The sequence below is a fragment of the Lycium barbarum genome, chromosome 12 (genome assembly GCF_019175385.1).
Source record: "Lycium barbarum isolate Lr01 chromosome 12, ASM1917538v2, whole genome shotgun sequence".
Taxonomy (NCBI): domain Eukaryota; kingdom Viridiplantae; phylum Streptophyta; class Magnoliopsida; order Solanales; family Solanaceae; genus Lycium; species Lycium barbarum.
The window spans coordinates 7,568,927-7,641,015 of NC_083348.1; the positions used below are offsets into that span (position 1 = coordinate 7,568,927).

The 72,089-nt window shown below is 39.0% G+C and overlaps 1 long non-coding RNA gene across 2 annotated transcripts; it reads right to left on the reverse strand.

Annotated features, from left to right (window-relative positions):
• Positions 1-23,351: 23,351 nt before the first annotated feature.
• On the reverse strand, positions 23,352-59,410 carry LOC132623707 (uncharacterized). 2 transcript variants are annotated; one of them, XR_009576344.1, is made up of 4 exons: positions 59,082-59,410; positions 58,300-58,452; positions 24,336-24,383; positions 23,352-23,605 (listed from the first exon to the last, which is right to left on the reverse strand). It is a non-coding gene; the product is annotated as an uncharacterized LOC132623707 (long non-coding RNA). The 2 variants fall into 2 exon arrangements; XR_009576345.1 differs by having other exon boundaries at positions 59,013-59,410.
• Positions 59,411-72,089: the final 12,679 nt, after the last annotated feature.

The following is a 72,089-nucleotide window of genomic DNA, read 5'->3' on the forward strand; positions in this document are numbered from 1 at the left end:
ACCGTGCTGCATCAATATACACCCTAACCCAACACCTAAGGTATCAAAATAGATGACATAGACTTTTGATCCTTCTGGAAGTGTCAGAAATGGAGCCGAAGTCAATCTGCTCTTCAATTCCTGAAAACTACCCTCACAAGCATCCGTCCACTAGAACTTAGCTGATTTTTGAGTCAGTTTCGTCAATGGTGCAGAAATGGAATAAAAATGCTCTAAAAATCTCCTGTGATATCCTGCCAAGCCCAGAAAACGATGAACCTCCGTGGGTTTTGTGAGTCTCGATCAAGCCTTTACAGCTTCAATCTTCTGCATATCCTCCCGGATACTGTCAGCTGAAATAATATGCCCCATAAAAGTCACAAAGTTCAACTAGAACACACATTTAGAGAACTTTACATATAGCTTCCGATCTTGGAGAACTTTAAGGACAACACGTAAATGACCTGCATGCTCCGCTTCTGATTGACAGTATACTAGAATATAATCGATAAAAACAATCATGATTAGATCTAAGAAGGGTCTGAAGACATTATACATCAGATCCATAAAATACCGCTGGTGCATTGGTCAATCCAAACGACATTACACAAAACTCAAAGTGACCATATCTGGTACTGAAAGTTGTCTTTAGAATATCTTTCTTTGTAACTCTCACCTGGTGATACCCTGATCTTAAATCTATCTTCGAGAACCATTTAGCACCCTGAAATTGATCAAATAAATCATCAATCCTCGGGAGTGGGTACTTGTTATTTATTGTCACCTTATTCAACTACCTATAATCAATGCACATCCTCAAGAATCCGTCTTTCTTCCATACAAATAACACTGGTGCTCCCCACGGTGACGTACTGGCCTGTTAAAGCCTTTTTCAAGAAAGCCCTTCAACTGCTCCTTCAATTCCCTCAACTCAGGAGACGCCATTCTATAAGGAGGAATAGATATTGGTTGAGTATCTGGTAATACGTCGTTGGCAAAGTCAATCTACCGTTCTGGCGGAAAACCTAAAAGCTCGTCCAGGAATACATTTGGAAACTCGCTAACTACTGGAACAGACTAAAGAGTCAGTGGCTTTGCTTCTGTATCCTGAACTCAAATTAAATAATAAATACAACCCTTGGCAATCATCTTCCTTGCCTTGAGATAGGAAATAAACCTACCTCTCGGTGATGCTGTATTACCTTTCCATTCTAGAACTGGCTCTCCTGGAAACTGAAATCGAACCATCTTCGTTCTACAATCAACATTAGCATAACAAGAGTCCAACCAATCCATACCCATAATGACATCAAAGTCTACCATATCTAATTCAATCAGATCTGCTATTGTATGACGATTACAAACTATAACCACATAATCTATCACAGGATCACCAACGGGTGTAGACACCTCAAAAGGTCTGATCAACTCGGGTTTCACTCCAAACTGACTAGCAATAAAAGGTGTAACATATGACAATGTAGAACCTGGATCAATCAATGCTTATGCATCAAAAGAAGATACTGATAGTATACCTGTAACCACATCAGGCGAAGACTCAAAATCCTGTTGACCAGCCAGTACGTAAATGTGGTTTTGAGGATCGCTCGAGCTGGACGCTCCCCCTCTGCCTCTACCGCGGCTTACTGATGTTTGAGAGCCTTGCCTCGGAGGGTGTATAGATGATGATAAACCAACTACTGGTCCTGTGGGCTGAACTATACCTTTACCATCGCTCGACGGACACTCACGCATAATAGAGCCTAGTTGACCACAAGCATAATAAACATCTGAACCTAAGCGGCACTATCCAGTATGTAACTTACCACACTGAGTACATCGTGGTAAAGGTGACCTCATCTTGCCTGAATCAACTTTATACTAAGAACCTGAGGCCCTGAAACCCTAACCTGGTCCTGGATAAGTAAATCAATTTTCTGACCTGTAAACTGCGGAGGTACACTAGCTGCTGAGTGGCCTGAATGCCTATGGTACTACTGCCTCAGACTACCTCTAAACTCACTAAAAACACCTGAAGGTCTGGCCCTCTTAATCTGACCCCTACCATGCTGACGCTTAACCCTCCACTTCTGCTTACATTTTCCTAGGTTATCAGCGTACGCCTGAATCCGAGAAATATCCATACCTGTTTGGAGTGAGGCTGTCATGCAATCATCAATAAAATATGGTCCCTGTCCACTCACAAACTCATAAACACTATCTCCCATCTCAGCTACAACCGTTGGAGCATATCTATCCAATGAATTAAATCGAAGACGGTATTCCCGAACACTCATGTTGCCCTGTCTTAGGTTCAGGAACCTATAAGCTCTGGCCCGTCGAATCTCTGGCGGCAAATAATATCGAAGAAAGACATCTGTGAACTTCTGCCACTCGGGTGGGGGGGGGGGGGTATTAATCCCTCTAGATGACACCTAAGTCTCATACCAATGAACATCAATATCCCGTAGTCTATAGGAAACCAGCTCTACTGACTCGATTTCTAGAGCATGCACCTGTAATGTCCTCAGCATCCCATCTATGAAATTCTATGGGTCCTCATCTGGTTTCAACCCACAGATTTTTAGAGGGTCAAAATTAATAAAATCTCGGACTCTAGCAGTAACAGCCCCGTCACCATAACCTGCACCCCGATGCTGGGCCTGAGTTGCTACTAACTGAGTCAACAACCAAATAGCCTCACATATCTTCTGGCCTAAAGCTTTAGGTGTAGGAACTAGTGGTCCTAGAGCTAGAGTTGGGGCTCCTATATGCTTCTCTAGAGCGGGCGGAGTATGAAGGATCCGAGATGGAACCTCGTTCTGAGACTCGCCCTCCCCAACATTTACAAGTTGTACCCATCCAGTTCTCCTACCTGCCACTAACTTGCCCTTCTGGGCCGCTGAAGCTTTTCGCGTCACAAGCATTACTGAAATCATAACACACGGTCAAGAAAAAGGGAATCATCATAACATTTCTGTATAGCATGATCTAAGATGAGAAAGAAACGTCAATCTTCCTAAATTTCCTACAACCTCCTATTTATAAGTATGGTGCATCGCACACCCATAAACAAGACTCTACTAGACATAGCTTATAGATAGCCCTAGGACGAGCTGCTCTGATACCACTTTTGTCACGACCCAACCGGAGAGCCATGACGAGCACCCGGAGCTAACTTGCCGAGCACCACAGAACATACATGTATCTTATGGTCATACCTGAGTTGGTCATAATGCTAACTCATATATAACATAAACTAGAAGGACACAAGCCCAAAACATATATATATATATATATATATATATATATATATATATATATATATATATATATATATATATATATATACGTATATATGTCATCAAATTGTGCCCATATATACAAGCCGACAAGGCTGTCACAATGATGTAACAAGATATGGACCGAGAAGGTCATAGAACATCTAAATGTGCATATCTGTCTACGAGCCTCTACTAGAGTGCATAACATAGTAAGGACGGGACAAGACCCCTCCATGCCCAAATGTATACAAAAGAATCATACCAAGCTGAACTACAACTCCGGAATAAGTGGAATGCTTCTGTACAAACACTAAGATGGCAGCCTAAGGGTCTGAACATCTCCCTGTCTACATGTGGGCATGAACGCAGCATCCACAAACAAAAGGACATCAGTATGAATAATGTTCCGAGTATGTAAGGCATGAAGATCAACATAATAAAGATATGGAAATAACATGAGATTAGAGAAATAAATGTACCTCTGGATGCCTCTTAAGGCAGATAACATGCATGCTTTCCTTTTAAAAACAATATTTTCAAACCTATATATATATATATAATACCATACCCTGCCATAATAAGCTCGGTGTCATCCGTACCCGGCCATAATAGGCTCGGTGTTATCCGTACTCAACTGTAGTGGTGTGCACAATAGGTGCCATACCCGGCCAACTATAGCGTAGCTCGGTGTCAGAAAATAGCTATATATATATATATATATATATATATATATAAAGCATGCATGAGAGCTCAAAGAAGGACTATGACTCTATCGGAGTGACGTGAGGTTGGTAAACCTTCGATTACCATTATGGAACTATCATCATCAGAATATCTCACCTTGAAGGAATCAGGGACCATAAGATGAGATCAACAACAATTGTTAAGATCAATAATGATAAGACAAGATCAATAATCGTAAGGCAAAGCTCAATAATATCATAAGAGGATCAAGAACATAAGCTTCTAATACTTCTAGGAATGAAGTCATTATGAAGGACATTCATATAAGTTTGTGTCAATAAGATCATGCCATAAGGAAAGAGGGAACAACCTTACATACCTCGTGGACTACTTAACCACTTAATGTATATCCTCATGAGATTGCAAATCTACATTCAAGTTGATACACACTAAGGTTAAGTCATTGAAACGCTTATAAGGTCAAACTAAACTAATAGGTGAGCTAACGAAATTTGGGCAGCATTTCCCCTATATCCCCTACTTCCAGCAAACTCCAAAACAACTCCCAAACATTAATAACAACATGAACATGACCATAACCAAAAGATTACATTCAAATTACACTCAAATCAATCCAAAACTTCCTTTTAAAATCTTTCCGTAGCCATCAACTTCAACTTAATACCTTACAACTTCTCTACCATGATTCTCTTCACTTTAAAACTTACTAAACCTCCAAATCAACCCAACATAAGTAATAAGATGAAGAAAATAATTATTCTTGAAGATCTTCAACTCAACAACTTGCTACAAGACCAAATTCACCACAATTCCAAGTACAAACAAGAACAATCACCTTTTATGAACTAGTTGAGGATTTAAAGCTTGATCTCCTCTTGTATTGGTTTGGAATGGTTTGGGGGTGTTTGATAGAGCTTATAGGGTCAATAAGGATATATTTTTGTGAAATAATTGAAACCCAAGTCGAGCCAACTAATTTATAACAAAAGGGAAAGTTTTCCACCGCGTCAATTTCATGGTTGCTTTCACGGGCCGTGAAATATTTCACGGCCCGTGAAAGTGGCCGTGAAATTGTTCCAGTGGCTCCTCCCTACTGCCACCAATTCAAGGTGATGTATTCCTCCTTTTCACGTCCATGGAATATTCCACGGCCCTGCAACCCCTCGTGGAACTACCCTCTTTTAATTTTTTCGATGAAACGTATTCTTTCCGATTCGTTTAACGTCCAACCTTCATACTCTTTTCCAAACATGTTGAAGAACTTATACATCTCCAAGATACACCCATGGACCTTATACATAACTCTCCAATGATTTCCAATGCGAACTTGTGACACCCGACTTAAAGCAAAACTTTAATGTTTGCGAAAAGGTGAAGTGTAACACTATTGGCCAAATAATCAAATAATTAAGCACACGAATAAATAAGCAACCCAAAATATGAAAATTGAATCGATAGAAATTGTTTCCAAACCAACTATCATGTCTTTCGCCACAACTCTAGAATTGAGAAGTTTATCTATTCATGATTCTAGATGAACAACAAGAATTCATGAATACTCTAGGGGTTGAAAAGAAGAAAATAAAATAAATATAGAGAGAGAAAGTAAAGATGGTGGCTTACAAGTCTTAGAAATATCCCAGCACACCGTTTACAATTGATAAAAATGTCTATTTATAGTCTAGGTTAAGAGCTAAAATAAGTTGACCTAATCTTGATCGAACCGGGAAAACTACACGTAACTCCCCTTTCCTTTCGTGATGCAGAAAGATAGCCTGATGCAGCCATGCACTTTTGTTCCACGATGTAGAAGGATAGCCTAATTGTGAAACTTGGTCAGAGACTTGTTTTTCTCGCTTTCTCCATGCTATGCGGATGAAAAGCGGAGTCTTCAGTGATTTCATTTCTTCTGTAACTGTTGTGTACTTCTCACGTCACCACTTTCAAGTGTAACAGTTTCCTAAAGTCTACCGAAATTGCTCGATTTTCATACAAATGGCCTTGTTGAACCTAATCACACAAACATAATAACATAAGCCCAGATACAACGATTTCATCATCTAGAAAGAAAGTAAAGTGCAAAGATTTGGAGCGAAAGCGACACGAAACCTAGATATTTGTGCCAAATATCAGTTGACCTTAAAATGGGCTAAGATGAAATAAAATAAGCAAAAATACTTTTTATATACTTATAAAAACTATGCTATTTTCTTAAAGGATATATACTCAATTTTCCTAAACATAAACTTATAAGGATTAAAAATCATGACATTGGTCCAAGTTAGTAGAAACTCTAATTAAGAGAAATGGAGTTATGATATGATATGATAGTTTTTTACAAGAAAGAAAACATTTTAGCAAGTAATCACAGTTAATCACACATTGAAGCTCAAAAGTCAACCATATTCTATGGATCCTCAATACTAGGATGCTTAAAACCTTCCCTAGGGGATCACTAAAACTCTTAGCTTGAACTCTGGTTCAAAAAGGATTTTTCTCTTGTTTGGTAAAACCCTTTTACCTTGGTTTTCCTAATTTTCTTTATAAAATCAGACGGTGACTCTAAAAATAGAAAATCCAAATAGATTCCATAACCTCTTAGTATCTTTATGCGCCCGCGTAAAAGTGAACCATAACAGATGGCGACTATACTGGGATTTTCTAGGTTCTAACCATAAGGATTTCAATATAATGTGATTTAATTGTAAATATTCTCTTAATTGTTTACTTTGTTGTATATATAACTATCATTGTATGCATATCATAAACTCCGCTACCACTGGCAAATAATTGCAAGGTTTCAAAGGGGACACGCGGGCTCGCTGTCTAGCCTTCACTAAAAAAAAAAAATCTTTGGAAACGTTGAATGCAGAGTTGGTATGCGGTCGTCCAACAACTGACAACAGTTTAGCTTGAGTAGTTCGCTCAAGTCCTGGTCATTTCTGAAAGCCCACTCTAGAAATGCCTAGGATATAGCAAAGCTAAATCCCATAGGACTAGTGCATGCTTACCTAGATGGGTTTTGGATATTTGGGACGTATCTAAAACTCATTAAAGAGACTGCTCCATGTCAAGACGGCATATGACCCGAAAGACACCGCATCCCACTATGTGCTAAATCGAAACATTTTGCGTGCCTATGTGCTAAACCATTGTCCATGGGGGTGGGGAATTAACTGTGTTTTGTTTTGTAGATGCACACAAATCTGAAATTCGACATGGTTCTTGAGGCACCAGATATGTTGAAAATTTGGTGGGGTTGGATGAATACCGAGGAACAATGGAAAGTGACCAAGTGTTTAGGAAAATTGCCTTCCTTATAAGTCATGACTGGGTGTAGGAGGCTGATTGAGATAATCAGTGGTTATTGGAACCGAGATAGGATGGTGTTCAAATTTGGGGATGATATAGAGATGGCCCCCAACTTTAGAGGAGCTTCGGGATGTAATAAACAACTTCGGAACTAGATGAAGAAGGAGAAATAAACCCGACCAAAACCTTCTTATCTATTATACCCCGTATTTTTATACGTCGAGTTATTCGCAAGAGAATCGACTCAAGTTAAAGACAGGATCATTTTCGGCTATGAAATAGGAACTTTTAATTTTCAATTTTTAATTAGAACATAAATTGTTTATAAATTTTATTTAGTGTAAAAATATTATTGGAGATTAGGAACTAATTAATTATGATTAGATTATTAAGTAGGGATTAGTGATTAATTAAAATTAATTAATTTAATTACCATTTGTGGGCCCCACCCGAAAATTAAAAAAAAAAGAAACAATTCAACAAAACATTTTGGTGAGTCATTAGAGGGAGAGGACGTGTCAATATATGGAGGACCATATATAAGCAAGTGGCTAGTGAACAATTCATTATTTGATTTCATTTAAAAAAAAATCAAGTTAGGAAAAAAATACAAAACCTCCATGGCTGCTCTCGGCTAGCCATGGTGTTGAAGAAAAATTTGTATTGTCGAATATTTTGATCAAGTTTCAAGTGAAGTACAAGTTCAAGGAGGTGATAGCAACATTGGAATTGAATTAAGGGAGAAGAAATTGTGAAATTGGAGCAATTGAGTGTAGAAATTCCTCCGAGAAAATTTAGGTAAGATTTTCTTATTTTGTGGTGTAATTGTATTAATAGTGTTGTAATGGAAGGATTAAAATTGGATTGGATGAAATTGGAAGTAAGAAATTTCATGAAATCGTTGTTATACGAAATAGTGGGTTGAAAAGGATTAAAAAGGGTTATTGGATTGTTAGAGTTGTTTATGGGCTGAATTGTAAGGATTCTATATGAATATTGCTATTGCTGTCATTGTTGGTATTTCTGTGATAACAGGAGGATAATTGGAAATTCGGGTTAGGCGAATATATAGGGGAAATGCTGCCCGATTTCCGTTAAGTTCTTAACTAATGAAAAACCCTAATAGAGAAAGTATAAGTTAAAGAATGAGTCCTATAAGCGATTGTCTACAGATTTACGAACTAGAAAGTATAGTTACTAACGATAGCGTTACTTTTATATTAAATAGGCTAAAGAGGCAACGAAGCGAACAAGATTACGATTAATCGTTAACAGGTGTGTAAAGTTATCCTTTCTTTCTTTTTGGCATGATCCTTATCACATGAATGAACACCGTGAGAAACCGAGTTCCAAAGACTCTAATCTTAGATAGTGTAGAGATATTGTATCCTTGGTCTCTTATGCTTTATGTCCATAATCCCAGAGACTTTTTATATCAGCTTCTTATGTCACCAGAAGAGTTTAGAGTATCCTTTTCCGAGTTTTACATGCATGTATATGTATCATATTATATTATATATGGATCGGGCCGTACGTTCCTCGGCACTAACATATTATATTATATATGGATCGGGCCGTACGTTCCTCGGCACTAACATATTATATTATATATGGATCGGGTCGTACGTCCCTCGGCACTAACATATTATATTATGTATGGATCGGGCCGTACGTTCCTCGGCACTAACAGTTATACCATAATCTATGCCTGTCATACGCCGTAAAGTTAATTTCAGTCATATAGAGTTGTGCAGATATTATCATATGTTAGCCACAGATGCATTCAATTATTGAGACTGTTTTCATGATTCATCTGTTCTTGATGTTCTTATGCTTTATATACTTAGTACATATTCCGTACTGACCCCCTTTATTCGGGGGGCTGCGTTTCATGCCCGCAGGTACAGACGTTCGATTCGGTGATTCCCCAGCTTAGGATTTCCAGTCCGCTGTCTTGGAGAGCTCCGTTGTTCCGGAGCCTAGACGTTTGGTATAGATCTTCTGATGTATTTATATATATGGTTGTCCAGGGGTACGACGGGGCCCTGTCCCGTCATATTTCGCTGTTAGTACTCTTAGAGGTCTGTAGACATGTGTGTGGGTTGTATACAGAGTATGATCAGCTGTGTTTACATAGTTTTTGTGGGCGTTTCTGTTTGTTGTGACAGCCCTGTCGGCTTACATATGTTATCTATACGTAGTGGAAGCCTTGTCGGCTTGCGTAGTATATTGACATGTTGTGGCAGCCTTGTCGGCTTGCGAATTATAATGATATATAGTGGCAGCCTCATCGGCTTGCGTATTTTTATTACATTGTGATTGGTTGAGACTCCGCTGGAGACAGATTATCATGATCTGTGACGTCGAGGACCTTTGGGTCTATGTTGGCTCCCATGTTGTCTATAGTGTCAGTCTGATTGTGTCTAACAGGTATACATATGGGTGTCCAGCTCGGGCACTAGTCATGGCCCACGGGGCTGGGTCGTGACAAAAGTGGTATCAGAGCAGTTCATCCTCGGAGTGTCTACAGACCGTATCTAGTAGAGTCTTGTTTATCGGTGTGTTGTGCACCACATCTATAAACAGGAAGCTACAGGACATTTAGGATATTATCTTTCCTTCTGTCTTAGATCGTGCGATAGAGCCAGAGTATAGGAAAGATTGTTTCTGACCTCTTTTCCTGTAGGTAGGTGCAGAATTGCGAAAGATGAAGAGGCCAACTTCATATAGTGGGGGTGCTAAGAAGGCCCCTAGGGTAAATTCAGGACCCCGGGCTCTAGGACCGAGCAGAAGGAGCCTTAGTTATTCTATCTAGACTGACCTATCGGAGGACCCCACGACAATTCCTCCAGAGTTTTTGATATCTAGGGAGGCGGTCCCCGAGGCCGTACCAGTTACTCCTATGGCAGGACACCACGTTAGACCGGCTACCCCGGTAAGCGTTACAGATTACTCCAGCCCCCTATCCTGGTCGTCGAAAAACCTGGAGTTTCCTGGCTACCTACATTCCCCGGACTCCGATGAGGAAGATGATGAAGGCCAGACGAGTAGATGGCGGGCAGATGATGACAACAAGCACACTTCACCCTATAGATCACCAGATCAGACTAGAGACTGATCGACTACAGGTATATGAGACCTTATCGAAATTTCCTATGTATGTGCATTTGTTATAGATTATTACTTAATAGCGGCGAGCGGAAATCAAAGGGGCCGACAACCAAGTATTTCCGAGTAACAGTGACCAAGGTGTTCCCATCACCGTGGGAATTTTGAAATCTAGGATGGAAAATAGTTGTACATACATGTGAAAGTTGGATATCAAGGTTACATATGAGAATTTGTATATACGGAATGGCAAACTAGCCATCATTATGGTGAGTTATGGTAAGTATAGTAAGGAAATGGGTTGAATGTATATATATTGCGGATAAGTTCAGTTAGGAAGTGTGCACAGAAGAAGCTAAAAGAATCAGTAACTGTAAGCAGAATATATGTTAGACATAGTATGAATGCTGCAGGTATGTTTGAAACCTGCAGTTAAAGATTGAAAGGGAAAATAAACAGGAAAGTGTGACATGTACAGTTTGAGTTGGATACACGAGGCAAGTTCGTCATTTTCATCTTGTGACTGATATAGGGAGCCCTGTGCGGCTACGATACGATATGATATATATGTGTATGTTGACCCTGTGAGGCGTTGTTGGTATTTCCTGCGTGCAGGTTTTGAGATAGTAAGAAATACAGAGGAAACTCTGCCAAAAATTTCTTAGAAATAAAGATTAACCATTCAATTGATGGTAATAATAATTATGAGGTCGATATCAATATGGTAAAAAGAAATGCTAGGATAATTTGGAAGGGCTTGTCATACTAAGGGATGATTTAGAAAAAGGTGGCAAATCTTAACAAAACATTTTATTAAGGTATCAAGTGAACTGATAAGTAGGGGTAAATTACGACGAGTTACATTTAAAAAGAGTAGTAGTATGATTGAGATAAAAGTACGGAGGAGGAAGAGTTATGACAAATTATGAAGGTATTGATAAGACAGCTTATGAGATATTAAGGATAAGATCGATCAGAAAGGGTGAAGGGTTAAGTACGCCTAGTCCACAGAGTGTAATTAAAACATAGTAAGAATCGTGAATAAGGTTAAGAAGTGTTACGTTATAGGATGGATTACGAACAGGATGCAATATGAATGCCATAAGGATTGCTATAGAAATGAGTAACGCTTAGCAAGGAAGTAACTAAAGAATATGATGTGATTAGTGTGAAACGGAAAATCAAATGTAGAACGAATAAGAAAGACTTACAAAAGTTCTATAGGGAAAGTTCATAATAGAAGTCAAGTGGTAACGAAAGTGCAAGCGAGCACAGGAAGAGAAGGAGTTAACAGAAGGGAGAAGATAAGAAGAAAGCGAGTGGGATTACAGTGTAGCGATGTGTTATGACGTGTATAGCTAAGAAAACGAGTAAAATAAGCGACAGAATTGTAAAAGACCAACCTAAAGGAAGATGAGCAACGAGACAGAATGAATGCCAAAAATGACTGGTATGATAAGAACAAATAGAGAGGAATAGAATATGCTTCGAAAGTAAGGAAGGGGGTTATGTAAAGATAGTGTTTTCCGAAGGATACATGAGTAGCATGGGATTCCTCGTGCACAAAATAAAATATGGACATAGACTGGAGAAATGAAAGGAATACTAAAGGAAGCACCCAAGAAAGATGTAATTAATTGAGTATGAGTATGGAATAAAAGGGAAAAATAAAGCTATGAACTTAGAGGTATAGTATAACGACAAGGTGATAAGACAAGACCACTATTAAGACGAATTTGATATGATTTTGAGTAAGTTAGAAGTTAGTGTTGGATATACAACAAGAGAGAAAGAGCATGAGGCATAAAGGAGTACTGCGTATATGTGACCTCACCTCGAAAATAGTGAAATCCTTAAAGGACAATGATTGGGGATTTGTGAAACAACTGATGTATTGTGAGTTTACTAGAGGAAACAGGTGATATCCGTTGGGATAAAGATAGTGTTATAAGAAATCTTGGGACACTTATCATTAGAATATAAGTGCTACCTAATTGAGAATTTGAAACGACTATAAGCACTAGCTAATTACTGATAGGAATAAATGGAATGTGGCTTTGGATAAATCGCTACATTAATTGCATTACTCGAGTACCAACCATCAGCTAATATTGTGTACTATATATCGAGGGTTCTCATCGCCTCGTGATTGTGTTAGGGTTTCATACATGGGTAATCTAATTTATAGATGATATAAAAGAAGACATGGATATGGCACAGTATACCAAATGTATTGAAAAAGAAAGAGAGAAAAGAATCATAGGGATTTGAAAATTGGAAATGGGGACATAGAGCAGAATATAAATAGATAATGATGCGAGTACACCCAAAAAGGGGGGGAAGCGGATGAGAGAAATGCAAGCGTAAGATCAAATCAAGTGACACTGCAACACTTTTAATGTGGATACTTAAACTTCAAGTGAGATCCCTTGCTGAAACAAGTTAGTAAGATGTTAAAGCCGGCAATAAGCGGATAAAAGCCAGGATGGTATTTGAGTACAATTAAGATGTTGGCAACGAAGTTATTGGCTAATGACATTGTGACTTATAAGTAGCGAAGAAGAAGGGTAATCTCCTATAGTAGAATAGGAGGAAATTGAGTGGTAAGAAAAGGAAGGGAAACGAGTATGACAAAATAGACAGCAAGTGAGTTTTAGTACAATAAGATGTGTAGAGCAGAATAAACCAGGAGAAGGAAAGACTGTGACTAAGATTGGGTGCACTTTGTGCAAATTGTACAAGAATAGTTATGCAACCTACGAATATTTGTATACTAACGATGAGACCAAGTGAGTACTTGATAAAAAGAGTAAGAATTCAGTAACAACAATGCGGATGTGATATTTTGAATACATCAAAGAAATGTGTAAGATGGTTTGAGGCAAAACTACAAAGATATAATTAGTACTGAGGGCAAAGGCCATAGTTAGGCCCCGATACCATTGAAAGGTATGAGGGAAGAATGTAAGGTAAAGCATAAAGACTAGTGAAACGACGCTAAGGTATTTTCTGGGCTGATTTGAGTACCTACACATACTCGTGTAAAGATTACAATAGGATGCGTGATAGGAGAACTAGGAGCAAATTTGAGTAACGAGGCAATAGAAGAGTTTGAGTCAAAAAAATAGAGAAACGACACGAGATAATATGCCTAAAGTATTGCAAGTTAGGGTAAAGGAAATTACGAAATGATTTAACCGAGACAATCAGAACAAGCGGTACTGGTTACTGGATGACAGTAGAGTTATAATATGAGGGGACCCTAGCGTTATTTGATAGCCAACCCTAAAGATCGAGATCAAGAAGTAAATGCAAGTGATAGTTAAAGACCTTTAAAAGAAATTCAGAAAGTGACACATGATGCTGAGGATTTCAGAATACGGACTGTAACAGCGGAGTAAAGCAAGGATAATGGAATACAGAAATGTTACCCTCTGGGAAATTTTGTTTTACTCGTAGAACCTGCGAAGGGTCTACAGGTTACCAGAGGCATGCAATACCCCAGGGATATTAAAGTCTAATGAATCGATGGAGGACGTCTGCGCGTTATAAAAATCTTATTTAAGATTAAGAGGTAAGATGAAGGGAACGATATCTTAAGGGAGTAACTATATAAAAATAAGGAGTTGAGTTGGGACTAAGCGCACAAGCGAGAGAGTAAGATTTCAGCGGAAGAGCCGCAATACAACTGGCAACCGACTGCGAAGTAAAGAGGAGAGTAAAGGTAATGACGTGGAATAATTACCTTGAGAAGCAACAGAAGGAGAAAATATCACGGGAATGACTATGTAGAGACCTGGAATGCGTTATAATGAATTAAAGCGAATCGACCAATGGAAGAGGTATGTGAAGGGCATAATTAACTAAGAGAACACTTGAGAAAGTATTGGGAGTTCAGGACCAGTTTAACATTTGAGGACGAATGTTCTAAAGGGGGGAAGGATGTTATCCCCGTATTTTTATACGTCGAGTTATTCGCAAGAGAATCGACTCAAGTTAAAGACGGGATCATTTTCGGCTACGAAATAGGAACTTTTAATTTTCAATTTTTAATTAGAACATAAATTTTTTATAAATTTTATTTAGTGTAAAAATATTATTGGAGATTAGGAACTAATTAATTATGATTAGATTATTAAGTAGGGATTAGTGATTAATTAAAATTAATTAATTTAATTACCATTTGTGGGCCCCACCCGAAAATTAAAAAAAAAGAAACAATTCAACAAAATATTTTGGTGAGTCATTAGAGGGAGAGGACGTGTCAATATATGGAGGACCATAGATAATCAAGTGGCTAGTGAACAATTCATTATTTGATTTCATTTTCAAAAAAAATCAAGTTAGGAAAAAAATACAAAACCTCCATGGCTGCTCTCGGCCAGTCGTGGTGATGAAGAAAAATTTGTATTGTTGAATATTTTGATCAAGTTTCAAGTGAATTGCAAGTTCAAGGAGGTGATAGCAACATTGGATATTGAATTAAGGGAGAAGAAATTGTGAAATTGGAGCAATTGAGTGTAGAAATTCCTCTGAGAAAATTTAGGTAAGATTTTCTTATTTTTTGGTGTAATTGTATTAATAGTGTTGTAATGGAAGGATTAAAATTGGATTGGATGAAATTGAAAGTAAGAAATTTCATGAAATCGTTGTTATACGAAATTGTGGGTTGAAAAGGATTAAAAAGAGTTATTGGATTGTTAAAGTTGTTTATGGGCTGAATTGTAAGGATTCTATATGAATATTGCTATTGCTGTCATTGTTGGTATTTCTGTGATAACAGGATGATAATTGGAAATTCGGGGTTAGGCGAATATATAGGGGAAATTTTGTCCGATTTCCGTTAAGTTCTTAACTAATGAAAAACCCTAATAGAGAAAGTATAAGTTAAAGAATGAGTCCTATAAGCGATTGGCTATAGATTTACGAACTAGAAAGTATAGTTACTAACGATAGCGTTACTTTTATATTAAATAGGCTAAAGAGGCGACGAAGCGAACGAGATTATGAATAATTGTTAACAGGTCTGTAAAGTTATCCTTTCTTTCTTTTTGGCATGATCCTTATCACATGAATGAACACCGTGAGCAAACGAGTTCCAAAGACTCTAATCTTAGATAGTGTAGAGATATTGTATCCTTGGTCTCTAATGCTTTATGTCCATAATTCCCAGAGACTTTTCAAATGAGCTTCTTATGTCACCAGAAGAGTTCAGAGTATCCTTTTCCGAGTTTTACATGCATGTATATGTATCATATTATATTATATATGGATCGGGCCGTACGTTTCTCGGCACTAACATATTATGTTATATATGGATCGGGCCGTACGTTCCTCGGCACTAACATATTATATTATATATGGATCGGGTCGTACGTTCCTCGGCACTAACATATTATATTATATATGTATCGGGTCGTACGTCCCTCGGCACTAACATATTATATTATATATGGATCGGGCCGTACGTCCCTCGGCACTAACATATTATATTATATATGGATCGGGCCGTACGTTCCTCGGCACTAACAGTTATACCATAATCTATGCCTGTCATACGCCGTAAAGTTAATTTCGGTCATATAGAGTTGTGCAGATATTATCATATGTTAGCCACAGATGCATTCAATTATTGAGACTGTTTTCATGATTCATCTGTACTTGATGTTCTTATGCTTTATATACTCAGTACATATTCCGTACTGACCCCCTTTCTTCGGGGGGCTGCGTTTCATGCCCGCAGGTACAGACGTTCGATTCGGTGATCCCCCAGCTTAGGATTTCCAATCAGCTGTCTTGGAGAGCTCCGTTGTTCAGGAGCCTAGACTTTTGGTACAGATTTTCTGATATATTTATATATATGGTTGTCCAGGGGTACGACGGGGCCCTGTCCCGTCATATTTCGCTGTTAGTACTCTTAGAGGTCTGTAGACATATGTGTGGGTTGTATACAGAGTATGATCAGCTGTGTTTACATAGTTGTTGTGGACGTTTCTGTTTGTTGTGGCAGCCCTGTCGGCTTACATATGTTATCTATACGTAGTGGCAGCCTTGTCGGCTTGCGTAGTATATTGACATGTTGTGGCAGCCTAGTCGGCTTGCGCATTATAATGATATATAGTGGCAGCCTCGTCGGCTTGCGTATTTTTATTACATTGTGATTGGTTGAGACTCCGCAGGAGACAGATTATCATGATCTGTGACGTCGAGGACCTTTAGGTCTATGTCGGTTCCCATGTTGTCTATAGTGTCAGTCTGATTGTGTCTAACAGGTATACATATGGGTGTCCAGCTCGGGCACTAGTCATGGCCCACGGGGCTGGGTCGTGACATTATCCCACATAAGCCTACCCCCAACAAAATCCTAAAAATGATATCCTTATCCCATTCTAATTGGATATTTGGCCCAACTGTAGCCTTTCGAGAATTACACAAATGGTTTGGAACCCAAAAGGGATTTCTAGAGCACCCTACATAATTCAAATACTTTACAGAGTGGGAAGCCACCCGACCTTTGTCCTTTGCCATTTGCTTGCTAGGACTCATGGTATTCCTGAAGGAGAAACACCAAGCCATAGATACCCGAGTCATTTCGGTCACCCATGCTATCTTTCATGGCATAACCACAAAAGGGGAAACCAAATACTTTGACCTAATCTCTATCATCCTTGCCGATATTTACCGAGCCCTAAGCATATGCAGAAACCACTATAATTACTTCCATGTATGTAACTTACTCCTACAATGGTGAACTATTAATCATTTGAGCAAGGTCCAGGGTACCCAATATTTGAGCAACCAAAGGGGGAAAGATGACCATTAATCTCATTTCCTAAACATTGGGCAACAAACTAAGCAAAGTTGGGATTTCATCTTCTCTAGGCTTAAAGAGGGCATCATACAATGGATGTTTGCCGATTTCATATTCGATTCCATAATCATCAAGGGGTGAAAGTGTCCATTCATACCACTTATAGGAATCCGAAGATTCCTCCCTTACGTGTCTCCCCTAGTTTTGCGATAGTTTAGTAGGACCGAGATCATACCCAAAGTAGGAAACATCGGAGATTTCATAATAAACTACGAAGAAGATAAGATCCAAAAGGGTGGAGACATAGTCCAAGAGTGGAATAATTGCATCATTTGGGGTCCAAACACTTTAGCTCAGGATAAGCTCAACCCGGGTTGTGAAGACGACTACAAAGATTGTAGAAATCAAGGCCCAATTGATCTAAAGGCGAGCCGATGACATGGATGCCAAATATTTGGAGAGGATCATACTTAATCAAGCCATCATAGTTAGCTTGACACAAGAATTGGACTTCACAGATGATTGTTTATTGGAGCTGGATGATCGAATGAAGAAGGCCATGGAGGACACCACACTGATACTTGCTGGATTCCATACTTGATGTAAAGGGATTCTTGATGGATGCCATGCTGTCATCGACCCATCTAAGGATTCAGACCGCCCTTCAAAGGCCAAGAAGGCAAGGATCGAGAGAGCTTTATCATTGTCCCCTGGAGGACATTTCTGCTGAGTTTTACTTTATGCTTTATGATATTTTGTAATCCCAAGGGGAAAATATTATTAATAAAAATATATGGGGCAATGATTTAATGCAAATGGCACATTCATGTTTCAAACCGACTAGGGTGACTATGCTTTAGAAACTCGAGTAGCATAATTTATTACATGATTATATGATTAAATGCATATGTGTTTCATGTTTTTTGTTTGAATGATTGGTTGATCCTATGTTCCGATCACTATCCCATAGAAAGACACAAAGAAATGCTAATTAGCCAGAAACCACAACATGGAAATACTAACCCTTTGCACCTCATAAAAAGGTTGATTTGCTATCATGGATGAGCGAAAAAGTCAAAGAAACGCTACTTCGGGATACAACGCAGCTAATGAATACAAAGGATCATTTAGTAGCAAGATTCGCAGGCTAGAACAAAGGATTGAGTTGGTTCGAGCCAATATCAAAGAAGCTAACCAAATTTTGGGCTTAGCTGGGAATCCACCAGAGGAGACTGCAGAATTGGAGCATTATCGAGAGGACCTGTCAGATAAGGTCAAGGGAATGGCACAAATACGTGCCTCTGATAGTCAAAATTAAAACTCTTGAGGAAGAAGATGAGGATCCCAAGGAGGAATCTGAGCTGCAAGACCAAACCTAGCCATCTAAAGAGGCTATCACTACCACCTCTGCGGCCCAAGACAATAACTATGATGTGACCCAAGGACCCATTCACCCACCATCGCCAACTTGGTGGGCAATTGCCTTTAAGGCCATGGCTTGTCCTTACCGGGTCACGCCAGGGCATGTGCGATGCGAAGGGGTAATAAAAAAGATGAAGAATGTAGGTGCCAAATGTGATAACCATGAGAAGCTACCACCATGCGCTTCGATCTACGTGCACAAGAGGTATCCTTTCCATAAAAAGCAACCCAGCCACACTATGGACGAGCGCTTAGCCCTGAGAAGAAGGATTGTAACAATGATTGACGATAAGTTGATCCATAAGTTATGGGGGCCCCAATCCTTATTGGTTCATGACACGGTCATTCCAAATGAAGGAATCACTTTGGACACCCATATTTGGCGTTACGACTTTACTATCTTTGAGGACTCGTATGCCAGAAGTTGGCAAGTACAGGGAAGATCCGCCCTGTTGAGACTCGATGGAGATCTTCCGCAAGCAAACCGAACCAGAGAAGAATCTGTTTGTAACAACCCGTTTGGTCGTTATAGTATTTTTGACCCATTTACCCCTGATGACCCTTCCCCGAGTTCTATGAGTATGATTTTGACCAGCGGGGATGGGTGGTACGATTCCTGAGGTGATTGGGCGAGGTTTATAAGACTTGTGCGAAATAGAGCCTTAAAGGTAAAAAGTTTGACCAATAGTTGACTTTTGAGAAAACATACCTTCTTCGGGAATCCGTCGATTTTGAGAGGTCTGTATGGTTGATTGTGACTTGGTGGGTTGATCGGTTCGATTCTTGAGGAACTTGGGAGTATTTTGGGTTATTGGTTGGAAAGCTAGTAATTGACCATTGGGTGTTGACCCAGTCAAATAGATCTCTGTTAGGAATTTCGAGACCACGAGTGAGTCTATATCGTGTTTTTATCTGTGAATGCTTGTCTGGTTTGTATCTGGGAGGTCTCGAGTGATTATCGAATTTCGAGATTGGGTTTGTGAAAAACTAAGAAATTCTAGTGTCAGGTTTCAACTGTAGCGGCACCAGATCCACCATAGCGGTCCCGCCATGGCGAAGGCCTGGTCCGCTATAGCGTGGTGTGACTTTTGAAAGAGACGCCACAGCGGACCGTAATCCACTGTGGCGGATGCATGACAGCGAGGAAGGGTACTGCTGGCGCGAGCCTACTGTAGTGGCCTCATGACTGCTACAGCGGGTGACGTGCTCCAGAATCTATTTAGTGCTAGGTTAAAACCCTTCACCTTCTATCACTTCATTTATTATTTTTGAAGCACTTTTGAGGCGGATTGAAGGTGTTCTTGGTTGATATCTCTTGTGGGTAAGTTCCCTAACCTAGAATTTATTACTTTATCTTCCTTAAGCTTGAATCCATGATAGAATTTCTATAGAATCTAAGAGGAAAGATGGGTTTTGATGTCTATTTAGTAAAATAAGTTCTAGTCCATCTAAATGGATATTGTTGGTGGATTTGACTAATCTAATCATAGAATTTGATGATTTAATAGCTAATAGACTTGAATCTTCCATTTATGTTGATGAATTTGATGGTGGAAAGCTAGGGTTTATACCCAAATTGGGGTTTTTGACTTGAATAGTGAAATTGACCTATTCTTGAGTTATTCTAGCAATTGAATAGTAGGATTGAACTCCTAGAATGTTGAATTGCATATTTCACCTTTGAAATTCCCGTTTCACCCTTGTGGTCCCATTTTCCCTTTCTCCACAGTTGAATTTGATTCGAAAGATAGTATAGCAATATGGGTATTGTTCTTTCTTATTTCTAACTTAGTACTCGATTATGGATAAACTTTGAGTATTTGGAGGCACTCCGAAAAAGCAAGGCTAAGGTGTGATTGTTCGTGGCTCCCGCTCAGCTACCAGGTAGGTTATAGCTTACCTTATCATTAGACATCGGTTAGCAAAGCATATGTAGAGTTAGTGATTATTGGAGAAAGCATGTACGCATTCGGTTATGAAGTTGGGATGGATTTCTTAGGTTGGTATTGTGATTGATTATGGCTTGTTGCCTTGTTGTGATCTATTGGCTTGTCACCACGTGTGTGATACTAGACTTGATGCTTAGTTGCCTTATCAAGATTGTGAACCGTATCTCTCATTTATTGGGTATTGTCTTGTGAAGAGGAAGGAATTGATATTGATCTTGATATTGTGATATATGCCTAAGTGTGGCACGATTGGCAGTGATATATTGTTGTTGGCATTGACATCATGCATGTATTCATACTCATATATTTGAATTGGTTGGCATGCCGCAATATATACACTTAAATTGGACCTAGTTGCACGTTATATATATAGGATCAGGCTGTGCCCCACAGCAGGTACGTGGACTTTGTTGGTCCCCCCATGGGTCATGACTATCGAGGCATATAGGTATTCTGCCTGGAGTGTGTGTGTATCATTGCATTGCATATGCATTCATATTCACATATTCATATTGTTGGATTCGAACTTGGTATTTTTGTAATTGTGATGATATTATTGGACAGTGTTGGTTATTACTTGATTGTGAGCATGTCTATCTTTTAGTCTCTTACCTTTTATATGTTAGTTAACTGTTGTTGGCCTATGATACTTACCAGTACATAGTGTCTGTACTGATACTACCTTGCTGTATTCTTTTATGAGTGCAGGGTACATGACAGGGTCAACTTCCTCTCCCCGTGACTGACTCCCGAGGCTTTGCTGACGAGCATCTAGGGTGAGTACATGGATAGATCTGCAACACGGATGCCTCTTCTTTACTCACTTGTCTTATTTTATATTCTAAGACAGTATTCCACTTTTGAGACAGTGTATTCATATTCAGACATATAGTTGTAGTAGTGGCTCTTGTACGACTTAGACCAGATTTTGGGATTGTTGTATTATTTCGGCAATTATTTACTTATCTATTCCAGATTTGTTAAATATTTATGATGGTTGGGTTTACGTTATTGTTGATTGAATTGTGATTAAGGGACGGGATCGCTTACCAGGTAGGAAAAGGGTAGGTGCCCGCGCGTTCCCCGATTTGAGACGTGACAAGTTGGTATCAGAGCCCTAGGTTACCCAGTCGATAAGAACAAGAGCATGTCTAGTAGAGTCTGTCGGATTGGTACGATGAGCTCCATACTTCTCTGTGAGAGGCTAAGGGACATTTAGGAAATTTCAAATGCTTCCTTTCTTTCGTGCAACTTGATTCAAATTGGTATCTGGAACTTTCGAATTGGTTTCTAATCATTTCTATTCTCTCACAGATGGTGAAGACACGCGCCACTATCACGAGGGACGAGGTGCCCGAGCCCGCTACTGGTGTGATTGTTCGTGGCTCCCGCTGTCATGCCCCATTTTCCTTGGGAAAGACGAGCTAGGACACGTGACAACTCTTTTGGAGGGTTTAAAAGAGAATAGTCACCGCCTAACGAGTTAAGGTGCGTTAGGGCACCATTTACTACACTGATCGCAAATAACTCTATTCAAAACTAGTTTTCGTAACCAAAGATCGGGTAAGGGTTCAAATTAACTCAAAAGAAATGTGTTAAGCACCTTTTGAGGTCTACAAATTTGGGTCTTGACCGAGTGTAGAATTACGTGGGATTAGGTGAAGAGCATAACTAAAAAAATGATTCACATAAATGAGATAGCTAATTTTTAGATTTTAAACGAAATGTAAAATCATGTGTTCAAACCAAGTTAACAGAAACTCTTTTGTTTAATCAATTTAGAAGAAAACAGAACGTACAAGCTGCAAAATATCCTATGGACTAAATATCTATTTAAATACACACACATGCAACCAAATAAATTGATTATGTAGCGGACACGCTTAAGGCCGAATTAAGTTACTGGTGTGAAACATAGAAAATTCTACAAAATCCTTACCACTCCTACAACGAACGGGTCCAAATCTTAAGGCATGCTCAGGTTTATATATTAACCAAATCATATAAGACATGACTAGTATTGCAGCAGGGTATTCGACAAAGATTTAGAAACGTCATGCTAATACTCACGTGTCGAGCAAATTCAGCATAATTGAGTCGCAAATCATAAGAATATAGCACGGCCTTTTTAACTAGAACCTTGGGGTAGAGTATCTGACAACACTAAGAAATCCTTTCCCTCCATGGGTAATGCCAAAATCGGAGCGATGGTCAATATAGTCTTGAGCTTTTGAAAGCTCTCTTCACAAGCATTGGACCACTAAAAGGGAACCTCTTTGTGACTCAATATGGTGAAGTGAAAAGAAATAGAAGCAAACCTCTTCATGAATCGACGATAGTAACTGGCTAAACCCACAAAGCTACGAATATCGGTCACAAAAGTAGGCCTGGCCCAATCTCTAACATCCTCGATCTTCTAGGGATAAATCATGATCCCGTCTTTTGACACGACGTGGCCCATGAACGCCATAGAATTAAGCTAGAACTCACACTTCTAAAACTTGGTATAAAGCTCTTTCTCTCTCAACAAACCAAGGACAATCCTCAAATGACGCTTATGCTCCTCTCTACTCTTGGAATAAACCAAGATATCTGTCACGACTCAACCAGAGGACCATAACGGGCACCCAAAGCTAACCTACCGAGCACCTCTTAGCATACTTCTCATAATCATATCTAGGTGGACCCCAAATGATAACTCATAAATATCATGGTCTTAAAGGGCATGAGTCCAAAAGATAAAGTACATCTATATAAATATCATCAACTATGCCCATACGCGCAAGCCGACAAGGCTACCAAAAATGATACACAAAAATATGAACCGATGAGGTTATAGAACATCTAACTATATATATCTGTCTACGAGCCTCCACATGGAGTGCATAGAATCATAAGGACGGGACAGGACCCCGCCATGCCCATATATACACAAAAGAATAGTACCAGCTGTACTGTAGCTCCAGAACAAATGGAGCACTACTGTGTAATCACTAATGAAGCAACCTAGGGGTCTTATCCTTCTCCTTGTCTACCTGCGGGCATGAACGCAGCGTCCATAAATAAAAAGACGTCAATACGAATAATGTACCGAGTATGTAAGGCATGAATGACAACATAAGAAAAATATATGGAAAGTAACATGAGATAAGAGAAATAACATATACATCTGAATGCCTCTTAAGCCGGAAGTCATGCCTGCTTAGCTTTTTCAAAAAAATATTTTCATACATACATATATAATATAAGTGTTAGTGCTGCGGAACGTGTAGGCCGATCCATATATCATATCATCCCGCGTCTGAGGCATCCCGCGTCCAAGGTAACATCATAACATACCCACTGCAGTGGTGTGCACATCTACTTGCCGTACTCGGCGCACTATAACGCGGCTCGGTGTGAGAAAATACATACATATATATAAATAATGCATGAGCGCCAAAATAAAATGTTACCACTCTATCGGAGTGACGTAAGGTCGGTAAACCTCCGATTTTTATTATGGAATCATCATCATCGCTATACCTTCCCTTGAAAGAACAACTACCGTAAGATGAGATCAACAACAATGAATAAAATCAATAATCATGGAAGAAGCTCAATAATATCATAATGACATCAAAAACTATAAGCTTTGGTATCTCTATAAATGGAATCATCATCATCATGAAGAACATTTATCAATAATATCATAAGAACCTTGAGAATCATGAGTTTCTAGCAAGGAATCATGCCTTAAGGAAGAAAGGGTTAGCCTTAACATACCTCGTTGTCTCCTTACTACTCCTTGCCTATCCTCTTGATTTTGCAAATCTACATTCAAGATGATTCACACTAAGTTTAGGTCGTTGAAACGCTTATAAGATCAAACTAGACTATTAGGTGAGCTAACGAATTTTGGGTAGCATCTACCCTATATCACTTACTCCCGCCAAATTCCAAAACAACTCCCAAACAACATCAACAATACCATAGCCAAGAGATTTATATTCAAATTGGACTCAAATCAATCAAAACTTCTTTTCACAATAAATCCATAACTACAACTTCAACACAATCCCTTATACACTTGTATACAACACTTCCTCATCATCATTATTATCCCTGATAACAAGATTATACTCATAACATACTAATAATTTAAGATCAAGTTAATTTACAACTCAAAATATCATCAAATTCATATTTGAAATTTTCCTCCAATTGCCTCTCCTCAAATCTTAACATAATTACCAAATAAACTCATAAGCATGGAACTAACATGAAATCTTACCTCAAAATTTAAGAACACTTCAATTCCAAGGTTACTCCACCTTAAAAAATACTCACCCAAGCATCTTCAAGTAGAGGAGACAAGTGTAGACCTCAGTTGAAAATCCTAACCACTTTAATCTTCACTTTGATCTTTGGTTTAGGCTTGGAAATATGTTGGAATATGTTTGGAGAGGTTTCTAGGGCTTTCTAGGACTTGGGGTTATGTTAAAATGGAATAAAATGAAGAGGGGATCATAATTATAACATTCTGGAAACTCACCGCCTCAATTTTTTACGGACACAAATTACTGACCGTAATTCAAATTACTGTCAAATTACTGGCCGTAATTCAAATTACGGTCCGTAATTCAAATCGTAAAATTTTATATAGACCATAACTTTCACTGTATTTCTCAGATTTGCAATCTATAAATTGCATTGGCAAGATAACTTCCTGAACTTCAATTTTAATACTTTATGCATTCCATAACTTCTCATAATCTAGGAGATATACGTCCCACAAGTTGGACCGAAAATCCTGTCCAGAATTTTGCCAAATTTTTTCAAAGTTTCGACAAACTTAATTTCTTCCTTAACCTTATAGGGGTATCTGTTACACCCCGGAAAATTTCGTGTACCAAGACTGTAGACGGCTTAGTATGAGCTTAAGGGAGAGTAAAGTTATACAAGGACTAGGGATGATATTATATTATATGAGTATAAGAATAACATATGCATGACATTTGGAGACCGTATGGAGTAAATCAGTTATCACGGTACTTGATGAATAGCCCTCGTAGTCGTAAGTTAAGGTGGGGCCCACATGTCGGGGTTTTATAAAGGACATATGAAAAGTGATATGAGTAGTACATGGGATGTTGACCAAATCTTAAGAAAGACCCTTAAGCCAAATATGGGCATAAGCCCTCCAAAAGGATGATTTAAAGGATACATTTTTGGATGATCTGAGTTAGAAGGGCCAAAACGCTATTATAAGTTTGGAATTTGGAAAGACACCAAAAATGAAAGTTTTAGATAATTGAAAGAGGTTCCAACCATAGGTCGTGGGCCCTCATATGATATCGGGATCAAGAATTATGGTCATTTTAAGATAAGGACTCCAAGCTGCCAAATGGCTTCCGCGGGTCCCACTTGAGAAGGTCGGTGGAACTGACTTATGAGGGGTATAAATACCCCATTAAATACATATTTTCAGCACTTTACATTCTCAATAGTCCTAGAAACTTCCCAACACAACCCCCAAACATTTATAGCCCATTAAATCAAGAATTTAACAAGATTACACCAAACTAGTCCATGAAAGGTGATTGTTCTTGCTTCTACTTGATGTTGTGGTAAGTTTAGTCTTGAAGAAAGTTTGTGTGGCTGAATTTATTCAAGTATAAGGTATGTTATTCATCCTATCTCTTATTTTGAGTTGATTTGAAGGTTTATCAAGTCTTGAAAGTGAATATAGTTATGGAGGAAAGGTCATAAAGTGTCGTGTTGTAGTTGTTGTGTTTGTGGACTGCTTTGAGCATGTTGTGGCTGTGTGGCTGGGCTGATTTACATGTATAAAGATGGTTTCTAATGTTGTTGGTGTGTTGATGATATTATACTCCTTGAATGGGAAGAAAGGAAGTGTATATTGTTGTTGTATGTTGAAAAACATCACGTGGGATATTTTATGGAATATTTGGTGTTGATAATATTGTTGTTGATGTTGGTATTGTTATTGGTTGCTGGATTATGATTTCGGGCTAGGCATATAAACAGGGGAGATGCTGCCCGATTTTTGGCAGATTCTAAAGGAGTTTGGTTTAAGAACTTGAGATAGGCATATGACGATAAGTCTAACGGTAGTATAATTTCTCTTGAGTGTAGATTTGCAAGTTCGGGAGAATAAGTGTTAATTCATAGGAGATCAATGAGGTATGTTAAGGCTCGTCCCTTTCTTTCAAAAGCATGATTCCTATGGTATGATTCCATAAATGTTTCCATAACCTCCTTGATTTCAAAAGCTAGAAGTTCATAATTCATAAAGCTTCTCATGATGTTAAAGATGAGAATGTTATGATGATGATTTTATGCTTAAAAGTCTCAAGTTATGATTTCAACGATGATATGAAGATGTTGAGCTACGTCATGATTTTCTCAATTCTAGTCACTGTTGTTGATCTCACCTTATGAATTATTCCTTCGAGGTAAGATACAGCGATAATGGTTGTTCCATAATATGAATCAAAGGTTACTGACCTAACTTCACTCCGATAGAGTTGTAGCTTTCATATGAGCTTTCATGCATACTATTTGCATTATGTATATGAATATGATATATATGGATCGGGTCGTACGTTCCTTGGCACTAACTTATATGGATCGGGCCGTACGTTCCTCAGCACTAACTTATATGGATTGGGTCGTACGTTCCTTGGCACTAACTTATATGGATCGGGTCGTACGTTCCTCGGCACTAACTTATATGGATCAGGCTGTACGTTCCTCGACACTAACTTATATGGATCGGGCCGTACATTCCTTGGTACTAACTTATATGGATCGGTCCGTACGTTCCTCGGCACTAACATATGCTAATTATGGTTCGGGTCGTTCGTTCCGAGGCAAAATGATATACTTTTGGATCGGGCTGCACGTTCCATAGCACTAACAATTATGGATCAGGTTGCCCGTTCTGCAACACTAATACTTACATTATGTGCCTATATATATATATATATATATAGAGAGAGAGAGAGAGAGAGAGGTGCTTGTGTATGATTTTAAGATGTACAAGTTCTCTCTCTTATTCCATGTTACCTTTCATATCTACCTTATATTGTTATTCATCCCTTACATACTCAGTACATTATTCGTACTGACGTCCCTTTTCCTAGGGGAACTGCGTTTCATGCCACGCAGGTGTATACAGATAAGTAGAAGACATTAGCTATAGGATGTTCCTAGGCTATCAGCTGGATTGGTGAGCTCCATCTCAGTTCGAAGTGTTGCTGAGTCAGAGTACTTATTTTATCGTATCTCGTGTATGTTAGAGACCTTTGCAGACAGTGTCCTGTGGATAGTGCGTTGAGATGTCGACAGTGGTGTAAAGCGATCATATAGGTCGATGTGTTTTGTTTTCACCTGATGGAAGCGTCATTTCATAGATTAAAGGTTCAGAAAAAGTTGTGACTCATGGATGGAATAGTAGTATGGCACTCAGCTGAGTAGGGTCTTGGGTGTTAGTTGCGGCCCTCCAGTTTGGGTCGTGACAGAAGTGGTATCAGAGCAGTTCGTCCTAGGGGTTGTCTGCAAAGTCGTGTCCAGTAGAGTCTTGTTTGTGGTGTGTTGTGCGCCACATTTATAAACAGGAGGCTACAGGGCATTTAGGATGGTTACCCTTCTTTCATATCTAAGATCGTACGATGAGAGCCAAGTCATAGGAAATGAAATTCCTTGCACTGACCCTTGATTTCAGCGGAAGAATGGCATTGACGAAGGAAGTGAATGATGATATTGGGATTACAGGGAAAATAGAAGTTGAAGGAATCAGCACAGAGGTAAGTATTGGTAAAAAGGATTATAAGTCAGATATGGTAAAGATATTGCAAGTATGATTGAAATGTATAGCTAATGAATGGAAGAGGAAGTGACTAGGGAAGTATAAAAGGACGATCGATAAAGGTTCAGGTATATTACGAGTTGTGATGCAAGCGGTAAGTTTCGTTATCTTTGCATTTCTATTCGATATTGAGAGCCCTGTATGGCTAAGGTGTGCTAAGTATGTATATATTTTCCCTGTGAGGCATTGTATGTATTTTTTGGGCTGCGTGGAGGTCTGGGATATTAAGAAATATAAGGGACACTCTGCTTAAATTTTCCTAAAATTTAAGGATAAGGACCAAAGAAGGACAAGGACCAAAGATTTAGGAGATCACGAAGATTATATGTCTATGATTGCTACAAATTGATTAATGGGAAAGTATGGGACAAAATGATATGGAATGATAAGATGAAGATGACACTACAAGTGGACATTGGGCATTAGTTATTGGAATAAAAAGTACTGTTCCGGCTGGACAGATAATTGGGCACATCACTATTTCGAGTATCCCCATAAATTTCGATTGAGAATGGCAATAGAATACAACGCCATAAGGTAAAACCTTTAAGGGGGGGGGGGGGGGGGGGGGAACAAGTAAGTTCGAGTACGAGCACAAGGATTGAAAATAACTCGTGAGGAAGAAAAGAAATTGAATGATATTTTAGTGAGAAACTTAATGTCTCCTAAATGGGAAGGATATGACAAGAAAATAGAAGGGAATGCAAGGGAGTTTTAAGATGGTCTTGGTGTGCATGGAGAATGATTATGAGGAAGATGATTAGTTGTCCGAAGGAATAAAATGGGTTACATTCGAGGTTTTGTAGGAACAAGGTCTATTGGGGGATTCAGGAAAAGTCGACAAATGAGTTCTGCTGTGGCTTAACATAAAGAGAAGGTTTTCATGACTAACTCAAAAGAAATGATTTATAGAAAGGATTATGGAATTGATTATATGTTAAGGTTGAGTTAAAGAATGTCATAAAGATAAGAGCTATTAGAGTACATGAGGTCATAATTGGTTCAGACCTCAGTTAAGAGGCCAGAAGCGTTGTGGTTCGGTATCCAGGTATGTTAGTGATTTCTTCAGAAGCATGTTTTCCGACTTATGAGTTTCAAGAACAAAGAGATTAGCTACGGGAGTAGAGAAAGGTTTGTAAACCTAGTATGTTAGTAAATTCGGTAGAAGGATATGAAGGGTATGAGCGGATTTAAACAGGTTAAAATTTAGGGAATGGACGACAAGGTTTTGGGAAGGACAGAAGTAAGCGTAGGAAAGAGCGAGTAAATAACTAATGGAGACCTGTTATGGCGATAGTATGATTAAATGCGATATTTTAACGGGAAGAATGATTTGATAAGGGGATGTGCCAAAGAATGGGATCAAGGACAGAGTACAAGACTAGTTTAAACATTCGATGACGAATGTTTCTAAAGGGAGAAGGATTTTACACCCTGAAAACTTTCGTGTTACCAAGACTGTAGACGGCTTAGTATGATCTCAAGGGAGAATAAAGTTATACAAGGACTAGGGATGAAGGTTATATTATATGAGTATAAGAATAACATATATATGACATTTCGAGACCGTATGGAGTAAATCAGTTAACACGTCCGTATCGCAGATGTAAGATGGCCGAGACCACTAAGGTCAGACCCGGGCCAATGGGACCCGAGCGTGATGTGTGAATATCATGGAACCCATGGACACAGAACTGAGGATTGTCGCCAGCTAAGAGAGGAGGTGGCTCGGTTACTGAAGAATGGCCATCTCCGAGAATTGCTAAGTGAACGAGCCAAAGGTCACTACAAGGAAAGGGAGTCTCATAAATGGGCCAAACCAGTAGAACCTCAGCATATAATCAACATGATAATCGGGGGTACTGATACCCCATGAGGGCCGGTGATGAAACGGACGAAGGTTTCTATTGTGTGTGAGAAGCGCAGCCGGGATTACTTACCCGAGGGTTCCATCTCTTTCAGCAACGAGGATGCAGAAGGCATCATTCAACCGCACAATGATGCATTGGTAATCTCTATACTTATTTTTAAAACACAAGTTAAACGTATTTTGATTGACCCAGGTAGCTCGGCCAACATCATCCGGTGGAGAGTGGTCGAACAGCTAAGGCTACTCGATCAGATCGTACCGGTAGCCCGGGTGCTCAGCGGGTTCAACATGGCGAGCGAAACCACGAAGGGGGAGATCTCTTTGCCGGTTAACATTGATGGCACTATCCAGCAAACGGTGTTCTATGTAATCGAAGGAGATGAAATATAATGCATTGCTAGGTAGACCTTGGATACATAGCATGAGGGTCGTGCCGTCGAGATTACATCAGCTGCTGAAATTCCCGACCCCGAAGGGGATAAAAACCATCCGAGGTGAATAGCCCGCTGCAAGGGAAATGTTCGCGGTTGAGGAAGCAACACCTCAGCCCAAAACATCGGATCAAAAGGAAGAAGATTCAACCGGAGGAAAGGACACCAAATAGCAACTAAAGCACACGGGGTTGGATCCAGGATATGAAGAGGATGATTTTGGTGTACCCAGATCATTCGTCTTGCCAGATGATTTGGATGCAACCAAGTCAACAGTAGAGGAGTTGGAGCAAATCACCTTGTTCGATTATCTACCGGACAAAAAGGTATACCTGGATATAGGGTTAACCTCGGAGCTCAGGAACAAGTTAATTAATTTTTTTCGAGCTAATGCTGATTGCTTCGCATGGTCCCATATACATATGACAGGTGTGCCGCCGGAAGTAACAACTCACAAGCTCAGCTTAGACGGGAGGTTTCCCCCGGTAAAGCAGAAGAGAAGGCCTATGGTAGAGGTGAAACACGCCTTCGAAAAGGATGAGGTAACGAAGCTTTTAAAAATAGGCTCTATTCGGGAGGTAAAGTACCCAGACTGGCTAGCTAACGTAGTAGTGGTACCGAAAAAAGGTAATAAATTTCGAATGTGCGTTGATTATAAGGATCTAAACAAAGCATGCCCGAAGTGTTGACACCCAATTTTGTCCCGCCTCTCCTCCGAAACACCTATTTATACTTCTGGCATGTTAAAATAAAAATAAAAATAAAAAATAATAATAAATAAATAAATAAATAAAATAAAAAAAAATATGTATTTTTATAATTATTAGTCTTTCATTAACTCCCACGTTGTATTATTCCACTGCAGCTATTGTTATTATTATTATTATCATTATTATCGTTTTATTATTATTATTAATTATTACTATTATCCTTAAAATATTATTATTACTAATTCTCATTATTATTATTATTATTGTTATTTATTTATTATTATTATTATTATTATTATTAATTACTAATCATTATTATCAGCGTTATTTTTGCTATCAATTATGATTATCATCGTTATTTTTATTATTAATTATTATCATTGTTTTACCAATAATTGTTATTTATTATTATTATTATCATCATTATTTCTCTTATTATTATCATCATTATTATTTTATTATTACCCCACATTATTGTTATTATTATTATTAATTCATTATCATTTTGTTATTTGCAATAATTGTTATTTATCGTTTATTATTAATTACTATCATCTTTATTAGCTTTATTAATTATTATCATTTTTTAATTATCAATATTTGTTATTTACTATTATTATTTATTGTTTTTATCACCATTTGTCATCAGCATTATCATTATTACCATTATCATTATTGTTATCATTATTAGCAGTATTATTACCGCTATTTATTTGCTGCTATTATTTAGTATTATTGAAACTTGCATTTCTCAACGTTCTGCCAACTGGCGCATACACATCGCATTTATTTCGCACAATTTAATGATAGCGTTTGTTATTAAATATTATTGCACGGTCATTGCAACATCATATAATTTTATTATCCGGATCTTTTATAATTACATATTTCCGTATTAGGTGATATTCTGGCACCCTTAGTACATCGTTAATCAAAATGGGCCTCTTATGCAAATTTAGAAGCCAAACTATTTCTTGCACTCGGTCCGTATTTTGACTTACCGGACCCCAAATCAAAGTCCGATTAACTCCTAATATTTTTTGGACTAGACCATATTTTTTATCTCAATTTTTAGACCAGTCCATGTTTTAATTCACTAGTCCATCCTTTTAATACCCAGTCTAAAATTTGACCCGGTCCACAAATGGACCGGGTCCGATCCATTCTTTCATCCAAATAAGGGAAACCCTTTTTAGGGTTTCCCCTTCACTTCCTCATTACCTCCGCCGCTTCCCCGCCCCGCCCCTGTTCTCTCTCTTCTCCCTCCATTTTTCGCCCATACCTCTCCTCTCCCCCACTACGCCCTGTTCCCTGCTGTCCCCCACTTCATATTGTCCCCCCACGCTCCTCTCTCTCTTCCTTTTCGGACGAAAACCCTAGTTCAAACCTAAGATTGAGGTTATAAATAATGTTTTCCCAAGTCAGAAATGGGGGGAGAGATAGGATTTTCATGAAATTCCCCTAGAACCTGAAGTTTTTTGAATCGAAAAATCTGTTGCAATTTTTTTCCCCCAAGAACTGAGACCTTTATTGAATCGCAGAAACCCCCTCCCCCTAAAAAAAATCAAAGCTTCCAGTCGCAAAAATCCCTAAAATACGTTCTATTGGCAGTTTAATCTTGTTTGTTATCAGTAAAATACCGAATCAATTCATCGTTTGCCTTGGTGTTTGTTGCGAATCCGAGCATCGCAAGTTTGGATTCGATTGTGTTCGAGTAGATATCGAAGCCCCGCACCCATTTCGCTGCGCCTGCAAAAGGTAATTTTCCTTTATATTTTCTTTTATTTCGGTTCTGCACAAATTATGATTAGTTTCTTTTTGTGTCAACTGTAAGATAAATTGTTTACTTCTATTTCTATTTGTATTTTGTGTTTAAACTCTGACTCTGTTTGTTTATTCAAAAAATTTGGTGTAATTAAATTGTTTTGCTTGTTTCAACCAGGATTGTGTACGTTAAATTTAGTTAGGTTTAATTGTGTTCTCACCATTTGCAAAGTTTAATCATGTTTAAGAGCATCTAATTCTCGACTATTGTCAGCTGGGTCTTGTTTAGTCGAGATTCAGTAGGTTGAGTAAATGATCCAACATACTGATTAAATGCGTTTCATTCCCCAAAGAATATTCTCATGTTGTTTCTCCGTGTATTGGAATGGTTCATGGTCTACAATTCACTATAGGTATTTTTAAGTGCTTAGTTCATTTCTATCTACTGATTAAGGTCACTTCTATACCTGTCTATCTGGATAATTCATGGCACATTTGAAATAAAACATGCTTTCGTATGTGAGGAATGGTCATTTGTTCCCTTATGTGATCCTTTTCTGCACAACACTAAGTGGTATCCCAACATGTATAAATATGCGATTCAGATTGCTTTATTTTAAAGTAAATGGCACTGTTGGTTTGAATACTTGTTTGAAAATCCAGAATGGCATAAATCCCCTTTTTGTGAAGCAGGCATAGCATGCTCTGGTCCTGTTTCTTACCATTGTGTAAATTGAACATGTGTGGAGCCTAGAGGTTATTTTAGATCGCAACATTATCATGAGTATATCAAGAATGTATGTCTGTTTTGATTAAATATTCAATCATGTGTCTAGCATAATTTGAGAAATGCACTGCTGAATGGTTTGATCTGTTTAAACTACTTATATGGTTCTGTGTCTGAGTTTGAACATAGATGAGGAATAACCCCAGTAATAACTAGGTTTGGATTGAGTTTTCCCTGTGAATGTTTTGCTACTGGCTAACTCAGTTTTCTGTGAGTTTAACAGCGTTTCTTTCCAGGCTCCTTTTTCTTGACTGGTCTTAAAAAAATGATGTTTGATTTGGTTGTTTGAAGGTCTTAATTCTTTGTTTGAGTTGACTTCTTTCTCTTTCAGATTCTTCTGTGGTTCTTGATTTAGCTCATTTTTTCATACTTTGCACGTTCTGATGTTTTCCTTATCTCTGAATCCATGAGGATCAGTTTTCGGTACCAGGTTGTTTTTCTGTTGTCATAAATGATCCCTTTGTTCTTGCTGTTCATCTTCTTCATTTCCTTCATATTTGAGTCGAGCAAAATTCAATAGATCAAGGGTGCGTTTGGTTCTGTGTCAGTAGGCTGTTTCCTTCAAATTCAACTGGGAGTTTAGTTCAGTTTTAAACTAAGGACGCACATTTCAGTTCTTTTCTTTTTATCTTAGCTTGGCTGATATATTTAACCTCTTCTCCGATTTAGGTTACTATCAAACTAAAGTTTATATTTGAAGCATGCTTACTAGTTTAAAGCTGAACCCAGACCTCTTCGCATACTCCTTGATGACTCTGTTTCTTCAAAAAAAAATGTAAAAAATCTTTTATGTGTTTTGGCGGTTGTTTAGTCATACGAACCCTCCCAATAACCTCCTTTGCACTAGTTAGCATGTTGATAAGGCCTGCTTGCATACTTTGCCCATGTGTGTTTATGTCCATGTTTCGAAATAACTCCGCAACGTTTGTTTAATTGAGTCTATGCATACTACGTGTGTCTTGAGATTTATTGGGTACATATGTTGCTTTTTTTTTTGCTGGATCCGTTACGACTTCCTTTCGTCCAAAACATGGAATACGCATCAATCTGATTTCGTATAAGGAGATACTCGTATATGGATATACTTGTGTGTGGATAGCCTGATCCAATTTAGTTTTCTATTTGTTATGTGATAGTATTTAAAATCTCTTTCTTTGAATTATGGATTTTGCATTTTTGAATTATTAATCATCTAGACCCATACTAATCCATTTCCTTTTATTTTATGCATGACATTCGCATACGGGTCCGAGGGACTCGTCTTCCGCATTTGATGTTGGGCTCAAGGCCCTACGGAATATCATTTCCCCCCTCTGCCCGCTGCCAAAGAAATAAAAGTGGAGTTTTGGGTCAAAGCCCAAATATAAGAAAAAAAAAAGACCAGCAGCAGTCTCAAAACGGGCTGGCCCATTTGACATTATTTGGTCCCCTTTTATTTATTTTGTGCCTTTATTTGTCTTCATAACTTGTGAATTCTGGTAAATTGGTGGGTTAGTTTAGTATAATGGGTAGTTAATTAAAGAGAAATTAAATAGATAACTCAGTAGGCTCCATTTTATTTACTTATATTATCTATAATATCTATCTTAAGTTATTTACATTATCTTTAATATTCATCTCAAATTATTTACACCATTTATAATATCTACTAATATTAGAATCATAAACTTCCGATAATGAGAACAAATGCCTTGAGCCGGAGGATTACTTTCCACCCCTTTATCGCAATAGGGATTTAACGTATCATAGACCTAAATATATGAATTTAGGTATTATAAGTTGATCTAATCTTAATTAAGCTCGGTTAACAAAAGATAACAAAAGGGTAAAGAAACTCGTTAGCTGTTTCGTATTTCATTTATACTTCTAAAGTACAGGATCAACTAATACTTCATCGTTTAGTTTGCCTCAGATATTTACTAAAATGTCGCACAAACCTGCGTTTTATTTTATATGCAAATCATCATCTTTTGCCAATCCTATTATTATACTTTCACCTAAGACATTAGCAGTTTTAAGCCTTATTTAAATAGCATTTTAAAATCTCCTTTATACTAATATTAGTCTTATTTAAAATAGTATTATTATTTGAAGTCTTTTTTTTTATAAAATGACATTTAAAATCTTCTTTTGCACAAATTGTTATGTTTTTTACAAGTCTTATTTGCACAAGCTATTTTCTTAAAATTTAAATACTATATCCAACATTGATTAATTAACCTAAGTTTGGCTGGATAACCGTAGTTAACGGATTCTAAAGGATGCCTAACCCCTTCCCTTTAGAATGATATAGGACCCTTACCTAGAATCACACTGATTAAGCAGACGATTAATGGAGGTTTAGTTAACTTTACCTTAGTTAATAATTAGGTGTCCTAATTCACCGTAAAAATCAATTAGGTGGCGACTCCTTAAAATAAACAAAGCATATTTAGGAATCTCCAATATGTTGTACTCCGCTTCAACTCCGGTTAAAATGGGGTGCGACAGCTTGGCGACTCCGCTGGGGACTTTTAGGTTCTTAACCATAACAACTTAGGTTAATAATTAAATTTGTTGGATGTTTGGTTGTTTTCTTTATTTTTTTGCCTTTATTGTTGCTTTTTTTTTTTTTTTTCTTATTATGTTCTTTTAAGTGATTGTTTTATTATGTAAATTTTCTATGTAATATGTATGTTATTGCTTTCCTTAAATTGGCATTCCTCTCATATTTCTTCCATTCCTGGAAAACTCACACATATTCACACACTTAAAGCGGCTTCGCAGTTTGCGCCCGTGCACTACTAAATTACCCCTTTAGTTGGATTGGTCTAGTGGATTTAGTCGATCAGCGGTGCAGTTGACGGCCACGGACTTTCCACTCCCAAGTTGTCCGCTTGGGGGAACCTTGTGTCATAGGAAGCCAACTCTTAGTCAGCCTAAGATAGAGCTAAACCAACACCTTTTATTAAGAGCATACATTTCATGACTTAGGAGGTTTAATACCCTTGGTGTATTAAATTCATTAGATGACTTTACCCAAAACGTCCAAGCGGGTTCGCGACCCCGAGTGACACCAATCATACTTTATGTGCATGTTTGAAGAATAATTGTGCCTAAATATTGACTATTTGCTCTAATTAATTAAACTTTAGGAGGGAGGGCATGATTAATATTTCTATGACAGGTATGGATTTGCATTGGAGTACAACGAATGATGAAGATCAAAGACAGCACAAATGGAGCTAGAAGTTAGACATAGGAAACTGTATTTACTTTACTTAAATTAGGAAACACTTTATGTTGTATTCATTTAACATGTAATAAATATTGCATTATCTTGTACTCTATTTGAGAAATAGAATCTGTTTAATTAATCAAAGCAACGGGATGACATATTATGGCACACTTTACCCTTCAAACGACGATAGGCCTACCTCTGGCACAAAGAGGTCACATGCATATTAGGACGCGTTATTGTTTGATATACTTGTTTGACAATTTGTTTGACTTTATTTGATGAATTATTTGCTACGCGTCTTACTTGACTTTACATGTTCATGACTTTACCTAGATATGTTCACGAGACTAACATCATTTATACTTTATGTTTCTTTTATCTTATTCCCAAAAAAAAAAAAAGTTGATTCGTGTTGACACTCAATGGCTGACCATCCTTACATCATAAGGTCAAAGACATCATCGTTACCTCAACGCAGCTGGGTTGTTCAAGGAAAAGCAAATATTACGTCTGGTCCAGCCGCATCTATTTCAACTAGCCCGGAAAGCATAATGGTTTCTAATGACCCTCCCGAGATTTTTGAACACGGAACTACTATTCAACGGGATGAACATATCGCCCGCCTGACTCAAGAGATTGAGGATCTACGTGGAGAGCTAAATCGGGTTAGAAACATGACCAACTTATCCATTACACTCCAAAGTCCACCTAGGAGTGTCGCACCAAACCCGCCTCATTTTCCATCACTTGAACCTTTAGTTCCAGAACATCTTCCTCCACAAAACAATGCACCTACCAACAACAACTTACCTCCAATCACCTCCGCAAATCCACCAAATCAATCACTAGGTAATACTCCTTACATTGCTTTACCCACCAACACTAACCCACCACCTACAATTACTCCTCTAAACCCACCAAACCAAGTCCTTACATACTTTGGCCATCCACAACAATCTTTCTACCCTTACCATTACGTTGAACCCTACCAAGCTCCACTATTCCCTTACCCTGTCTATAGTACTCGACCAAATTACTACCAACCCCGAGCACCTCAATATCAAAACTTACGTCCATACCAATTTGCCCAAATTTCCACCCACCGAAATCGACCACATACCACACATAGAGCCCGTTCAAACCCTGTCATAAAAAACACCCGTGATTACACTCAGTTCGCTGAACCTTTGTCTCAGCTATTTGAAAGACTGAAAGCGGCAGGCGTGGTACAACCTATTGAAGGGAAAATTCTCAATCCTATCCCAAAATGGTTTGATAGTTCCAAGCATTGCGCATATCATTCTGGAGTTCCGGGGCATGCCACTGAGGATTGCTATGGCTTCAAAAGCAAAATCGAAGCCTTGATTAAGGAAGGAACAATCCAGCTCACTGGAGCTCAACTCGATATGGATCGCCATCCCTTTTCCTACTCACGAAAACGCCAACGTGAACATGATAATTATCGAAAAGTTAAGAATCGGAAGGAGGCTGTTACGCCAATTGGAAAAGATGGAGAGAGGCGTGTCATCAACGTTCGTTGCGCCTGTGGGGATGATCCGAAAACAAGTGCCAGTGAAGATGGCTGCAACAACTACTGAGACACCAACCATTCAGGGTACAGAACCAGGAGGGACTCTGAAGAACTGGACTTGTACTCCGTCCCTGATTCGCCAGGAGCCTTGGTGGCATGAACATGTAGTGAACTTGTTTTCTTTTATTGATGCTTGAACCGTACCTAAAATTTTGTTTGTTTTGCTTCACCTCGTGGAAGTTTAAATTGCAAAACTATAAATGCATTTCTGATTTTCCTTAATCATCTATTTTCTACTTCACTTATCAAATCGGCCAACTCTACGATTGTGACATGAACGAATAGACAAATCCTGAGAGAGTAACAAAGAAACTAGGGGACAAGACAAGATTCCACTCGAGAAATTGAAATAGCCGATAGGTGACAACCTAAGCCTAAAAGCTGGAAATTCAAGAAGAAATCAAGGTACGCCATTAGGTTAGACAACCTAGTTTGCAACCTTTCCTTTAGTTACGAACTACGCTTGACCTGATTCCTCGGTGGATACGTAGGCAGCCCACATAGGGACTCGGTCATACTAGGTTAGAATTTTTGCCATTCACATGTTCCGAACTACGCTGACCTGATTCCCATGGTGGGATACGTAGGTAGCCCACGTAGGGTTCGGTTGCTTTATAACAAAAATCCAAAATATCTTATGCGTCACGAAGTACGTTCAGACCTGATTCCTTGGTGGATACGTAGACAACCTATACAAGGTTCGGTCACAACATATCATAGGTTTAGTATACCCTCCAGAATCAAAACTGGGGCATATTTTGGAAGATTAGACCAGAGAAAAGTTGGACATCGACACTATTAAGGCTACTAGACAAGAATAGTACACACAAATGACCTTTCAAAGTTCTCGGAAGTGTCGCAATCGAAAGTTAGCAGGAATATCTTACAACTTGTATACATATATTTTCATATATATCTTCCCTTACATACATACACTTACGTATATATTTTTCAAATGGAAGACTTTCTTTCAATTGTTTCACTACTGTTCATCTACCGAGGCTTTAAACGGAGGCCGCAAGATCCAAACAAACAGGATGAATGGGGCGCCAACAAAGTCAAGCTTCGAGTCAACACGAATCAACTTCCCCCTCCCAAACTAATAATTTTCTTTGAATGCAGGAACTTAAAATCGCGAGATCAACAATCAGGTCTATCAATCAGGGCCATTGTGGCCTCGCCTCAAAAGCCATGCGGCTTTGATTTCAACCTTATCTTTTAATTTATTTTTTATCAAAATAATTTTATACACCTGTTTTTGAAGGTTGACGAGATTAAAGACGAATCAAATCAGGATTACGTGCCATCAATTCAGCCTGTCACGATACCGTCAAACTGCAAATTCTAGAGCTTCTTGTGTCATTCTTTTACGGGTTATCTGGCATTGAACATTGTTTTGGCTGCGAATCTGCATTAAGGACGAGATACAATGGCAAAAAGATTTGAGTCCTTCAACACCGGTGTGGGGTTGGTGCAAGCGCAAAATGAAGATAGCGAGAAGAATGTAGTACAAAGAAGCGTGTTGGTCAATTTGGGAAATACCCTCAGCCTTCTTCCTAACACAAGTTCAGCTTCCAGCTCTACCCAAAACATTTCTTTCACTATTTCTCCTCACCCAGCTCCTACAAATATACCGCCAAGATACTCTATTAAACCAGAAGCTTTGCAAGCCACATTGATACCTAATGTCCAAAAGCCTGCACTTGCAGCGCCCTTCACAGAAAACCAGCAAAATCAGCTAGCGGTATACCCACACAAGAGATTGAGAAATGAAGCGAACGCAATCAATCAGAATGACTCGGATAGAGAGCTTCACAATTTGAGGAGAATTGTCGAAGAAGAGATGCGGGCAAGAAATGTCCAAAGCTTAAGATATGAAAGTTTGTGCATACTTCCAAATGTTGAGTTGCCGCCAGGATTCAAAGTGCCAAAATTCAACACCTTTAATGGCAGAGGAAATCCTATTACGCACTTGAAGGACTATTGTAGCAGATTAATGGGAATTGGACAAGATGAAGCCATAAGAATGAAATTGTTCATTCTGAGCCTATCAGGGTTGGCGTTAGATTGGTACACAGAACAAGACTTTCGCAAATGGTGCACATGGGAGGACATGGCCCGCGACTTTGTAGAACATTTCAAATTTAACATCGGGGTTAGTCCAAATCTGTATGATATGCTTGAGATAGAAAGGATGCCACATGAGTCTTTTCAGGAATATGCCATCCGATGGAGATTGGAAGCTTCAAAAATACGTCCTCCGTTGCCTGAGAATGAGTTGATTTCAACTTTCATCCAAATACAAAAGGGCATATATTATGAAAAGTTGTTATGTGCGCGGTTGCGCGGCTTTGCTGATCTAATTCAAATTGGAAAGCAAGTAGAAGCGGGCATTCGAGCAGGAAGAATTGTTGACAGTTCATCAGTACAAGCAACTTTTCAAGTCGAGACATTCAACAATTTGCAAGGCAAAAACAGAGAAACCGACTCAGCTATCAGGTCTACACATCAGCCGCAATCACGGCAGAACTATCAATGTTCGCGTGATCATATATACCTTCATCAACGAGGCATTCAATATCAACCCGATCCAGCACAGTCTAGCTTACGACGGTCAGAGCACGCAAAACTCCGCACTTTTACTCCTCTTGAAGAGTCGTTAACCAGCATATTTGAGAAAATGAAAGCCAAGGGACTCCTGAAGCCAAAGAAAGGATGGATCCCTAAAAGCCTACCGCCAGATTTTGATTGGTCCAAGAGTTGTGCTTACCACTCTAATATTCCAGGTCATGACACAGAAAATTGCCCGGCCCTTAAGCATAAGATCCAGAACATGATCGAAAAGGATAAGATAAGTGTGCAACAAAATAAATTGTGCGACAATGATGGCCCTTCAGTTGCAAATGCAATTATTGTTACCGGTGATCTGTCAAAATTGGCACCGAGACATTTGAAAAGGAAGCGTGGAACTAAGTAAGACGATTGAAAGGATCTACCGTCACTAGCATTCTCCACCCATCGGCTTTCCTTCTTGTAATTTTTGCTAAAGCTTGTTATGAACTACTTTCGACCTGATTCCTTCGGGATAAGTAGGCAGTCCATTCTCGGACACGGTCTTAATATAGTGAAAATTCCATCCTCCCCATAAAGCAACACTGGGGCAGCTTTGCAAATGGCCTATCATTATTCGACAAAAAAACATGAATCGAAATCTCGAACAATATATCAGCGTCACCAGATTGTTGCAATGCCATCACCTCAAGAAATGCAGATTCAACGCCAAAGCTTTGGTGTTCAATGCAAGGCAACCATGTTATTTTACACTAACAAAATTTTCTTTGAGTAATGCAGGGACATATTTTAGCTATTCTTGAAGGACATCGCACAGTATCAAATCGGCAATTGCAAGATTCAGATACAACAAAGGGCAAAGTCAACTTGATACTAATTAATTTTGAAAACTTACAAATTTCTTTGAGTGCAGGAACCTTTTAGTTGCAAATTTTGGCAGGGTAGAAAGTCCCCAAATCTTCGGCATTGTATCATGAATATTTGTTGCCGCAAATTACGCACTGCGTCGAGACACGTCTCACCGTATATGAATCAAGCATCGCAAAGGCTCTTCGCTCCGCACTAATTTTGGTAACCATAAATCAAGCAGGTCATTTCGGGCTCATTCCGCCTTTATGCGTTGTATGGGCTGTGCACCGCCCTTTGAATTTTTCGCATAAGGCTGAGCACAGCCCCCTTGAAATTCCTGCATAAAGCATTTGCACTGCACTAGCATTGCTTTATTATTTGCAAATGCCCCGCATCGCACCGCACCCGCATTACATTATCACTTTCAAATGCCCTGCAAAGGCACAACACCATTGTTCGCAAAAGCACCGCATTTTAGGCCCGTCCGCCTTTAATGGGACATTATAGGTCCGTCCACCTTTAATTGGATATTTAGGCCCGTCCGCCTTTAATGGGACATTATAGGCTAGTCCGCCTTTAATAGGACACTTTAGGCTCGTCCGCATTTAATTGGACATTTAGGCTCGTCCGCCTTTAATTGGACATTTAGGCTAGTCCGCCTTTAATTGGACGTTTTAGGCTAGTCCGCCTTTAATAGGACGTTTAAGGCTGAGCACCGCCTTTTATATGTTGCATGGGATGTGCGCCGCCCCTTTGAAATTTCTGCAAAGGCTAAGCGCCGCCTTCTATCTGTCGCATGGTCTTAGCACCGCCCTCTTGATGCTTTTGCATAAAGTCGAGCGCCGCTTTCCATCTCAATTTCATTCTGCTTTGTAACCTGAACTGCGCTCGACCCGATTCCCTCAGTGGGATTCGTCGTCTGCGAAAAGCTCAATATCCTTCCGTGCCAGAAACTGGGACAAATTTTAAAGGCGTCATCGCAGCCCAACATCCTCCCGCGCCAAAACTGGGACAAAATTTTTTAGGGCATCATCGCAAGCGATATCGAGAAAAATGAAGGAGTATATGGCCAACAGAGTCATCAGGCAAAAGGAAACTTTGGAAAAGGACGCTCTTCACAGTGCGTCACAGTCCCAGTTAGCCAAGACTCAGAAATAGGCGGAGTTTACAAGTCCAGACAAAGTTGGAAGCATAAAGCGTCGAGAACCAAATCTTCAGAGTCAACGCGAACCAAAGCGTTGCATATGCACTAAATACCCTATGAAAGCACTGCATCATTGCCCGCATTGCACCGCACTTGCATGGCTTTATTATTTTCAAATGCCCCTGTGTATGCGCAGCCGCATCGCATCGCACCTGCATTACATTATCACCTTCAAATGCCCTGCAAAGACACAACATCATTGTTCGCAAAAGCACCGACATTTTAGGCTCGTCCGCCTTTAATTGGACATTTTAGGCTCGTCCGCCTTTAATTGGACATTTTAGGCTCGTCCGCCTTTAATTGGACATTTTAGGCTCGTCCGCCTTTAATTGGACATTTTAGGCTCGTCCGCCTTTAATTGGACATTTTAGGATCGTCCGCCTTTAATTGGACATTTTAGGCTAGTCCGCCTTTAATTGGACATTTTAGGCTCGTCCGCCTTTAATTGGACATTTTAGGCTCGTCCGCCTTTAATAGGACATTTAAGGCTGTGCACCGCCTTTTATATGATGCATGGGTTGTGCACCACCCTTTGCATCGCTTTCATATATTGCCCGGGCCATGCACCGCCCTTTTAAATCTCTGCATAAGGTTGTGCACCGCCTTTCATATGATGCATGGGTTGTGCACCGCCCTCTGCATCGCTTCCATATATTGCCTGGGCCATGCACCGCCCTTTTAAGTCTCTGCATAAGGCTGTGCACCGCCCTTTGCATCGCTTTCATATATTGCCCGGGCCATGCACCGCCCTTTTAAATCTCTGCATAAGGCTGTGCACCGCCTTTCATATGATGCATGGGTTGTGCACCGCCCTCTGCATCGCTTCCATATATTGCCTGGGCCATGCACCGCCCTTTTAAGTCTCTGCATAAGGCTGTGCACCGCCCTTTGCATCGTTTCCATATATTGCCTGTGCCATGCACCGCCCTTTTAATTTTCTGCATAAAGCCATGCACCGCCCTTTTAATTTTCTGCATAAAGCCATGCACCGCCCTTTTAAATTTCTGCATAAAGTTGTGCACCGCATTTCATATGATGCATGGGTTGTGCACCGCCCTTTGCATCGCTTTCATATATTGCCTAGGCCATAAACCGCCCTTTCAAACTTCCGCATAAGACTGAGCACCACCTTTAAATTTTATGCATAAAGCCGTACACCGCCCTTTGCATCGCTTTTATATATTGCTTGGGCCATGCACCGCCCTTTTAATTTTCTGCATAAAGCCGAGCACCGCCCTTGCATCTCTTTCGTATATCACGTGAGCCATGCACCGCCTTTCTAAATCTCCGCATAAAGACATTGCACCGCACCTGCCTTGTTTTATTATTATTTTGTTGATGCCCTGCATATGCTCGCAGCAGTATTGCACCGCGCTTGCATCGCTGTATTTCAATATTTATTCTTACTGACTATTTTTATCTAGTTTTTAGTTTCGCAGGAGCTTTTAGCGCAGCGTGGAACTATTTCTTCGGCAGCGAACTGGGGCAATACGTCGGGAAGGACAAGCAAACTTCTCGACAAGGGTCTAAGATCTACCTCGAACACTCGGCTTCAAATTCAAATTTCCCGTTCACATTCCAGCACAATCAATTTTCAGGGTTCTATCACAATACCCAGTGTCATCATAATTCGACACTGGGACAATATTTTTTTGCGAAGATCGCATCAAATCGTGAGTCGCCAGTCATAGGTGTCATAGTCTTCCCAGAACTACACACGGCCTGATTCTCGTGCAAACCGAGATATGTAGGCGATTCAGAGACCAGAGTTCGGCCGTAATTTTCTTTACCCTTAGTCCTTCATAATCCTCTAGCCGAGACAAAATAGGCTACTAAGTCAACGTCTTTGCCCGAAAATTCTTTCATCATTATCAGGCAAAGAGGGACAAGTTGTTGACACCCAATTTTGTCCCGCCTCTCCTCCGAAACACCTATTTATACTTCTGGCATGTTAAAAAAAAAATAATAATAAAAAAATAATAAATAAATAAATAAATAAAATAAAATAAAAAATATGTATTTTTATAATTATTAGTCTTTCATTAACACCCACGTTGTATTATTCCACTGCAGCTATTGTTATTATTATTATTATCATTATTATCGTTTTATTATTATTATTAATTATTACTATTATCCTTAAAATATTATTATTACTAATTCTCATTATTATTATTATTATTGTTATTTATTTATTATTATTATTATTATTATTATTATTATTATTATTATTAATTACTAATCATTATTATCAGCGTTATTTTTGTTATCAATTATGATTATCATCGTTATTTTTATTATTAATTATTATCATTGTTTTACCAATAATTGTTATTTATTATTATTATTATCATCATTATTTCTCTTATTATTATCATCATTATTATTTTATTATTACCCCTAATATTGTTATTATTATTATTAATTCATTATCATTTTGTTATTTGCAATAATTGTTATTTATCGTTTATTATTAATTACTATCATCTTTATTAGCTTTATTAATTATTATCATTTTTTAATTATCAATATTTGTTATTTACTATTATTATTTATTGTTTTTATCACCATTTGTCATCAGCATTATCATTATTACCATTATCATTATTGTTATCATTATTAGCAGTATTATTACCGCTATTTATTTGCTGCTATTATTTAGTATTATTGAAACTTGCATTTCTCAACGTTCTGCCAACTGGCGCATACACATCGCATTTATTTCGCACAATTTAATGATAGCGTTTGTTATTAAATATTATTGCACGGTCATTGCAACATCATATAATTTTATTATCCGGATCTTTTATAATTACATATTTCCGTATTAGGTGATATTCTGGCACCCTTAGTACATCGTTAATCAAAATGGGCCTCTTATGCAAATTTAGAAGCCAAACTATTTCTTGCACTCGGTCCGTATTTTGACTTACCGGACCCCAAATCAAAGTCCGATTAACTCCTAATATTTTTTGGACTAGACCATATTTTTTATCTCAATTTTTAGACCAGTCCATGTTTTAATTCACTAGTCCATCCTTTTAATACCCAGTCTAAAATTTGACCCGGTCCACAAATGGACCGGGTCCGATCCATTCTTTCATCCAAATAAGGGAAACCCTTTTTAGGGTTTCCCCTTCACTTCCTCATTACCTCCGCCGCTTCCCCGCCCCGCCCCTGTTCTCTCTCTATCTACTGATTAAGGTCACTTCTATACCTGTCTATCTGGATAATTCATGGCACATTTGAAATAAAACATGCTTTCGTATGTGAGGAATGGTCATTTGTTCCCTTATGTGATCCTTTTCTGCACAACACTAAGTGGTATCCCAACATGTATAAATATGCGATTCAGATTGCTTTATTTTAAAGTAAATGGCACTGTTGGTTTGAATACTTGTTTGAAAATCCAGAATGGCATGAATCCCCTTTTTGTGAAGCAGGCATAGCATGCTCTGGTCCTGTTTCTTACCATTGTGTAAATTGAACATGTGTGGAGCCTAGAGGTTATTTTAGATCGCAACATTATCATGAGTATATCAAGAATGTATGTCTGTTTTGATTAAATATTCAATCATGTGTCTAGCATAATTTGAGGAATGCACTGCTGAATGGTTTGATCTGTTTAAACTACTTATATGGTTCTGTGTCTGAGTTTGAACATAGATGAGGAATAACCCCAGTAATAACTAGGTTTGGATTGAGTTTTCCCTGTGAATGTTTTGCTACTGGCTAACTCAGTTTTCTGTGAGTTTAACAGCGTTTCTTTCCAGGCTCCTTTTTCTTGACTGGTCTTAAAAAAATGATGTTTGATTTGGTTGTTTGAAGGTCTTAATTCTTTGTTTGAGTTGACTTCTTTCTCTTTCAGATTCTTCTGTGGTTCTTGATTTAGCTCATTTTTTCATACTTTGCACGTTCTGATGTTTTCCTTATCTCTGAATCCATGAGGATCAGTTTTCGGTACCAGGTTGTTTTTCTGTTGTCATAAATGATCCCTTTGTTCTTGCTGTTCATCTTCTTCATTTCCTTCATATTTGAGTCGAGCAAAATTCAATAGATCAAGGGTGCGTTTGGTTCTGTGTCAGTAGGCTGTTTCCTTCAAATTCAACTAGGAGTTTAGTTCAGTTTTAAACTAAGGACGCACATTTCAGTTCTTTTCTTTTTATCTTAGCTTGGCTGATATATTTAACCTCTTCTCCGATTTAGGTTACTATCAAACTAAAGTTGATATTTGAAGCATGCTTACTAGTTTAAAGCTGAACCCAGACCTCTTCGCATACTCCTTGATGACTCTGTTTCTTCAAAAAAAAATGTAAAAAATCTTTTATGTGTTTTGGCGGTTGTTTAGTCATACGAACCCTCCCAATAACCTCCTTTGCACTAGTTAGCATGTTGATAAGGCCTGCTTGCATACTTTGCCCATGTGTGTTTATGTCCATGTTTCGAAATAACTCCGCAACGTTTGTTTAATTGAGTCTATGCATACTACGTGTGTCTTGAGATTTATTGGGTACATATGTTGCTTTTTTTTTTGCTGGATCCGTTACGACTTCCTTTCGTCCAAAACATGGAATACGCATCAATCTGATTTCGTATAAGGAGATACTCGTATATGGATATACTTGTGTGTGGATAGCCTGATCCAATTTAGTTTTCTATTTGTTATGTGATAGTATTTAAAATCTCTTTCTTTGAATTATGGATTTTGCATTTTTGAATTATTAATCATCTAGACCCATACTAATCCATTTCCTTTTATTTTATGCATGACATTCGCATACGGGTCCGAGGGACTCGTCTTCCGCATTTGATGTTGGGCTCAAGGCCCTACGGAATATCATTTCCCCCCTCTGCCCGCTGCCAAAGAAATAAAAGTGGAGTTTTGGGTCAAAGCCCAAATATAAGGAAAAAAAAAGACCAGCAGCAGTCTCAAAACGGGCTGGCCCATTTGACATTATTTGGTCCCCTTTTATTTATTTTGTGCCTTTATTTGTCTTCATAACTTGTGAATTCTGGTAAATTGGTGGGTTAGTTTAGTATAATGGGTAGTTAATTAAAGAGAAATTAAATAGATAACTCAGTAGGCTCCATTTTATTTACTTATATTATCTATAATATCTATCTTAAGTTATTTACATTATCTTTAATATTCATCTCAAATTATTTACACCATTTATAATATCTACTAATATTAGAATCATAAACTTCCGATAATGAGAACAAATGCCTTGAGCCGGAGGATTACTTTCCACCCCTTTATCGCAATAGGGATTTAACGTATCATAGACCTAAATATATGAATTTAGGTATTATAAGTTGATCTAATCTTAATTAAGCTCGGTTAACAAAAGATAACAAAAGGGTAAAGAAACTCGTTAGCTGTTTCGTATTTCATTTATACTTCTAAAGTACAGGATCAACTAATACTTCATCGTTTAGTTTGCCTCAGATATTTACTAAAATGTCGCACAAACCTGCGTTTTTTTTTATATGCAAATCATCATCTTTTGCCAATCCTATTATTATACTTTCACCTAAGACATTAGCAGTTTTAAGCCTTATTTAAATAGCATTTTAAAATCTCCTTTATACTAATATTAGTCTTATTTAAAATAGTATTATTATTTGAAGTCTTTTTTTTTATAAAATGACATTTAAAATCTTCTTTTGCACAAATTGTTATGTTTTTTACAAGTCTTATTTGCACAAGCTATTTTCTTAAAATTTAAATACTATATCCAACATTGATTAATTAACCTAAGTTTGGCTGGATAACCGTAGTTAACGGATTCTAAAGGATGCCTAACCCCTTCCCTTTAGAATGATATAGGACCCTTACCTAGAATCACACTGATTAAGCAGACGATTAATGGAGGTTTAGTTAACTTTACCTTAGTTAATAATTAGGTGTCCTAATTCACCGTAAAAATCAATTAGGTGGCGACTCCTTAAAATAAACAAAGCATATTTAGGAATCTCCAATATGTTGTACTCCGCTTCAACTCCGGTTAAAATGGGGTGCGACAGCTTGGCGACTCCGCTGGGGACTTTTAGGTTCTTAACCATAACAACTTAGGTTAATAATTAAATTTGTTGGATGTTTGGTTGTTTTCTTTATTTTTTTGCCTTTATTGTTGCTTTTTTTTTTTTTTTTCATTTCCGTTGTCTCATATCGATAGAATGATCGATGCGACGGCCGGGCATGAGATGTTAAATTTTCTCGATGCTTACTCCGGGTATAACCAAATCCGGATGCACCTGGAGGATCAAGAGAAAACATCCTTTATTACCCGGTATGGGACTTACTGTTCCAACGTCATGCCTTTTGGATTAAAAAATGCCGGTGCAACTTACCAACGCCTAGTTAATGAAATGTTCGAAGAATAAATAGGGAAAACAATAGAAGTTTATATTGACGACATGGTGGTAAGTCCCTGGAAACAGAGCACCATTTAAAGCATTTGCAGGAAACCTTCGATGTGCTCCGCAAGTACAACATGAAGCTTAACACGAAAAAATGTGCCTTCAATGTACGGTCCGGTAAATTTTTGGGCTTCATGGTGTCAAACCGGGGGATTTAAATCAACCCGGATAAGATCAAAGCCATCGAGGATATTGAGGTGGTGAATAACGTCAAAGGAGTGCAGAGGCTCACCGGAAGGATAGCGGCGCTGAGTCATTTCATATCGAGGTCCTCAGATAAGAGTCACCGCTTTTTCTCCTTACTAAGAAAGAAGAACAACTTCGTTTGGACACCGGAGTGTCAAAGACTTTTGCAAGAATTGAAAAGGTAATTGTCCAGCACGCCGCTACTACACACACCAAAAGCGGACGAGCAGTTTTTTCTCTACCTTGCCGTCTCCGAGGTAGCAGTAAGTGTGTTTTGGTCCGAGAAGAATCAGGTACGCAATTCCCCATATACTATGTGAGTAGAACTTTAGGGGATGCGGAGACCCATTATCCCCACTTGAAAAAGTTGGCATTAGCATTGGTAAGCGCTTCTAGAAATCTCAAGCCTTACTTTCAATGCCATCCGATATGTGTAGTGACTACTTACCCCCCTAAAGAACATCATGCATAAACCAGAATTATCGGGTAGACTAACTAAATGGGCCGTAGAGATTAGCGGATATGATATCGAATACAAGCCTCGGACGGCCATCAAGTCTCAGATCTTGGCCGATTTTATGGCGGACTTCACCCCAGCTATAGTCACTGAGGTTGAGAAAGAACTTCTGCTAACCTCGGGGAAAGCTTCGGGTATTTGGTCGCTACACACGGACGGAGCCTCGAACCTCAAAGGTTCCGGGCTAGGAATCGTCCTTAGAACCCCAGCCGGGGATGCCGTTCGACAATCCATTAGAATTGTTAAATTGACTAATAATGAAGCTGAGTATGAGGCTATGATTGCAGGTTTGGAATTAGCCCGGAGTATGGGGGGCGAAATAATTGAGACAAAGTGCGATTCTCTCTTGGTCGTCAACCAGGTGAATGGCGTCTTCGAGGTCAAGGACGAACGGATGCAAAGGTATCTGGAAAAAATCCAAGTGATAACACACCGGTTTAAAGAATGGACCATGCAACATGTACCGAGGGAGCAGAACAACGAAGCCGATGCATTGGCCAATTTGGGATCTTCGGTCGAAGGGGAAGAAATCAACCCCGGGACTACGGTGCACTTGATGAATTCTGCGATAGAAAACGGGCATGCCGAAATAAACACAATGGGTTTAACTTGGGATTGACGCAACAAGTACGTCGACTACTTGCGAGACGGAAAGCTCCCGAGTGACCCAAAAGAATCACGGTCACTAAGGAACAAAGCTGCGCGTTTCTGCTTGGTAGACGACCAATTGTATCGACGGTCTTTCTTCGGACCCCTGGCCAAGTGTTTGGGTCCCAGAGAAACGGAGTATGTGAGAAGAGAAGTGCACGAGGGGACCTGCGGCAACCACTCCGGTGCTGAAGCCTTGGTCCGAAAAATTGTCAGAGCCGGTTACTACTGGAACCGGATGGAGGAAGACTCGAAGAATTTTTTCCGGAAATGTGACGGGTGTCAAAGACATACCCCGATGATCCATCAGCCCAGGGAGTTGCTGTATTCGGTGGTGTCACCTTGGCCCTTCATGAAGTGGGGAATGGACATTGTTGGTCCATTGCCATGGGCACCAGGTAAAGCCCGTTTTATTTTGTTTATGATTGACTATTTCTCCAAATGGGTTGAAGCGCAGGCCTTCGAAAAAATTAGAGAGAAGGAAGTCATTCACTTCATATGGGACCATATTATTTGTCGTTTCGACATCCCGACCAAGATAACTTGTGATAATGGTCCTCAGTTCGTGGGCGGCAAAGTCAATGATTTCCTCGAAGGGTTGAAGATCAAGAAAATCGTATCAACCCCATATCACCCGTGTGCGAACGGACAGGCGGAATCCACGAATAAAACAATAATTCAAAATCTGAGGAAAAGACTCGAAGCGTCAAAGCATCACTGGAGGGAAGTACTACCGGAGGTATTGTGGGTTTACAGAACCACGTCGAAATCAAGCACGGGGAAACACCTTTCTCGTTGGTCTACGGGGCCGAAGCCCTCATTCCCGTAGAAGTTAGTGAACCGAGTCTCCGGTTCAGGTACACCACCGAGGAGTCAAACGAGGAGGCCATGGCCGTAAAACTCGATCTCACGGATGAACTTCGCGAAAACGCGTTGGTCCGTATTGCAGCCCAGAAGCAGAGAATGGAAAGGTACTACAATCGGAGGTCCAATTTTCGACATTTCCAGGTTGGGGACTTGGTGCTTCGGAAAGTTACCTTGAACACCAAGAATCCCAACGAAGGAAAACTGGGCCCGAACTGGGAAGGATCGTATCAGCTGGAATCGATGGACGAGCAATGGTTGCGCAATAACTGGAATGTGGCTCATTTGAAGAGATACTGATGCTAAGGTATGGACACCTCGTGATTATCTATTGACCTTTTCGTTTTTGCAGGAAGTCAAGTACCGAATAAAGATAGGATCTAGGTCTGAAAACACGTGTTGCACTCTTTTCCTTAGCACGGTTTTGTCCCAAAATGAGTTTTCCGATAAGATTTTTAATGAGGCAATAAGTACAACGTGTTACTTGACAAAGACAAGGACAAGCGCCCAGAAACTCGGGGCCACACCCTATGAGTAGGGACTTGATAGTGCTTACCCCATCTTGCAGCTCGAATAAGCATTGGGGGACTACTATACCCACATCGAGGTTTACCCCGGTTAATCGAAAACGGAGGAGCTCAACAAACCAAAACCGTATCTTCTGTATTAGGTTCCGATGTAAGGACCAAACGATCAGAATGAATCGTGTCCACTTAGTATTTGCTACGGCAAAACCAAGACCGGACCTTCTGTATTAGGTTTCGATGTAAGGACCAAACGATCAGAATGAATCGTGTCCATTTAGTATTTGCTGCGGCAAAAGCAGAAGGAAGCGAATTTTTTTCATATCATGTATGTACAAATACTTGCAATACAAAGATTATCGAAAGTTCGGATTACTGTATTTCGAATGTCTTCGTGTTAAAACACCCTACCCCGGTGATTATCGCCATATTTCGGCATTGCTTCATTCATATACCCTATTCCGGGCACTACGATCGAAATTCAACAAAGGCAACAAGGTCACAATGAACCGAGCCAAAAACTTTAAACACCCTCGAATGGGGACTGCTACATCAAAATTTGCTAAGGCTGGGATTCAGTTGTCCGAACCTAATCTATGACAAGTGAATATCCGAAAAATACCAGCCCTAAAAAATGCCTAACATGATTCGGAGACGTCTGAATTCACAAAGCATTAGATAAGTCCCACGGGCAAACCACTCGGTCAAATTCCCGGACAAAACGTACCGGACGAAGAGAAAAGGTAATACTTAGGCACAGTCCAAAATAATGACTCCGAGTCTCGGCTTGTCCAAAAAAAGGACCGACAATTGGGGCAAAAGTCATAAGCATTCAAGCAAAAGAAATAAAGAAAATCAGGAAAAACGCATGTTCCATTTATATAAGGTTTTTACATCGGAGACCCCTACGAAGTCGAAAAACAAAAATCAAGCCAAAAAGGAAAAAAACAAAATAAAGGCTAACTACAGGCCCCGGTCTATCCAGTATGGCTGGATCCGGAGTGTTCAGACACTGTTCGCTCGGAATCTTCGGAGTCAGTATCGAGGGCTCTCTTAGCTTCTTCCTCGATCCTTTTAGCTTCGAGTATCAGGGCTGGAAGATCCACAAAGCCATGCCCGGCTTGCTCAAGGGTGACCCTCCGAGACTTCCACCATTCATACTCCACCGCAATCGTAGTATGAGCCTCGGCAGCCTCTACACTCCTAAGGGCTTCTGCCAAATCGGCCTCAGCCTGGGCTAGCTTTGCCACCAGTTCATCCCGCTCTTCATCGAAGACCCTTTGGATTTGAGTGGCCGACTCGAGCTCGGCCTTGAGAAGGTCATTAGCATCGGTCGTCTCCTAGAGTTCGGTTTTCAGCTCATCACATATCCGGGCCCTGTCCTCTGCTTTTCGCTCAAACACCCTCATCCACTCTTTGTACTTGGCACTCTCATATTCAAGCAGTCGATGCCTTTCGGCCATGCTCACGGCATCGGACTTGACCGAGTCAAGCTCCCCCCGGAGTTGAGAGATAGTGGCTTCGAGCTCACCAAGCCTTGAGGAAAAACGAGTGTTGTCCTGGCTAAGGCCGACCTTGTCCGCTTCAAGAAACCGGTTCTTCTCGACCATCTCGGCCAACTCATTCTTTAGCCGAAGGTTTTCAGCCTTCGCCGCATCAAGCTCGGGTTGGAGGTTGGAAAGAGTAACTGCTCGGTTCAATTCATCCTCCTTCACCCGCAAAAGGTGCTGGAACTTCTCCGTTTCTCGACCTTGGGCATCCAACTAGCCCTTGAGATCGTCAACTTCTTGCTGAGTGCGAACGAAGGCTTCGTTAACAAGCACCACACTCTGTAAAAGAAACAAGTTAAAACTCGAATAAACGAGAAACTAAAATTCGCAATGAATTATGCAAGGATGGCTGATAAACTTACTCGATTGCCCGCTTGCATGCCCTCGTTAATGAGACACTGCCAGGGGACTCCGTTCATCTTCCGTTTGTCCGAGTCCGAGACAAGCGGCCTCAGGTAGCTTGCTACTCCCACCGGACGAGACAAAAAGCTGCAGTCCTCGAGGACGGTGATTACGGCCGATCTAGTCCTTCTAGGTTCCACACTTGGGGCCGGGAAGATACGCAACAGGCTATCCCTAGCTCCAGTCTCGGTGGTCCGGCTAGCCGCCCTCGTGACTCGAGGGATTGGGAGATGTCCAAAACCGGCAACTTCCCCGGTAGCAGGAGGAGTATCCGAGAACATGTCATCAAAATTATCCGACCTTGAAGCTGGAGTTGGAGAACTCGGGCCGACCTCAGCAGCCTTGGTAGAGGCAGGGATCTCGGAAGTTGCAGCAGTCTCATAGCCGGGCAGTGGGCCCACATCCACTGGAACTTCGGTCTCGGGGACCGGCTCAGCCCTCAGATCGATCTCGGGTGCACGCCCGGACCTTCTGGTCCTTTGCAGGGGGATTTACTTGGATGAACCATCACCTGAAATATCGATAAATTCAATCAACCTTAGAGGAGTCGGGTAATGAACTTCTTCCCCACCTGTGTGCAAGGCCGGAGCTGACGGTCCTTCCCCGGCTAAAGGAAGTGATGAAATGGTGGTACCCTCCTCCGGAATAGAAGCAACGGGAGGGGTCACACAGATCCTCCGAACGAGAAACTCGGGCTTTGTTTCATCTCTTAGAGTCCGAACAACGCTCCTCGCCCTCTTCTTCGGTTTCTGCCCTTTATCAGAGGGCTTTTTTCTCTTGTTAGCGGCAACAATGATACGGGATATACCCGCTGAATCGAACTCGGGTGCCAACGCAGCGAGTTCGGCCGCTGGCTCCAGTCTTGGGTTCACCGAGCCCTTGGGTAAACCTGAGTGCCGAAGATGTTATAAAAGGGAAAGGTAGAAAATGCAATGACTACCGATAGAAGCAAAGTATTACCGTGGTTGTGAGCGACCCATCGGCCACGCGACAGGAGTCCCCATGTCCATGCTTTGTGGGTGTGCTGGCTAAGAAGAGTACTAACCCATTCGTTGATGTTCCGGACAGCCGGAGGTATCCACACCACGGCTGGTATAAAAAAGGGGACAAATAGTGAATGTGAAAGGACTAGTGTTTGACAAAGCAGTCAAAAGCAATTATTAAAAGAACTGAGACTTACGATTATCATTCCACCTCTCCGGAAAGGGCATGTAGTTGGCCGGAATAATGTCTGCGGCCCTTACCCGGATGTAATGCTCCAGCCAACCCCGGTCTCTATCTTCGTCCATCTTCGAAAAGATTGGGTTCCGTCTTCGCTTAGCGAGCTTTATTACACCCCCCCGGAACAACCTCGGGGAGTATAACCGGATGAAGTGAGCCAGCGTGAACTCCTTTTTCAAGTTATTGGCCAACAGCCGGAGGCAGGCCACGGTCCTCCAGACAATCGGACCAATCTGGGCCAGGGTTACATTGTAAGTCCGGCACATATCTAGAATAACCGAGTCGATCGGGGGGTCGAGCTTGAGTGTGAAAGGGTAGGTGTACACATATAAGAAGCCCTCCCGATGGTCGGTGATTGATTCATCAGGTCCGAGGGAAAAAACTTGTACCGGACGGTTATCCCATCCGCAATCAGCCCGGACTAGATCAAGTTTGTCCTCGGTAATGGACAAGGGGTATCGTCTTACATCAAACCCTCTATCGGAAACCAGAGAAGGTTTCTCAACCTCGAAATCCTTGTTATAGTTGGGTTTGGATGGTACAATGTCCAAAGCAGTGGGGTCAAAGGCGATTTTTCCCTTGGGTTGAGAAGTTGGCTCGGTTCCTTGAGAAGAAACCGAGGGAACATCATGGGAGGTGGTTTCGGTGTTAGCAGACATTTGGAAGTTATGGAAAAGGAGATTTGGCGAATTCGAAAAAGAAGTTAAAAAATAGAGTAAGGGAGCAGTCAAGAAAAAATTCAAAATGGTAAGAGTAGGAAGAAAAAAGAAGAAGCACTTTCTAAACAAAACAGCTAAAGAAGTTAGTGGAGCTGGTTTCCTCTTACGCAATATAAGCAATGAATCAGCAAGAAATATGAGATGGAGGATGATTAGAAGTGATGAAGTGGAGAAATAAAACAGAGAAGTGAAATGAAGATGTAAAATGGAAAAATGAAGAGGTGAAAGGCATTATATAGATATGGGGATCGAGGCGGTTTTAGATCCCAGCCAACCGGGGAATGCCACGTGTCCCACAATTAATGAGAAGTGACTTGAAACGACGTGCGTTACGGCAGTTGTCAGAGCTAACCATCCGGGATGAGACACGTGGCTGATGACTGAAAAGATAATAACGAGCATATGGAACCACCGGTTTCTTGATTCATCCACTTCCCGTTACTCCGATAAAACTATGGTCCGGAAAGTGTGGGGACTATCTGTATATGGTAAAAATCGTACATATGCTAGACCGGTGAGACCGGAGATCGAGGGAAGAAAGAAACAAGCACGAGCATGAAGACTTTCTTTCGGACAGGAGAAGTGCTTGATTCGAAGAAAGCGAAGGAATCGTTTGATCCGGTTTCTCCATAGCCGAGTTGATCGTGGCCGTTGGTCCAATTGGTCGTGGCCGTTAGCCCGGTTGTTCGCGGCCGTTGGTCCGGGTGATCCGTTACACAATTGCCACGCGTCAAGACCGTTCTGCCACATTGTACTGCCTGTCGTACAGGTGTCAGACCGTACGACCCAACCTTATCCTTTTAGGGTTTTTCATTATTCAAAAGGGCTTTATGTTGTATGAGGCCCATAAGGCAAAACTATAAATAGGGGGCATTACCCTACTTTCAAGGGTTAGCTTCTTCAGTTCTAGAACATTGTAATAGCAAAATATATAAAATCTTCCCCTCTCATTCTCTGATTTTGGTCCGGATTTAGTGTGTTCTTTTTTAGCTTTATTCAATTAAACAATATTCATATATTATTAAATACATACATTTAGTGCAAATCATCGATTATTATTCACTTGCTCATAGCATATCCATATCCATTTTCTTCCAATTAAATCGATTAAAGATTTTCCACATATCCTATACCTCAATTACAAATTCAATTGATTACCTAAATTCGGGGTAAACAAGTGACGTAAAAAAGACATGGGTGCTAATTTGGGATTTGTAAATAATGACCCAAAAAAAAAAAAAAAAAAAATACATGCTTGCTAATTCAGGATTAGTCACCTCAATTAACAAAAACATACATATATGCCATTGCCGTCTGCTCATTCATGAATTTCTGAGATGCAAATTTCAAAGAAACACGACATTGTTAAATTGGTGTAAATATAAAAAATTGTATGTTGCATCAAATTTTCTTATTACCAAAAAGTTAGGCAAATAGTAGAAAGGCTCTAGAGCCTGTTTGGATGGGCTTATGCCTATAAGCTGCAAACAGCTTATAAGCTAAAAAGAATAAGTTGGGGTAGTCTAATTTTTTTTTTTTTTGGCTTATAAGCTGTTTTAGATAAGCTAAGTCAAATGGGTTCAATTATTTTTTTGAGCTTATTTTAAGCACAAAATGACTTTAAGCTGACCAGCCAAACACTTAAAAAAACTGAAAACAACTTATAAGCAACTTATAAGCCAATCCAAACGGGCTCCTAATATATACACACACAGATGAAAACATAAACATATTTCTTTAACACAAAGTTAAATGACAGAAATATGTTGTTTACTGATGTTATCTAGTAGAAGTGAATAATGTACCTTTTGAGTTGTAGAATGATAGATCAACACTTTGCAAGAATTTGTTGAAAAAGAAATGCAACAACATATTATTAGCGACTTCACGAATATCACCAAACACCTTGGATATGCACAGTGTAGTAGTACTAAAAGTCGTTCATATGAGCCTCATGTCTGGAAAAAAAATAGGTAAGAAAGAATATATAAAATTATAGCTATAACTACGAAAAGTAAACTCAATTACTGGTGTTTTGGAGATAATCTTACTGAGATTTTAATGTTAGCGGTAAAAGTACTAAAAATTGCAGTGCTGGTTTACAAGATATATCATTTAAAAAATGATTTAGGCATATCATCAAACACCCTTGGTGCAGCAGAGGTCAAACCTGATATAGCCTTGACAAATTGCATTTAAAAAAGGCAAGAACATAGAAAAGCTCAGCAGAATTAAACTAAACACATAACAAAGAACTATGGAACTCAAATTAAGAAAAGATATCTTATGCATGGATGTTTGATATTTGCCAACACACCAAGCAAGAGGAGACAAAATTCAAATTGAACTCAAGAAAAAGAGCAGAAAGCAACCAACATCAAAGCACAATAAGAATATCAGCTCTTCTCTACAAATACACCACACTACCAAAGTCTAAACAAAGCTCCAATTAAAGTGAATTATATTTTCAAATAAAAGTAAGGGGAAAATATAAATTTTATCAACATTCAAAGATTACCCATATTTCATTCAGAGATTATTTATGACTGAAACTTTGCCGAGCACAAAGAATATCTTGGATGATTACCGAAACTTTTGAATTTTTAACCTCTCTGTGTAGAAGCTTTGTCCTCCTCCTTGGAAGTATCGACGTCTTTTCCCTTTTTTTTCCCCCTCAAAATCTTGTCTTTCTTTCCCTAAATCTACTCTCTCTCCCATGATTCTCAATTCCTTTCGATTGTGGAAGAGAAAATATGTATGGAAGAGACTAAACCCGTCAACCGGTTGAGGTTAACCGTGGACCGATAAAATCGAAACCGGAATCGGAACTGGAACCAAACCGGTAAAACCGATCGAATTAAAAAAAAAAAATTGTAACTGTTGGGCTGCTAATTTGGACCGTTGGGCAACGGTCCATTTGCAAAAATGGTCATTTTTTGCCCTCCCAACCCCCCAAACTTTTTTTTTAACACTTTAACCCATCCCCCACCCCTATATAAACCCCTCTCCATTTTCATTTTAATCCACACCAATTCACTCTTCTCTTTCTCTCAAATCTCAATCTCTCAATTATAGTTAATTTGCAACAATTAGCCACTTTAAATTTCTCTCAAATAAATATAATAAAGTCTTATTATAGTTTTAATTATTAATTTTGCAATTATAATATTGTTGGTGGAGTTGGTGATTTTGCAACAATCTGAAGTAACTTTGGTGGATTTGCAATTCTAGCCGCCTTCACTTTGTTGGAAATTAGTCCAGCAATTTGGTACCTTCGTTCCAACTCTATCTTTATTTTTCGCAATTTCATTTTCGCAATTTAATTCTAGCAATTTAATTTGTTGCAATTTATTTTCTTGTGATTTATTTGATTGTGATTTAAATTAATTCTATTTAATAATGGCGAAGAGATTTAGACGTGGTGCCGGTAGTAGTGGTATTGTTAGGGGTGGGCTTAATGAGGAAATATTTGTGGAAGAAACACTTAATTTAGCTATTGATGTTGGTGGAAATAATCCACTTTTAGGTCATGAGGCAATGCAACAATATTATACCGACACTTTTAATGAAATTGATGATGAAACACAAGTCCTCGAAAATCCCATAGGAGATACATGTCCTGCACAATCGCATACACAAGACAAACCGCCTAGAACTCGTAAGCTAGCCGCTAAAATTTGAAAATTTATGACTAAGGATAGGGAAAGACAAACAGCTAAATGTACCCTATGTGGACAAGTATTTGCTTTTAGGCAAGAAACTAGTAAGGATGGTGGAACGGGTACACTAAATGGTCATATGAGAAAGAAACATATGGATGTTTGGGGAGAGCAAACGGGTTCAAATGTGGGGGGTATTCCAATGACGATAGACCCACGAACCGGTAAAATATTTAAGTATGACAAGAAAAAAGAGCGTGTAGAAATAGCTAAAATGGTAGCTTATGATTGTTTACCATTTTCCTTTCCTTCGAGTTTGGGATTTGTTACTTACATTCAACGTTGTTATAATCCGTTATTTGACGGTATTCCTAGAAGTACTTGTAGAGCGGATGTTATAGATTTGTATAAACAATATAGATTTTAGTTGCGCCATGTATTTAATTCTTTAAATTGTAATGTTTCTCTTACCACTGATTTGGGTCTTAGTCTTAACAAGTTAGATTTTTTTGCTATTACATGTCATTGGGTTGATGATAATTGGGTTATGCAAAAAAGAATTATATCTTTTTTATATGATAGGAAAAGGTCGTCACGATGGAAAATTTTTAGCGGATTCAATGTCTACTATTATGAGATTTTTTAACATTTATAGAAAAACACTTTGTATTACTTTAGATAATGCTTCTAATAATACAAAGGCGATTGGTCTTTTAAAAAGAGAATTAAACCCTCCGCTAAAAAATATTTTTCATGTGAGTTGTAGTTGTCACATTTTAAACTTAATTGTTAAAGATGGTCTTGTGTGTTTTGACGATTCTATTAAAAAAGTTAGAGATGCAGTTGCGTTTCTTTTTTGTAATGTTAATAAGGGAAGACTTAGAGATTTTAAGAATTGTTGTGTGGAAATAACCTTAAACCTAGAAACATTCAAGTAGAAATTGAGACTAGGTGAAACTACACTTACATTATGCTACAACAAGCATATGAGTATAGGATTCCCATACAACAAGTTCACAACAAATATAATATTAATAATGATGATTGGTTAAATTTTACGCATTGAGAAGATGTTAAGAAATGTGTTGAACTCTTAGAAATTTTTTATAATGCAACTCTTGCTTTTCCTAAACAATTTTATCCCACGGTAACCGGTATTTTTGCCTACTTAGCGGAAATACTAGAGTTTTACAAGAGTATAAATATAAACCCGGTTATCAAGCGGCTATTTTTGATATGACAACAAACTTTAAGAAGTATTTTTTCCCATCCCAACTTTATTTATATTGGATTCTCTTTTAAATCCTTGTTTAAAAGTGTCTTATACTAGAGCATTGGTTGGCCAAATTTATACATTTTTAGAAATTGAAGAGGGAGTTTAACCATCTTTAGCTGGAGCCGAACTCGCTATTGATGACGAGTTTAGAAAAATTTTTACTCATTATTCTAATTTGGAAGAACATGCTACACTCGTTGCCCCATGCCCTACTACTTCTCAAAGTAGCAAAAAGGGTTTTTCGGGTTTGTCGCATTTAAAAGTTTTACATTCACAGCCAACTCCTTCTTGTAGTGCAAACTTTGATGAATATAACTTTTATTTGATGCAGCCAAATGTGGATATCAAGGAACTAGATGAGTTGGACGTCTTAGCATGGTGGAAGAAATACAAGGCAAGTCATCTGATACTCTCAAGAATGGCTCGAGATATCTTTACGGTTCAAGTATCAACCGTGGCTTCGGAGAGTGCATTTAGCCAAGGAAGACAACAAATTGGAGACCATAGACACTCATTATCCGGCTTTAGCTTGCAAGTACTAGTGTTCATTCGCGATTGGATTAGATCGGAGCGACACAACCAAAACTTAGAAGCGGAGGAAGGCGAAGAGGAAGAGATTGAAGATTTGATCGCAAGTGGACCGGACCAAATGGAAGACTTTGAAGATATCTCCATGGCCGAATATGATATGGGGGAAATTAACCAAATGATTGAGAATTGGTGATATTATTATTCTACTATTTCTTTGCAACTCATGTATTATTTGCAAGTTAAAAAAAACTACAACTTGCAAATAAATGTTATCCAAGAATGAATAAAATATATGGCTCATTGAGCTTTCTTCTATTTAGTTGTGTTCATATTTTTACTTATATTAAGTTAGGAATATACCTAAAATATACTAAGAATATACTTATAATATACATCTACTTAAATTAAAAACTAGAAAGTTATATACTTGAAAAATAACTAAAATATACTAAGAATATACTTATAATATGAACCTAGGACTAACATGTCCAAAATTGATACTACATAATGCCAAAACTATAAATAACTAGAGGCAAAGTTGATTGAATATAATCCATGCAGCCTTGCATATTCCATGCACCATGTAGGATGAATTTGCACTGCATCTTGTGAATTCTTCCTTGAAAAACATCAGCAGTAATGGCACTTGAAGCTTTGTACAATTCTAAGGATACTGCACAATATACCCCAGCTGAATGTTGTATATCAGTGGAATATTTGTGTATATCAGCCTTTAAATACCTGTGGCATCTCTCATATGTGTTGATGTATCCTGCATAAATCCCGAGAGCCAAATTTGTCTGAATACCTGTGTAATATACAGATGATATACCACAATATACAAAGAGTATACTGCAGTATATCTAGTGTCTATCTATTACATAAGTAGCAACAACTGTAATTGCTGGTTTCAGGTGATGTCCCAAGTCTGAACCCTTGATGCACCATTGAAACAACTTTCCTATCCAAAAATCCGCAAACCTGATGCTTGTATCTTCCTTAACCAAATCAAAACATAGTCCATGTATTGTCATTTCCTCTGTAGAATGAGCATAAGGTGCTAATACCACTACATGAGGATCTGCCAATATACAGATCATGTTTGATCTGTTGGATCTTCCCGCTAGAATTAGGATCAAGAACATCAGTATTTCCTCATTGATTCCTTGAGAAGACTGAAGTGTACCCAAATACCTATGTATCACCTCATATCCACTATGATTAGGATCAGTGACACAGTAATGTAATCTAACAGCTTCTGATACAATCTTGAGAAGTATGTGTCTTTTATGGATACTTGCAAAAAATAGCAATGAGGTAAAAGATCCTGATATAATCATGCCATCCTCCATAAGGATTTTGGCAAGATTGTATCCTTGTAACACCATGCTACTCCATTTCTAGTAAACTCCACTACTAAACCAGAACCAAGTCATGTCCTGACAAACGAGGATCCTTGGTAACTAGTCTTGAAATATCTCTAGTAACCATATGTTGCACTGGTGTGCCTGCTTACTTATCCTTTCCTGTGCAAGTATCAAAGAAGTATTGTTACAAAAGCTATTGAACCACATCTGAGTCATATCAGTTCCATGATTAACAAGATCAATGACACAGATGTCTGCAAATAAAGTGAAAGTTCTTAGTGTTCCTGATTTCTTTCATGATCCAAAGTTCTATCTCTGTAACCTACAAAAAAGAAAGCAAGATTAGTAGAAAAAATTCCCACCTTACTCTCCTCCCAAAGGACTTGAGCACCACATCATTGCACCAGCATCTAGCATCAATATCTTCTTTTAGTCCTAATTCTCAAATAGGGACATAGAAGTTTGTCACTATTAAGAACTCTCTTCCCTTTTGAGTCCAATTCCACAAAATTATTAGCCACCATACCTCCAACATCAAGGGCAACATTGGCTAAGTGATTTGCTAGTTGATTTCCTTCCCTTATAATATACAAAACTTCAACATCAGCATTGTCTATTATGTCAAGCAATTTCGCTACCACAAATGCAATATTCCATGGTGGCCTCCACTCTCTATCTAATATCTTCTTCATTCATCATTGAGTCTGTTTCCAGTATGAATGAGTACATATGCTTAGACAAATAGTACTTAGCAACCTCTAAAAGAGCCAAAGCTTGTGATTCAGTGTTTGTAGCTTCTCCCATCTCCTTAGCCTTTGTATGTACTGGATCACCATTATTATTTCTAACACAAAATGCATAACTACTTCTACCAAGATTGCCCCTAGTAGCACTATCAATATCGCATTTCCACCATCCTTCAGGAGGGAATTTCCACATAACCTGATTCACCTGCAACTTAGGCTTAAACTGCTCCAAAATTTTAAGAATATTAGCCCATCTGTGTGGCACATTCTTGATGCCTGTCTTTCTAAGCTTTACTAACTGCTGAATGTTAGTAGAAGCTTTATATAACACCCTTGCATTTGATACCTTGTTGTTGTGCATATCACCATTCCTTTTCTTCCACAACTACCATATGATGCCAGAAGGCACTGCATAGAACATCTGCTTCACTCTAGGTAAAACATCAGCATTCTACCAACTCATAATAACTTGATGTAAATGCATTCCTGCAATATTCAAACCTGCAGCGGAAGAAAAGTAAGACCAACTTCTTTGTGCAAAAACGTCTTTGTGCAACCTCACATCTTAGAAATATATGAGTAATAGTCTGTTACTTTGGATCATTAGGACAACACAAACATTTTAAGGGCATATTGTAACCCCAACTCTTCAGTACATCATTAAGAGGCACCTTGAAATGCCAAACTCTCCACATCGTGAATGCTATTTTGAATGGAAGACCTTTCACCCAAATCTTGTTATACACTTCTAATTTCTCACCTCTATTTCTAACAAGATCCCATGCTGACTTAACAGTGAAGTCCCCACTAGGCTCTAGCATCCACCTTGGTTTATCAATCTCATCCCCTCTTGCAGGAGGCTTGATCTCATTAATGATGAATTCTGCCAGTTCTGATGGCGAGTTGTTTCTCAAAGCAACTTCATTCCATCTTCTCTGTTTCACAACATCACTCACATTCTGAATATCCGCATTGCAATAGAAATCAGGTGGAGTGATAAAATATAAAGGACCAATACCAGTCCAGTTGTCAAACCAAAACAATGAAGATCCCATCCTCAACTGCCACCAAATATGATGATCAGTATTGTCTCTAGCCTTCAACATTTTCCTCCATACAAGAGATCCTTGTTTCCAAGAAACCAGGACTGAATTGTTCTTCTTTACATATTTATTTCCTATGAATGCACTCCATAAAGAAGGCTTGGTCCTGAAATTCCACCATAGCTTGGCAAATAAAGCCAAAGACATGTCCTTTAAGGATCTAAATCCAAGACCACCTTCTTCTTGAGGTAAGCAAACAACATACCACTTCCTTTGTTACTTTGAGAAATAACAACCTGATTTTGGTTCTTTTTAGATGAACTAGAGTCATGTTGCACAACTTGTTATTGAATTGCACTGCCCTTATTCTTGTTGTAAACCAATACTTTCCCACCTGATCCATGTTTCTTTGTATTGCTATCAGGAGCAACCACTATAGCTTTAGGAACCTTAGCAACTTTGAGAACACTAGTGCTAGCAGTTTTGTCACTCTCTACCACTTTGTTTTCAAAAACAACATCAGTATCCTTATGCCCATTATGCTCATTTACCTCTTCACTAATAGCATCATTACCATCAATTGCCTTCACAGTTGAGATTTCCAGCACTTTAATACCCTTATTAGGGACTTTAATGCCATTATTCTCCTCACCATGTACATCAACAACCTCTTGGTCTTTAATAGATTCCAAATCATTTGCCAAAGGACTAACATTTGAAATAGGCTCCTCACCATAATCTGCAGCTTTCTCAAATATCTCCTTCCTTTGTTGAGAAAATGTCACTGAAACTGCAGACACATCTTGATCTGCTGCATCATGTGGGGTATCACCTTCCTCCCCATTTTCTGGCACATCATCACTCCACATCCTTTTTGTCTTCTCAGCAATACTAGTGGCATATGTTGTGGATGACACATCTATATATTCTTGGTTCAAAGCAACCAGATTCTCCTTAGGATCTTCAGTAGTGCCAGCAACAATAGGCTTAGAAAAAGACTTATGCACCCATTGTTTTGTCACAATAGGTGAAGCCATCTTTTTCTTAGGAGTATAAACTGCAGCATTGATATTCAAAGATGTCCCTATACCTTTTTCAGTACCTGCAGGTGCTATCACACCTTCATGAGCAACTGCAGCCAAAGGAGCCTCAGGCTAAACTTGTGAAGTAGTAACTAAATCCTTACTAACTGCATCTACCTCGACCACCACCTTACTCACATCCTTGTTAACACCCTATCCATCACCAACAGCCTCATCACCTTTCTCTCCTACTTCTAGTGCTGCAAATTTATTCACAGTACTAGGGTTATGATTTGTTGGGTTAGGGTTTATTGGTGCATTAGTATTGTTTCTCTAATCATCAGGTGGTAATGCCACTTGTTTTTGTATCTTACCCTTATTTCTCTTGTTTTTCTTACCTTGTTTAGTCTTCCACTTGTTAACATCATCAACATTACCCACAACCAATCCACTTTGTAATACCTTTAAAGGTTCTGCATGTCTAGGGATTGCATGGTTAGGGTTAGGATTTGAGTATTCCACTTTTTTCTTGCCTTTGGCGACTGCTAGTGCATTGTTTGGAATTTCACCTTCCTCTTCCTCATCAACATTGTCCTCTTCTTCCTCCTCAGTCTCAAGCAGAAGTTTAGGGTGAATTTTCTAACACCCTTGTTCATCATGACCTTGCAATTTACAAGTCTTACAATATTTTTACATGAAGTCGTATTGTATTTTCACCCATCTAGACTTCACCTCCGTCCATGCACAACATTAATTTACACCCTCTTAGGTAGATCCTTCACCAAATCAACTTCCACCCTAACCCTAGCACAAATAGGTCTCATCTTGTTCCTAGTAGCTTCATCAAGTGTTAACGGTTTTCCCACTACCGAGGCTAAGCAAAATAATTGTGACTCTCCAAACCAATTAGGTGCTCAGGTTGGAAAAGAAATCCATGCCAAAGCGATACTAGTTTCCTCCGCAGGCATAAACCATGGATCCCATTTAAGAGTTCGCATGAAATAATACAAGTTTTGCTCAATCCAAAAATTAGGCTTTGACATCAAAGTAACATATTCTTCAAACTATGTACACCTAATCAATACATGTCTATGGCATAGAAGACCAATTTTAGCACCTCCCTCCAACTCACATTGTTATGGAAGTTCTCAAAGAATTGATATCAGGTCATCCAAAGCTAAACTTCCCAAAAACGGCATATTGTAACTCTTGTTGAATAATCATCAACTCAAGCTCCTTCATATCAGATTGAATTGTAGGCTCACCATGCAAGTAAGTAATAGGTTTAAAGGGGTAATTGTATAAGTGAAGTTGAGGTAGTAGGCTCATTAGGGTTTGTTGAAGCATTAGTTGTAGATTGTGGGTTAAGGGTAGTAGGTTTGAGTATATATGAGTAATCCAAAGGTGGTTTAGTGGTGGTAGTGGGTTGGACAACCTTAAAAGGAGGTTGTCCAGTGGCCGGAGTGGCCATTAAAGGGCAAAATATAGTTTTCTCTCACTAGAAAGAAAATCGCCTAGAGAGAGATGCTCTCCAAACCCTAGCTGCACTTTTTTTTTTAATTATTAAAAATCGTGGTTTTGAAGATCAAGATGATGGATTTTTTATGACACATATCTCGACATACACTCTTATCACTAAATTAGAGTTAATTAATATACTTTTTCTTTTGAATTTATTACTTAACATCGTAAATTAATGTACAATTTATTGTAAAGACCAAGTGCGAATAAGCTTTGGCCATCAAAGACTAAATTAACTACACTCAACTATAATTAGCGCTGAAACTTCCTCAATATAATTAAAACGTTTCTAATTGGCTACTGTATCTTTTTTTCAAATAGGCTTCTATTTCTAATATTTATGAATAAACTATATGCAAAGTGCAGGACTAATCTTGAATTACTTAACATAGCATGTTACTTAAATTTGAATGGAGAAGATAATTCAAGTATTGTCCTTGCATCATTCATTACAAGATGTCTTAATACCTAAAATCCTTGTGCTTTTTAGAATGATGTCTTATACTTAGTGTTGTATTCATTCAAAGAAAAGTATTGATATATACTTTGAACTAAAATTTTGCTGCTATACTTCCCATTTGTATTACTTAAGCTCATCATTTACTGATTTTATTTGATACATATAAAATGCATAGAACTGTATATCTCTCTCGAGAATCCACAGATATAAACATGAGATTTACCCTCTTTCCCTTTCAAACTCTCTATTCATAGTTGTATGTTTCTCGAGAATCCACAAATATAAACATAAGAATTACCCTTTTTTCCTTTCAAACTCTCTATTCATAGTTGTAAATCAAGATACTATACACATTAGATGCTCTCAAACTAAAGAAAATCCCTAACTAAATTAGTTGACAACCTATTTTATCTTAAGAAGTAAATTTTCATAAATTAAATTACAGCATCCTCTCTCATACTTTACCTTTCATCCTTAATCCCATATCGACATAAATCACTCAAAGCTCTCTTCATATATGCACATCAAACTTACATGAAAAAGCTAATGTTTCTTGAAACTAATGCTCATCTGCAACCAATTCAAGCTAAGATTTTACTTTGAGTTAAAGAGCGTCTAAGATATGGAGGACTCCATGGAAAATTCTCTCTCTTATCTTAGTGAAACACCTCGTACCTCCTAACTAAGCTATGTTTATGATTCGGGGACTTAGAAACCAATGGGAAGTGTTTGGATTGAAAATTCGCTACAAATCAGTGATTCACTATCACGACCCAACCCACGGGTCATGCTGGCACCTACCATATTGCTAACCTAGTAGGCAAACCCTTACCAACCAACCCAAACATTCAGCCAGTTTATAACAACAAATTCCTAAAAATCACAAGATTAAAAGTAAAAGCTTCATACAGAATCTTTTTGAAATACAATAAAACTGAAAAGAATTTCCCGGGATTTAGTCTAGACAGGTACAAGAGCTCCTACTATACAGGAATAAGAAATAAATAACACAACCTCTGCCTGGAGTGAGATGAGCGAGGTTGTAGGAGAATGCCTGATAAATCCACACGATAAAACTTCACTAGAAGCCTGCAACATATTTACACCCCAAAAAGGATGTAGCAAGAGTAGTATCAGTACACCACACGTACTGGTAAGCATCATAGGTCGACTAAGATTAGTTCACGCAACACAATATAAAGTTAATAAGATAAACAGATAAGTCAAGGCTCTCGGGATTTTTGATATAAGTTCCTTCATCATCACCCTCTTACCTTTCTACTCAAGCTATTCACTTCTTTTATTCCCAAGAATTACATGTGTTCTAACTTATCCCAATCGTTCCCTTCCTTCCATCCAACTTATTAAGTCTCGTCTCTACGTTTATCCTATCCTCAAATTTCTTCCCTTTTTGTCCATGAATTTCATCTACTCAATTTACTTACTACGATGCGATGCACCTAGGAAATGGATCACTATCTAAAATTCGTTACTACACTTATCTGTATATTAGCCACCACTCCACACACAATCTCAATAAAATCATAAAGATGAATAAGCAATACAAACGATTAGCAGTACACACAAGCATAACATAGAAATATGAGATGTAGTGCAGTGCAGAATGCGATGCAAGGGCCCAACCACGCTGTACATACATGCTAACTGATATCATTGCTCAGTAGTCATGACCTGCAGGGGACCTATGGTGTCCATGTACCTCTCGTTCCGGATACTCATCAGACCCGAGCCATAAATTCTTCGCTCCGAAAAGAACCTCGGACGGGGATCCATATCATGTAGATTTCTCGTATTCAACTCAAATGGCCATAAGACCAGATAACACAATTACCCATACTCAGCCTTTCCTGTTCCATGTATTTCCTCATAACCCTTGCAATGCAATGCAATGATACAATAAATCAAACAAGTCATGAATCATGCCCTTGATGGGCGTAGTACTAATCCTGACTTACTTCAGTCCTCTCAATACAATCTCTTGCTAACAAGAAAGGAAACCATGTGAATATTTCAATACAACCGAGAATAAAGACAGGAATCACCCACTCCTAGGGATGCATAATTTAAACAACGAAGTACCCTTCTGTGATGATAGCACCCCCCATTCAATAATTATTCATTATTACCCCAGCTACTATTTACATATGATTTTAGTTACATTATAAAATGTGTCCATCCAAACTCCATGTTCGAAGACCTAATCATGCAGTTTCTCGTCAACTCTAAAAGTATATACGATTCGCTAATCAAAGTCTAACTCAAGTAAACCATAACCTACCTCGTTGATGAACAACTAATTGATTCCCCATGAATTGCTCGCCTTCCTAACCTTCATCCGAATCCATGAGAGGTAATAGTCGTAGGGAATGGTGGGGAGGAAATAGAAAAGTCTATTTTTCTTGGTGTCAAGGGTTTTTCTTTCATATGAAAACCTAATAGCAGCCCTTGGGAGTCTTTTATTAAAAAAAAGGGTAAAATAAACTAAGTGACCAAAAACGCGGTCACTGTTCCGCGTCGACCGTTGCGGCGGTCGTTTGCTCTCTATAGCGGTACCGCTACGGCGGTCCCTTGACCACTATAGCGGTCCGCTTCCTTCCCTAGCCCACGATTTTCTAATTCTATCCGAAATTGATTTTTCCCACTCTTAACCCTTAAAACACTCCATAGGGCTTACTATTTACGATCCTAGACCTAGATGGGGCATGCGTTCGCAAAGTGTTAAATAACGTCCAGACGGGTCGTTACACCAAATACTAATTAAACCACTGTTCGTCCCCGAACGGAGTGGGATGAGGTAAGGGTCACACTTCTGGGCTCTACATCATAGGAGACAGGATTTCAAGCTATCGCTATGGAAAAAAGGAAATTTTTCAACAACAAATCAAACTTATTTTCCAATACCACCACTATAGCGGCTAGAGGACTACTATAGCGGTACCGCTGCAGCGGTGGATTTGCCGCCCGCAGCGGTCGTCGACCAGAATAAAAAATAAATGGGGTGAACTCACCTTCCACTTCCCACTTATCCCCCATAACTGGAAAAAAAACTCCCCCTATCCTATGGAAATTATTCCCCCCCCCCCCCCCTATACACTGATCAGTCCCCTCATCTCCCTCCTCACTTCCTTATAACCACCCTACCCCTTTCTATTTACTAAAACACTACACAAAATCTGATAAAAGAGAAGGTTTTCTCTGTACCCAAAGTTCACTTTTTCTTTCCAAGCTTGCAGATCTCTCGTTATTTCAAGGTATGTGCTCTCTTTTCAATGTCCTATAACTTGTTTATGGCTTCCTATTTCAAAAGTTTCATGCTTAACTTGATAGATTAGAGAGAAAATTGGTTTTCTAGACAAAAGGGGTTTTGGTTCTTGGGGTGGGCAGTTCCCTCGATCATGGAGGGTTATTTCACGTTCATATTTTTTTAGCAACACTTTATACTGAAGATCTGCTCAAAATAGGGTAGATTTATGTTGGGTTGGGATGTTTTGTAGTGGTGCAATTCTTCGATGTTCTTGCTCAAAATTTTGGACTCATTATAGTTGGAATAGGGTGTTATAGGTTATAAAAGCCATGCATGCTATCATACTACTTGATCCTTGACAAAAATGGGAAAACTATGGCGAAAATTTTAGGTTTGCTAAAGGTTGGGTTAGGGAATTTTCCAGACTGGGAAAGATGGGTCCACTACAGCGATCCTTCCACCGCTACAGCAGTACCGCTGTGGCGATGGATTAATCGCTAGGAGTGGCCCTTCTGTTTGCGAGGTAACCGTTGTAACGGTCACCTGCTCGCTATAATGAGGCAACGCCATGGTGATGCCCTTTTCACTGTAGTAGCCCCTGTACCGCTATAGCGGCTTCGCTGCAGCGGTCATCCCACCGCCGCAGTGGAGTTTCTTTAGGTACAACCGAAAATTGGGATTTTTCTACTACTCCATGCATGGTCA